The sequence below is a fragment of the Vombatus ursinus genome, unplaced genomic scaffold (genome assembly GCF_900497805.2).
Source record: "Vombatus ursinus unplaced genomic scaffold, bare-nosed wombat genome assembly UNPS02014807.1, whole genome shotgun sequence".
NCBI classification, from domain to species: Eukaryota; Metazoa; Chordata; class Mammalia; order Diprotodontia; family Vombatidae; genus Vombatus; species Vombatus ursinus.
In genome coordinates, this window is record NW_020954585.1 from 46,828,084 (window position 1) to 46,900,172 (window position 72,089).

General features: G+C 40.0%; 2 protein-coding genes across 2 annotated transcripts in view; both read left to right on the forward strand.

Moving 5' to 3' along the window:
- Positions 1-4,289: 4,289 nt before the first annotated feature.
- MMD2 (monocyte to macrophage differentiation associated 2) lies at positions 4,290-23,992 on the forward strand. Its single transcript, XM_027875145.1, is given in 7 exon segments — positions 4,290-4,339; positions 5,294-5,375; positions 9,024-9,184; positions 11,412-11,486; positions 14,024-14,125; positions 20,157-20,226; positions 23,789-23,992. Coding segments are annotated over 7 exon segments (744 nt in total).
- A 27,697-nt stretch (positions 23,993-51,689) lies between these two features.
- Positions 51,690-72,089, forward strand: part of RADIL (Rap associating with DIL domain) — a 113,827-nt gene continuing 93,427 nt past the window's right edge. The window contains exons 1-2 of the mRNA XM_027874652.1: positions 51,690-52,069; positions 58,738-59,333. Of these exons, the coding sequence (XP_027730453.1) occupies positions 58,799-59,333 (535 nt within the window). The 5' untranslated portion in view covers positions 51,690-52,069; positions 58,738-58,798. The remainder of the gene's footprint in view (positions 52,070-58,737; positions 59,334-72,089) is intronic.

Below are 72,089 nucleotides of genomic sequence, written 5' to 3' on the forward strand. Positions count from 1 at the left end.
CTCAGACTCCTTCTCAGAATACTGTTAGGTTTTTTTGGTTTTGTTTTTTGGTCAACATTAATAATTGAAGGAAATGTATCAGTTAGAGGTTAGTAAAAATAAAGATTTGTTTTTTTTCCCTTTCTCATCCAAGTGCGTGGATACCCTAAAATCCATGAACTCTAGGATAAGAATCCCTGTTGTAAAGGGAGTTTTTGGTCAGGTATTGGTTGGACTCTCAGATTATTGGAAATGTCTATTCAGCGCAGGGTACTGAGAATGCACGATAGTATAAAACACAAGCCCTGCCCTCAAGGGGCTTACAATCTAATTGGAAAAACAGGATTAATTAAAAAGTTGAATAATAACATAGAGTAGCATGTGCTAAGAGGTACAAACAGTAAGGGCTATGAGTTCAAAAGAAGGAGAGTGATAGCCCACCTTCTTATGACACTGTCAGGTTTACAAAAGTCGTTTCCTCACAACAACCTTATAAAGAAGGCAATGTGAGTTTTATTATTCCATTTTACATATTAATATAGTGAGGCTTCAATTAAATGACTTACTCAGTCATACAACCAGTAGTGTTAGGACCAGGATCTGAATGCTAGTCTTTTCTGATTTCAGTTTCAGTGATCTTTCCACCATACCACACTAACACACTACTCAATTCAGGAAGAAATCCAACTTGGGTCGTGGAACACCAAAATCTTCATTCATTCCTTACAGTATCATTCCTTATGATGTCACGGTTTCCAATATTAGTTTCCCATATACTAATCACATTGCAGGCATTATGGTTTAGTGGAATGAGTACCAGTTTTAAAGTCAGAAGACTTGTATTTGAGTCCTGGTCCGATGTTACCTTTGTAACTATAAGCAAATTAGCTACTTTGTTTGTCCATCTATAAAATGGGGATAATTATATTTGTACCACCTTCCCCAGAGAAATTTGTTGGTTTGTTATGTTTTTTCAAACTGAGTCCCTCCCTATCTCTCCCAGGCTGGAAGTGCAGCAGCCTTTCAGGAGCCAATCCCATTGCTAATTGGCATGGAAGCTTTGACCTGCACCATTTCCAACCCAGGCCAGTTTGCCCTTCTTTTGGCAGCCTGGTATCCTCACCCCTGCTCCTGGGAGCTCACTGTATTGGAGCCAGACTTAGTGCAGACACCGGATGGGCTTTAGCACTGATTGAAGTTCAGAACTCCTTAGGTGAAATGATCTACCAGCCTAAGCCTCCCCAGGTAGTGAGGATTACAGGTCTGTACCATCACACAGAACTCAGAGAGGTGTGAGAAAAGCATTTTATAGACCTTAAGTGCCTGTATAAATATAAACACAAAACAGCAGCTACAGGCACAGAGGAGCACAGCTGGGGCCAAGTGTGAGAGATGAACTTTGGTTATTGCCAGCTTCACCTGGGCTAGAGTGGGGAGAATATTTAAGTCAGGGCCAGTGCTGAAAAACATTCCAGAGTAATCTTCAAACTGGTACATCCTTGGTGATAAATATTTTTCTGCATATGGGAGAAAGTTTGGGCACAAATGCCAAGTAAAGCTCAGGAATGACATAGTGGTTACAGTGGTCTGGGTCTGGGCCTGAGTATTTTCTCCTTTCTGTTTCCATTGTGTGTGTACTTGGCTGTCAATTACTTTGGGAGTTGTCAGAAATACATTGGATGTGTATATGTTCCCTGGATGTCTATGTCGATCTGAAGTCTCTTCCTTTGCTACTTAGAGCACACCAAAGGGAGATAAAAGTAATGATGCCATGTGTCACAGATTCAGTCTGAGTGCTGCTTATCTGATGTTCATCTGCTGAGATCACTCTCTCCATCCCTAGAGAGAATGCTTTGACAGTACTGGCTATGGAACATGACAGATTGGCAGCTTCTTAGTAACATTTAAGGAGGTTCCTTAATGTTATCAGCAACACCTTTACAAATCATAGCTTAATGTGAGCTACTTCTGGGAAAAGTTTTGTAGGTAACCAATTCCATCCAAAGTGAATACTTCCTAATGAAGTAATCTGCCCTTGGGTGTCCTGCCTTTAACCGTTTTCTGTCCCTTAGGTTTATATTGACTTCATTTGAGGGGTTACAGTTCACTTTCTACGTAATTAAGGGTGTCTTTGTGTTGTTTGCCAACTCTAGAGTCTAGGAAATGTTATTGGGTCTTTTCACCCAAAATGTCAGATTAGCTCCCTTCTTAGATCCTGACATTGGCTCGGAAAGATTAGAATGTTGTAGTATTGAGTGTTGATTCCTGAAGATTCAGGGTCATAGAGGGATGGAAGAGCCGTGGATAAGATGATCCCTGGGGTCAAGAGTTGCTAGTAGCACTGTCTGCCCTTTGCTATCACCACATGTCGTAGAGTTGTTAATAAGTTAGGGTCATGGCTGAGTAACACACTCACTGACCTAAATTGGGTCAAAGGCTGGGCCTGGGATCTGTAGTTTTTAATCCTATGAACCAAGAGCAGAGCTAGTGATATCTGACAGGCTTTATGAAAGGAAAGGAAGGAATAAGAAAAACAAAGGGAGTTGTAGAGCATAAAAGAAATGGCAAAAAAACAAAAGAGAAAAGTGAGCGCATATGGTGGGGAGGGGTGAATTGCCAATAAGAATTGTTACAGGTGAAACTCTCTCTCCAGTGCCATATGTTACCTCCTTCTAGGCTAGGTTAGGATGTGAATGGGTTGGTCAGCCCCAGAGAGACATCATGAAGGGAGGCTTGTAGTTTACCCAATCAGACTTTTTAAAAGGAAAGATTTAGTGACTACTTTTGACATTGTGAACAAAGCAAAATTCTATTAAGGGGCAGCCCAGGGCATGTGAGATGGGATTATAATAAGATAATGGAAAAAAAAAAGTCACTTAACCCCGATTGCCTCACTAAAAAAAAAAAAAAAAAGAAAAGAAAAGAAAAAAAAGATAATGAGACTGATGCTTAAAAAAAAAGACATAATAGAACTTGTCCATACAAATAGAGAATTCTCCCTTTGAAGTACTCCCCTAGGGAGATACCTTATTACAACTTCCATTGTTCAAAATGCAGTTGGGACAGCTTCTTTGGCAGCTGTCTTCAGAAGTTCAATAGGTAGATTTGATTTTTAGAAACAACCAAGAGCAATTCAAAGTTAAGCAGTGGGAAAAGATATATTATCAAGCTCCAGAACAACATTAAGATGATGATGGTGGTGGTGGTAGTGGTGGTGGTGATGGTGGTGGTGATATGAAACAATAGCTATGCCTAATTTTCTTGTGACATTTCCACAAGCGAAAAGGTCTAGCAATGTTTGATCGTGGCAGAATCATGGAAATAAGCATAAGCTCTCCCAGAGTGATGACTTTGAAATATGTCTGAATGTGTAAATACAGTTCTATACAGTGAAAGTGTATTAACTCTGGAGTTAGAGGTCCTGGATTTAAATCCTATTTCTGATGTTTACTACCTGTGTGGCCTTGGGCCTTAACTTCCTTTGACCTCAGTTGCCTTATCTATAAAATTGGGGGGATATTTCTTAGAAATTTCTAAGAGACTTTCAACTTAAGATCTATGATCTTATGCATATGTTTGCTTAAAAATCAATCACACTACTTCATGATCATACTTCATACATCTGAGGAGTTTTACCCGGGAGGATTTAGCCAATCGATTTGACTAATGAGATGTAACGGCAAAGACAGGGAGACAGACAAGAGTCTTGCATATGGGAGTGTTTGGATGTAAAGCTCAAAGGAGTGGAAATGGATTGTGTTTTCAATGGTTTGAGACACGTAGGTATTTTCTCCTTTCTGTCCTTGTGTCTGTGTGTGTGCCTACTGTTAGCTCCCTTGGGAGAAAGTTGTCAGAATTTTAGAGAATAGAAGTCAAGGGAGAGAATGAAAGAGAAAAGGGAAGCATAGAGAGACAACACTGGGCATACCAGAGGGACAAACTATACTAGATAAAGAAGGAACCAAGGATCTGGGACTTGGGAGTGCTAAACTATCTGCCTTGGGATGGAGGATTCAAGGCAGAAAAGAATGTTAAAGGCAGAGTAACCACAGCCTCCAAGCAGATCAATAACACTGAGAGCTGTTGGCTTCTGTCTGAGTGGGTGGGGGAAATGGGAGTAGAGCTACTTCTTGGTGCATAGGGAACCTGTATGCTATGACGTCAGGTCCAAGATGTCCCATGGTCATGACACCGTGTGGACAGCAGAGTTGTGTTGGAACCTAGAAGACTAAAAGAAGACGCTCATCTCAGTACCAGGAGTTTCTGTGCAGGGATGAAATGCAGCAGCGCAAACCCACCCTGCTCTGGATATGCAAAGGTCTCTGCTGCCACTGCTGCTGAAGGATTCTTGAAATCCAAGGTAGGCATTCAAAGGGACAGCTACTTTACAAATGCAGGGGAGATAAGAATGAAACAGGTAGAGTGGTGTTTTGGGAAGAGTGCTGGACTAGGAAGTCAGAGGACTTGGCTTCCAGGCTTGACCTGACTGTTTACTACCTTGGGCACATCCATCACTTAACTACTATGAGAGTCAGTTTCCTCATCTGGAAAATGGGGATGATACTGCTTTGGCGACCTACCTCACAGGGTTGTTGTGAATGGGAGAATATTTTTGTTCTTTGCTAGTAATAATTCTGGTTTTTGTATACAAAGATGATGGGACAGTGGAAAGAGCACTGAATCTGGAGTCAGAAGACCAGAGTTTAAACTTTGCCTCTGCCCACTGCTAACCTGTGTGGCCTTGGGCAAATCATTCAACCTCCTGTACCTCAGTTTCTTCCTCTGTAAAATAAGAGGATTGGCCTCTGAGGTTCCTCCATTTCCAAATCTAGGATCCTATGACTCTAGTAGCAAGTAGGACAAGCTCCTTTGAATTGTTTGCTTTTTTTGGAATTGTTTTCAGGAGTGGTTATAGATTTGCATCAAGCAAGCTAAAGTCTCCATTCTGCTCTTCCTTTTGACCAATGGCATGGTCATTTGGAAGATGGCTGGTGACCAGGGTTAGGGTTGCAGTTTTGTGGCCATGAAACTGGGTAAATTTACCTGGACTATGTGGGCATGAGGCAACGATATCATTATTCATGGATGATATGAAATGTCCTCATTGTATGACAGGTGTCCAGAAGTGCCACCTTCTAAAGTGATGCTGGCATATAATGAACCCCTAGTTCTTTATAATGCTTAATTATTGTGGTGTATGTTAAACTGTGCTTTGGTCCCTCAAATGAAAATTGGTTTCAGTTTCTGGCACATCTCCAGCCTCACCAGTTTACTGCCAATGGAGTTTACTGGGGTTCTCGTTTTTTCATTCTAGGTTCATGAATCACAGGGTTCCGGCCAACAAAAGGTACCAGCCTACAGAATATGAACATGCGGCCAACTGTGCCACACATGCTGTGAGTTTTCTTTTATCTTTAGTTAGAGGTTAGGAGGAGGGAGGTCTGTCAGGCTTTTCCCAGCATAGCCCCTTGGTGGATAGGGAAGGAAAATGTATACATCAGCCGACATATCACTGCATTTCAAAAGGATGCAATAGTCATGGTGACCACCATGAATGCCGGAACCATAAGGTCATAGTGGACTACTGGAGCTCACGAGGTCTTTTTGGTTCTCATCAATTTCAGAGAAATCAGTGTAATCTTATTGTGAGGATCACTCCAATGAACCCAGGCTCAAGAGAAGCTTTGCCTTTGTTGTCAAAATTGTAACATGATGCATTTCTCAGCAAAGAAACACTTAGTTTCATCCATTTGTGTTTGAGGAAGAAACCATTCAGTGGTTTGTTGAGTTTTTTTTTGTTGTTGTTGTTGTTGTTGTTGTTAAAAAATGAATATACTTATTCAGTGTGTTCCCTCTTCCCCCATTTTCTGGGAAAACGGAACATTCTATTTTCATGGCAGGGGACAGAAGAAAGTCTTAGGGAAAAAGAAAAGGAGTCTAGGATGGTTGGATCTCTTTGGCTGAGGGTTAGGTGAGTCAGCAATAATTCTTCACAGAATGTGAATCCTTGTCTGTGATAATGGTTGTGTTTTGGGTCCTGGTCCTGGTCCCCTTTCACCATAGTTTTATTCAATGTTTGGCCAACCATGCTTGCAAGAGTGTGTTTTCTATAGTTGGAATTCTTGAGCTTTCTTAACATCCCTCTTTGAGTTATTTTCCCATTCCTGCTACAGCTATTACCAGTGTTAAGTCCCTCATTGAGTTTGGGTCAACTGAATACCAAGCAAAGGGTTCAGGGCATTGCAGAATGTTAGAGTTGGAAGATTATCAAGTTTAGCCCCTTCATATTACACATAAGAAAACTAAAGAAATGAGGTGACTTGCCCAAGATCACACAACTAATAAGAGGCGAATCTAAGATATAAATCTAGGTCTTCTGACTTCAATTCAGTGGTCTTTCCCCTGTGCCATTATGGAAGGAAGAATGTAACATAACCACAGAAGGAGTTGTTTCTTTATAATTAAAAAGGTGGGGGAGGAGAAGAAGGATTTCACATAATTTTTTTTAAAGGCTAGTAATTAGAACACCATATGGTTGCAGTCCAGATTGAAAGTGAGAACAGGATCTGTTTTTAAATGCATCATTCATTTTACTTGCCATATTGTACAATATATAATAAACCTTGCCTAATTCTATGATGCTGGGAAATGGATGGAAGGACAGACAGGTAGGAAGGTAGGTAGATAAATTTATAGATAAATGGATAGATGGATGGATAGACTTCTTAGGTATGTAGTGTTTAGTAAATGTAAGCATTATTGTCTCTTTGAGATAATGTGAAACATAACTACAAAATTTATATTTGTATAGTGTTTGGTGACAGGTGTCCAGAAGTGCCACCTTCTGAACTGATGCTGGCATATAACGAACCCCCAGTTCTTTATAATGCTTAATTATTGTGTTGTATGTTAAACTGTGCTTTTGTCCCTCAAATGAAAATTGGTTTCAGTTTCTGTCACATCTCCAGCCTCACTAGTTTACTGTGTGTCACCAGTGGAGTTTCACTGGAGAGATTCAAGGAAAAGATGTTCCAAAAATACTAGAGTTTCATATTTAAGGGAGGATCAGGCTCACTCACACAGTTCAGCATATATTGAACACCTACTATGTCTAAGACACTGTGATCAACTAGAGAAGTATAAGATGTAGTCCCTAACTTCAAGAAGCTTGCAGTCTAGGGAGCAGCTAGGTGGCATAGTGGATGGAGCTCCAACCTTGGAGTCAGGAGGACCTGAGTTCAAATGTGACCTCAGGCACTTGACCTTTACTAGCTGTGTGACCCTGGGCAAGTCACATAACCCCCAATTGCCTCACCAAAAAAAAAAAAAAAAGAAGAAGAAGAAGCTTACAGTCTAATTGGAGTGACAAAATGTACACATAACCTCTAGTAGAAAGCAGTCTAAAATCATAGCCACTTAAATTGTGTTTAATAATACTATATACCTGTATAGTACTTGAGGGAACTAGGTGGCACACACAGTGTATAGAGTAATGAATTTGGAGTCAAGAAGACCTTAGTTCAAATCCAGCCTCAGAGACTTATTAGCTGTGTAATAAACTTGGGCAAGTCGCAGCCTCTCTTTGCCTCAGTTTCCTCATTTGTAAAATGATATAGGTATGTGCATGCCTATATATGAAATTGTCTATCTATATTGCTTCATAAACCTTAAAGCATGATATACATGCTAGTTATTATTATTGTTATTCATTTCTTTCATATTCACTGTCTCAGCATGACACAGTGGAAAGAGGCTCCGGAATCAAAAGAACTAGATTCACTTCCTAACCTCTTCAACTCAACTGCCTGTCTGACCTTGAGCAAGTCACTTAAAATGAGAGGATTTGGACTTCACCCTCTTGAAGTTCCTTCCAATCCTAGAATAAAGATCCCATAACTCTCATGAGATAAAATAGTTGGAGAATTCAGAAGACCTGGGTTTGAATGCCAGCTCTGCTACCATCTCTCTGTGTAAATTTGGGGGAATCACTTCCCTTCTCAGCATCTCAGTTTCCTCATCTCTAGAGTGGAGGTTAAAAATATCTAAACTATCTACTTCACAAGGTTGTTATAAGGCTCAAATAGGAAGATGGATGTGAAGCACATTGTAATCCATAAAATACTACCCAAATATGATAAGTTATCACTATTATTATTATCCTTGTTTACAGATGAGGAAACTGGATCATGCTGTTAGCTAGTAGGGTCAGAGTCATGACTGGAATCCAGGAATCTTAATTCCAAGGTGACTTCTTGTCATCTCTCAGGGAACTATGTGGAACCAGCTGTAGTAAGTTAAATGTTGTGATTCTGGGTCCAGTGTTTTTAAAGTTTCCTTTACCTTAATGACAAGCCTGAGTCTCCTTGCCCTCAGTTACGGGGGTTGTCCCCTTGCCACTTGGGTTGGCAGACTTTGAGATCTTTTATTTCCTTATTTCACTGGAATTCTCACCTCCCAAAAGTGAGATGGAGAAGCATGGCCACCCTCATCCTAGTCAAGCTTCCAATAACCACAATCCCTCTAAGATTGGTTCACACAAAAAAACAATGATTACGATAAAAAAAGGAAGAAAATTGAAGGGTTTTCTGTAACATGAAAGGCTTGGTATAGATGATCTCTAATCCTTTTCAGGAATATCAGTCCATTATTCTAGTAGCATAATGGACAGAAAACTGGCCTCAAAGCCAGGAAGACCTGGGTTTGAGTCCAATCCCTGACACACACTTACGTCTTTCTGTGATCCAGGCATTGCTTTACCTGGCAGTATGGATAGATTACTGACCAGTGATGTGCCAGTAAAGAGCATATCTGCATGTATTTTTTTCTCTCTTGCCCTAGGTAACTCTCTAAGAATGTAAGTTGTAGAGAGCGGGCCAACCTGTATTGATAGAGGAAGTTTCCTTATCCACATCACAGATCCAATCCCCACTGCTGCCCCTACTCTAGCAGGTAGTTTATGAAAATCTGGGGCCAAGTCTGAGATGGTTGGTTTGTATGAACAATGCAACTACTACAGCCAACCGAAACCTATTCTCTATTTCTAGTTCTGGATTATCCCCAGCATCCTTGGCAGTTCCAACCTTTACTTCCTGTCTGATGATGACTGGGAAACAATTTCTGCTTGGATCTATGGCTTTGGCCTATGTGGCCTCTTTGTTGTCTCCACAATCTTCCACACCATCTCCTGGAAGAAAAAACACCTCAGGTAAGACAACATCTTCTCCTATTAAGAAAAAAAAATGGCTGGGAGGGGACAGTGAGGGCTTACTCATAAATCAGCATAACCCCCCCATATTCTCATTCTCAATCTCTCTCTCTCTCTCTCTGTGTCTGTCTGTCTCTCCCCATCTTCTTTCTCTCCTTTCTCTTTCTCTCCCCTCTGTTTCACTCTTTCCCCTCTATTTCACTCTCTCTCCCCCCTCCCTCCCCTTTCTCTCCCCTCTCTCTCACTCTTCTCTCAGTGTCCCCTCTCTCCCTCTTCTTTCTCTCCTTCTCCCCTCTCTTTCACTCTTCCTCCTCTATTTCACTTTCTCCTCTCTCTCCCCTTTCTCTTTCCTCTCTCTCTTTCTCCCCTCTCTCCCCCCTCCCCTCCCTCACTCTTCTCTCTCCTCTCTCTTTCTCCCCTCCTCTCTCTCTCTTCCTCCTCTCTCTTTTGTCTCCCTCTCCTTTTCTCCTCTCCTCTCCCTGTGTTTCTTTATGTGTCTTTATCTGTCTCTTGCTTTCCCTCTGTCTCTTTTTATTTTTTATGAATGAATCACAGGGTTCCATGCAGGGGTATTCTGATAAATGTTTAACAACCAGCTCTACAAAATTCACAATGAAATTTTTAAGTTTAATTTGCATTATTAACATTTTCTTCATCTCTTTCTGAAGTCTAGACAATCAGTTAAAAAAAGTCCTGATTTGTAGTACTTCTGAGGTATAAATGCTCACATTGAAAATTCAATAGTCAGCTCTTAAAAGCTAGTATAGGCTTGCTCTAGCACACCCCTATTTCCATCCAACAAAAGATGTCAGCCCTTTGAAATTATTTTGTATGATGTTTCGTTTTTGGAGAGGCAGGGAGGACACAGAGAACTATCTTGGAGCCAAGAAGAACTGAGTTCTAGTCCTGCCTTTGACACATACTGGTCAAGTCACAACCTTTCAGTGGTTTAGGTCACTCCAAGATTCTACGTTTCAGAGAAGGTACAATGGTAGAGGGAGTTTCTTTAACTAATACAATCCAGTCTCCATCCCTGGTCACATTTCAATTCAGTTCTTTCTAACTTCCTGATTATAATACCTTATTTCAAGAACTGGCTCTGACACTTATTAGGTCTATGATTCTAGGCAAGTCATTTCACCTTTCAAACCTCTGTTTCTTCCTCTGGAAAGTAAGGAGAAGACTACTTCTACAACTTACCACACAGACCTGTTTTGAGAAAAGCGCTGTCTGAATCTTAAAGAGTTATAGAAACATGAAGTATTATTTTTAATCAATCAACATTTATTAAGCACCTACTATGTGCCTGGTGAACAGCTAGATGGCACAGTGGGTAGAGCATAGGGCTTGGAATCAGGAAGACTCATCTTCATGAGTTCATATCCACACTCAGAAAACACACTTACTAGCTGTGTGACCTTGTGCAAATCACTTAACCCTGCTTACCTCAATTTCCTCATCTGTAAAATGAGCTGGAGAAGAAAATGGCAAACCACTCCAGTATCTTTGCCAAGAAAACCCCGAAGTGGGATCACAGAGAGTGCAGGAGTTTGCTGATGTAGACTTAGCTTCCTGCAGCCCACCAAGTTGAGATTGTAGTATACAGCCTCCATGTAATTCTGTAGTGAGGGAAAGAGTACCCCGTCAAGTGGAGCCTGCTTTCTGGCAGTCAGTCGTAGGAGCAGATACTTCATGGGGAAACATAGCAGTGAAAGGCTGTAGCTAAGTCCATGTGTATCTCTCACACTTTTTATAGCACATCTGCAACCCCTTCTGTCTTCAACCAACACGAATAATAATACAGTAGAGAAAAATCAGTGCTCTATTGTTTCATTTGAAGAGGGAATCTATAAGCCTTTGTACTTTCTGTTCTTTTGTTAGGATACATTATATAATTGGACAGATACTATAAATGGTATATTTTGACATAGTACCATTTAATAGAACATAGTAACATTTTGGGGGTGTTGGGTTATAATTTCTTCAGGATGAGGAGTTCCCAATAGCAGAGTTGGAATTGGAACCTAGGTGCTCTGACTTGCCATTCAGAGGGTTTTTTATTCAGAAGGTGTTCCCCCCCCCCACACACACACCCTACCCCTGTCTTGTTTATAGTGACATTGCCCATGCCTGTGTTTTCAGCACCATTACTCCCTCTGTTGATATTTCTTTCATGAGAACAATGCCCTGGCCATAATAAACTGTCCTTTTACCCCTCTGCTCCTAGGATGGTGGAACACTGCCTGCACATGTTTGACAGGATGGTGATCTATTTCTTTATAGCAGCATCGTACGCCCCCTGGTGAGTAGAGCATGGAGCTGCAGTCTAGTCCTACAGGTCAGACTGTTCGCATACTACTTACTCAAGGCTTTCTTTCAGCATTGGGATTTTTTAAATTAAGTTAGAAATTAATTTAGTGATTTCTGAAATAAGGAAACCACTGTATTCCAAGATCTCATAGTAAAGAGCAGTGTGTGTGTGTGTGTAAAACATATATACACACATATATGTGTATTGTATATACACACACGTGTGTATACATGCACCTGTATACATACACATATACATATAGATAGATGTGTGTATATCCTTCCCCCTCCCCATTTATTAACTTTGACTTGGGCTTTTGAGTGGGCAGCAGTGGGGAACAGGGGAGCAGAAAGCTATATTTGTAAAGAAGGGGTGAAAGATTGCTGACTAATATAATAGACAGTTGGTAGCTACAATTGCACTAATAACTTCTCTAAAAAATCAGAAAAGCTAATTGACACTGGAGTTGTCATACAATTAATATATACATACACATTTCTTCTAGCTCCTGCCATCTTCCTTTTCTAGAGAATTGCACATTTAGATATAAAATAGAATTCCCCATGAAAGTGAGTCAGAGGGTCAGTAAGAAGTATAATAAGGAAAAAGGTTGCCTCAGTAGAGGCTAGAGAACTGGCCTGGAAGCCAGGAAGAACAAGGTTCATACAGACTAGCACATCCTGGTAAATAACCCTGCATAAGACCCTTAACCTCTCATGCAAGAACAGAATTTGTGGAGAACATGCAGCAGTCCTGCATTGGTAGAGGGAGTTTCCTCACCAGGAGGTTCCCTATATTTATAAAACCACAGGTCAAATCCTTCTCACTATCATAAGCAGGAGAAGAAAGATAAGTCATTCATTCAGTCAACAAGCATTTATTAAGTATATACTATGTGTTGGGCACTGTGTTAAGCACCGGAGATATAACTATAATTTTTTTAAAAAACCAAGTTCACCCTTACAGAGCTTATATCTTACTTTTTTTTCAGAGGTTGGGGGACTATGGGTATGTAATATTGCTTATGTTAGTGTTTTTAATACGTTGGTTAATTTTGATGAACTTTTTTCCCCTTTTTTTTACTCTTGTCATAAAGGATGACTCTTTAGGAGGGAGAGGAGGAAGAATACATTGGGAAATAGAGATCATGTAAAAACAAAAAAAATATAAAAATATTTTAAAAGGAATAATTAGTTAAGATAGGGAGTTACCAGATGGCATACTTGGGTGAATTGTCTACCTGCCATGCCCTGATGTGCCTCCTCCCACCTCTCCTGGCATCCTTCCCAACAATAGGTCATAGGTGCCCCCTGAGTCTTTGTCTAGGGCAGTTCTCCCCTCAAATGAAGAATGTTTCATGATGCTTGCCACAGACACCGTTTGTGACACTTAATCCAGGGTACAAAAATTCCTAGTTATGACTCTGAGGGCGTGAAGAAAACAATGAAATGTCTCATGCAACTTCTCAGCTGTGGATTTTTAATCTCATGTTTTTCCCTTTGAATGTATGCATTTTGAGGACAGGGACTGTTTCTTTTTTCTTTTTTTCTTTCTTTTTTTCTTTGCTCTGTCATCAGGAGGGAGCCAAGTCTCTGTGAGTGCAAGAAGATGGAGGGAACAAGAAAGGAAAAGGTTGTTTTGAAAGCTAATAAAAATTATTTTAAAATGAAAGCCAGTTTGTTGCCTATGAAACAGGCATTCCAGAGAGCACAGTGAAAAGGATGGGTTACTTTACAGTGGGATATTGAGAGGGTTGGGTTGAGGGGGATGAGAACAAGGGGGCAATCAGTGTGAGAGGGGTGGAGAACAGGGTTTGAACAATAACAGTGGGCTCAGAATCAATAGGATGGGGTGAGCATGACAGGGTAGAATTATGTTAATTATTGAGGAATGAATTCAAGTAGGTTATCATTGACCATAGGGTTTAGCCTTGGGTAGAATTGTCCCAGGATGTCAGGCAGCTATAGGTGACTGGAACAGGGTGGGAGGAGTGTGGAGTATGCCAGGACAGGGCAAGGTAACTTCTGTGGAACTATAGGAGGTCAGAGAGGGTGTCTGAATACCTAGCACAATGACAAGTACATAGTAGGCACTTAAGACGTTTATATTGATTGAATGAATAAATGTATGTATGTATGAAAAGGCATTTATTAAGCTGTTACTATGTGACAAGCACTGTGCTAGATGGTCATGCCCCCTAACTATACTCTGGACTTAGATAGATGGTGAGCCTGGACATAGACATAAGGGACACATTATGGAAGGATATGGCCATCCTTCTTGAAGTAGGTAACTCTCAAAGGGTCAGGATGTCCTCCCAAATATCCTAGTTTTTCAAAATGTCTCATTCTAGACTTACCATCCATGTATTAATATAAATAATGGAAAGTTTATTACTTATGAAGATAATGAAGGCAAACATATTTGTCATAGAAGTCCTAGGAGTATAGGACTAGCTTTTGAATACAGAGGCTCTGTTGTGACTATAAAAACTAAATTTCTCACCTCCAGCCTTTCTTGTCCCCTAGGCTTAATCTCCGGGAGCTTGGTCCCTGGGCCGCCCACATGCGCTGGATTGTCTGGCTCATGGCTTCTGTTGGGACCATCTATGTGTTCTTCTTCCACGAACGGTAAGCATAGCTATGGCTATGGAAGTGTGGGTAGGGCTCATTTGCCTGCGACAAGGTAAAAACTCCTTTTTCTACCTCTGGGATCCCTATCTGAGCAGGAGTTGCTGGGGATAGTACTGTGCTCTCACCAACAAGGTGGGATCCATATCTCCAAAGTAGCATATGTCATTACCATGAGATGACCATATAACAGCCAGGTACCCCAGCTCTAGAGACCTATCTGGTGTTTAGGATCACAGGCAGACTTTAATTCATAGGCTATGCATAGTTTATTCATAATGCCTATGTATAAATGACTATGTACACTGCCAGAAGGAAAGAAAAAAGAAAGAAGGAAGAAAGGAGGAAGAAAGGAAAGAAGGAAGGAAGGAAGGAAGGAAGGAAGGAAGGAAGGAAGGAAGGAAAGAATGATGGGAAGGAAAAGCATCTATTAAGTGCTTACTATGTGCCAGAGACTGTGCTAAATGCCAGAGATAGACAGGCAGGCAGACAGACAGACAGAGAGACAGATAGACAGATAGATAGGCATATACACACAAAAACAAAGACAGTCCCTGTCCTCAAGGAGCTTGCATTCTAATAAAGATAGACATGCTAGAGTGATGGTAGTTACTGGGATTGTAAATGGGGCTGTGGGTGAGGAGGAAGGGGAGACTATCAAACCCTTCCAGGAAAAATGCAGAGCTGGTTTGATTGTGGGTCCAGAATAGCAGGAGAGGGAACGGGGTGCCTCCTCCCATTCCTGTGAAATATGGCTGAGAACTGCCAGCAACAGTGAGTGAGTTCAGGCAGTTGTCATTCATCAGGACAAAAGGGGAGGGGCCATAGCAAAAGTTTCAGAGATGAAAGGGCTAACTTCTCTGAAATTCCTAGAGAACTTAGTATTCTACTGAGGATTTACAACTGATAGGATTCTTGGTTATTCTTTGTATTTACTCTATGGGATTTTCCTCTTTTCCACTTTTCTTTTCCTCAAGGGTGAACTTGCCCAAAGCACGCTGTATCTCACAGCCCCTGACTTGCCTCTTAATGGGCATTATTGTCTTTCGTCCTTTGTTCTCAAATAGGACCAATAGCATCACAAGGGTGGTGACTTGGATTTAAGTCAGGAAGAGCTACACAGAGTTATTAACCTCACTCTCTTCTCCAGGGTCATCAGAGTCTAGTGGCAAGACAAAAATCAAGATAATTTGGGTGCCTATAATAATGATGACAATAATAAAAGGCAGCTAGGGGGCAAAGTGGATAGAGCACCAAGCCTAGAGTCCAGAACACCTACGTTCAAATCTAGCCTCAAACACTTGACACTTACTAGCTGTGTGACCCTGTGCAAGTCACTTAACCCCATTGCCTTGTCCCCTGTACATATACATACATACATGCATACATTATATACACACATATACATACATATACACATATATATGAGTGTGTATGCATGTGTTTATACATATATGTGTGTATATATATATACACACATATATACATATATATATATATCAGAAACATTTGATGGAGCCAGGTTGCAACAAACTATAAATGTCAAATGGAAGAGTTTTATATGTGATCCTAGAGGTAATAGGAAGCCACTGGAGTTTATTGAGCAGGGGGTAACATGGTGAGTATGATGCTTAAGAAAAATCACTTTGATTGCTATGTGGAGGATGGGTTGGAATGGAGAGAGATTTAAGGAAGAGTGAACAGTTAGTAGGCTATTGAAATAGTCCAAGTGAGATGAAATGATGGTCTGAATTAGGGTGGTTTTGGTTTGAGTAGAGAGAAAGGAGTAGATATGAGATTTGCTGTGGAAAAAGAAATGAAAAGATTTAGCAACTAATTGGATAGGTGGGGTGAGGCAGAATGAGGAGTTAAGAATGACACCTAGGTTTCAAACCTAATTGTTTGGAAGGATGATATTGGCCTGACAATAACGAGGAAGTTCAGAAGAGGTGGATTTGGAGGGAAAGACAATGAGTTCTGTTTCAGACATGAGCTAGAGGTTTATAGGACACCTAGTTTGAATGCTCAATAGGTTATTGGTGATGCCCAGGAGAGACACTGAAGCTGAATCTACAGATCTGGGAGTCATCTGTGTAGACATTGTAACCGAGTCCATAGGAGCTGATGAGGTCACAGACAGAGAGAGAGAGAGAGAGAGTAGAAAGAGAAAAGGATGAATACTCATTTAACAGGATAATTTCATTACATTAGACATTTTCAGTATGGATTAGGTGTTTTGACTTTTAGTCTATCCAAATCTGGTTGTTGCCATTTCAGGATGAAACCTTGGTGGACACCCATAATTAGGGGGAACGACATGGAAGATGATCCAGAAAAAGGGATTAAGAAGGAGTGGTCAAATAGTTAGATGGGGAGCTAAGAGAGAAGAGAATCATGAAAACCCAGAGAGCCAAGAATTTCTACAGGGAAAAGCTGTGAACCATATGAAATGCTGCAGAGAAGTTAAGAAGGATGAAGATTAATAAGAATTAGCATTGATGTAGCCTTAAAAACTTGTAAAGTGCTTTACATATGTTAAGTCATTTTATCCTCACAATAACCCCATGGAGGTAGTTACTATGATCATCCCCAAGATTACAAATGAGGAAACTGAGGCACAGAAAGGTTAAAGATTTGCCCAGAGTCACACAGCTAGTGTCTGAGGCAAAATTCAGACTCAAGTCTTCCTGATTCCAAATTCTAAGTTCTATCCACTGTGCCCTGAACCTTCCCTTTTATGGAAAGGCCATTTGATTTGGTAAGGAAGAGATCATTGGTAACTATAGAGAGAGCAGCTTCAGTTGAATGAGGTCAGAAGTCAGATTGCAAAGGGTTTAGACTAGAATGAGAAGAGAAAGTGGAGGAACTGAGTGTGGACAGTGTTATCAAGAAGTTTGGCTGAGAAAGAGAGGAGAGATATAGGATATTAGGGGTTTCCGGATATAAACAAGGGTAGTTTGTTTTGTTTTGTTTTTGTTTTTTAAATGGAGGAGAATGTTTGTGGCCCGTAGAGGAGCCAGCAGTCAGGAAAAGATTAAAGATTGGAGGGGAGATAATATTGCTGGAGAAGAAAGGGGTGGGGGAAGAATCAAGAGTGCTTGTTGAGAGGCCTTGGTCAAGAATAGTTTCTTTATCAGAGACTGAAATAAAGGAGGTATTGGAGAATGATGTCACAGGTTTGTGAGATGAGGAAAAGAGAAGAAGGCAGACCTCACAGTCAATGGCCTAAATTCTCAGGTAGATTTTGAGGTGAAGTCCTCAGCTGAGAGGTTAGAGAAAGGAGGAAGTGTGCAAGGCTTGAGGACAAAAAAGGCTTGGAACAGCAGCTGTGTTGAGTGGGATAAAAATTCAATTAGGGAAGAATAAAATGATTTCTTTGTTGCAGTGAGAACCTAGGTTGAGATTAAATAACATAAATTTGTAGTGGACACAGTCAGCAGGACTACAGGACTTTTTCCAGTTCCATTCCTCAGTGCCATGAATAGGAACAGAGGAGGAGGACAGTGGGAGTAAGCCAGGCTTAGGGTTCGGTAAGGTAATAGATAGTTTCGTCCACAAAGTAGAAGTACTTTAGAATTCTAGTGTTAGAAGGAGAAAGGGGGACTGGCCAAACAGTCATTTCACAGGATAATTCCATTACATCAGACATTTTCCATATGGATTAGGTATTTTGACTTTTAATCTCTCAGAATCTGGTTCATGCTATTTCGGTGAGATTTTAGGCTGCAGTTTTGAAAAAATAGCAAATAGGAGGAAACTCAGAGAACTCACATATGGAAATGAAGAAGAAACTCTGATAGGTAGGAGCTTTAATTTCAGATTTTCTTATCTGTTAAATGAGAGAGCTGGGCTAGATGGCCTTGTAACCCTAAAGCTATGATCCTACAAGAAAGCATGACAGAGAGAACATAACTGAGGCGGCCCTTCCGTCACTCAACTTTTGTAAAAAGGGCCTCAATCGAAGGTCTGCACAAGTAGATGATTAGATTTTTAAGGCAAATGATTAGATTTTTTTTCCCCCCCCGTGTGGTACAGCGACTCTAACACAATTAAACTCAGAGACTTCTCAAGGAAGCAGAAATTACTCTTTATTTCAATCTTGCGAGAAGGGGCGTCTACTCCTCCAGTACACTACCAGCAGGAGAGAGGCGAGGCACAAAGGACAAAGCAAGGTTATATATCTTAGCGCAAACAAGAAACTCCCATCCCGCCACTATCCCTTACTCCCATTGGCTGGGAGGCGGGCTTACATTCTAAGCGGGAAAATCTTTCCCATTCCCAAAGAACAAGGAAACAGGGTATAGCCAATCCAAACATACATGTCCTTATTTAGTATACCTAATGCTGATGTGGCAGTGGCAATCAGGAGAGGGTTTAGGGCTGAATTAAACTTATGGCCTGTTCGTTCTCTTAGAGCAAACAGTTTCGAGACAGTCTTTTCATCACCACTCTGAGAAGTCTTCACAGAGGTTCTATCTCATTCACCCCTTTGCCCACCCACCAGCCCTCCAGAAAACAGTAGAGCAAAGAGATGAGGATACAACCAGATCTCTGGAGAAGACTGGATATACAGGGTCCAGACTTTGGGTTCATTGATCTCCAGGCTCAACAGGAAGATAATGGGTATTGATGAATCTGACCACCCAGGTTGCCCAGTCTCTTGGTCATTCCTCTAGGTTCAGGACAAGTAAGCTGTCCCACATAGAAATATTATAGGAAAGTGTATCAGGTGTTTTTTGTTTTTTTTTTAAATCTAGAACACAAACATTCTCCTCCATTTAAAAAACAAAACAAACAACCCTTGATTATATCCAGCCACCTCTAATATCCTATATCTCTCCTCTATTTCTCAGCCAAACTTCTTGATAACACTGTCCACACTCAATTCCTCCACTTTCTCTCTTCTCATTCTAGTCTGAACCCTTTGCAATCTGACTTCTGACCTCACTCAACTGAAGCTGCTCTCTCTAAAGTTACCAATGATCTCTTCATTACCAATTACTTAATTGATTTCCTACTTTTGATGTCACAGAAAGCAGGAGCACCAATTAACAAAGTTGCATAAGGGTGGAACTTTCCAGCAAGAAGATTCTAGATATGAGAAAAGGGGTTCCAGAGAGAAGGGGCAGGCAGGGGAATGAGGGAAGGTAAGAGAACTTCTTTAGGATGTGAAATAGCCTGATAGAGAAAGACAAGTTTTCATAAAAACAATTTTTTTTTCAAATTACTACAACCACATTATTTAAATTCTAGGCTCTTAAGGAAAAAATGTATTAAAAAAAAGTTTCTCTTGTCTTTTGTTAATATGCAATGAACTGACTTTCAACAATAAGACTTTGGAACAGGCCTCCTTACTCTTTTTTGTGTCATAGATTCCATTGGCAATTATGCACCTCCTCTCAGAATAATGGTTTATAAATGCATAAACTAAAGTACATAGGATTACAAAAGAAACTAATTATATTAAAATCCAGTTGTAAAAATGTGTTTTTAAAAAAAAGTTCATGGATACCCAGGTTAAAAACCCTTGCTCTGAAACTAAAAGATGTGGTTTCTTTTTTTTCTTTGACACTCAGCACTACAGTGAACCTGGACAAGTCAATAAACTTCTCTGGGCCTCAGTTTCCTCATCTGTAAAATGAAGGGATTAGAGTAGATGGATTCTAACATCTCTTTCAGCTCTAAATCTATGGTCCTAGGATCCTATTTAACATTTGTTAAGTTCCTAACCTACTTTGTAAAGAAAGGCAGGAGCTTGTGGGCAATACTTACATTTCTTTGCCTGGACATGTAGTGAGCAAATAGTCATTAGCAAACACCAATAAATTTGCTTGGTGCAGCCAGTCAAGAATTCAGCCCTGCCAATGATTGAGAGGTTAGAAACTCTGCCAAGGAGATCAGGATGGAAGAACTGGGTTTTCAGCTCTTGGCTGCCTCCATCCAAGATGGCACCACCACCATATGTTAGGAAACTGTGTACCAAATATTGAAGCTCAACCTAAGTACAAGGCTTCTTGTTCTTCCGTACCAGATACAAACTTGTGGAGCTGCTCTGCTATGTCGTGATGGGGTTTTTCCCAGCTCTAGTCATCCTTTCTATGGTAAGTAACTCCTGCCTAAAGGAGGACCTCATGCTCTATCATTGATCTGGAACTCATTAAAACCATTCAGAAGGGGGCAACCAGTATATAAACATTTATCACTGACCAAGATTAAAAGGCCAAGACATTCAAGTTAACTTCTATTTTTCCTTAGTTTCAACTCATGGTTTGGCAACATGGACTATGTAGACATAGCCAAAGCAAATACAATCTAATTTGAGAAGCAACAACAAAAGAGGAAAATAGTACCTCTTCAGTCTTTAGCTGGCTTTGAATGCAGGCTTCCATAATCCTCAAGCTGGAAATTCATCTGTCTCCTATAGGTAGAACAATACATACCAAAGATGGCCATGAACCATGCTAGGAACCATCTGTGAAGTGGAGGGTTTCTGGGTAAGGGAGGAGCATCTTATGTGTAAGGATGGAGGGGAATAATCACTGAGCATAGTGGGGCATGTGGACTGCATATATATGCAGCTTTCCTGCCATTCCCCCAACAGATCAAATGAGCTACTACAGGGTACCATTATTCATTTTGTGGCCATTGCCCCTTCAGATTCTTGTCCTCTCAAAAAAGCCTGATAACCTCCCTCCCCCCGTTCCTGTTTCTCTTGGAAGACTTAATACTTTTCTCTCCCTCCATTTTCAATCAATGAATCAATCAGCAAGCATTTATTAAGCACTTAATATCTGCCAGGCACTGTGCTAACCACTGGGGATACAGAGAAAGGTAAAAAACACAGCCCAACCTCAAGGAGCTCACTTTCTAAGAGAGGAACAACATGCAAATAACTATGTACATGCAAGATATAGGGAGAGAGAGCAGATAGAAGGACATTAGCCATGCAGAGGAGGTGGGGAGTAACCCTTCTCACCTCTGACACTGCCACCAATCTAGTACAGGCCTTCATCACCTCATGCCTAGGCTACTGCAAAAGCCTACTGGTGGGTCTATGGGCCTCAAGTCTCTCCCCTCTCTAGTCCATCCTTCATTCAACCACAGAGGTGATTTTCCTAAAATTCAGGTCCATTCATGTCAACTGCCTACTCAATAAACTCCAATGACTTCCTATTGCCTTCAGGATCAAATAAAAAAAATGTTCTGTTTTGGCATTCAAAGCCCTTCTTAACCTAGCTCCCTCATCACTTTCCAGTATTCTTACACCTTACTCCCCAACATGTACCCTTTGATCCAGTGACACTGGTCTCTTGGATGCTCCATGAACAAGAAGTTCTATCTCTCAGCTCAAGTATTGTCTCTGGCTGTCCCCCATGCCTAGAATGTTCTCCCACTTCTGCTCAGGCTACCAACCTTCCTGGCTTCCTTTAAGTCCCAACTAAAACCCCATCCCTCTTAATTCTAGTCCTTTTTTTTTTTTTGGTTGAGGCAATTGGGGTTAAGTGACTTGCCTAGTGAATGTTATGTGTGTGATGCCGGATTTGAACTCAGGTCCTCCTGACTCCAGGGCCGGTGTTCTATCCCCTGAGCCACCTAGCTGCCCCTAGTCCCTTTTTTCTTGTAATTATTTCCTATTTATCCTGTTTATATAACTTGTTTCGTATATATTTGTTTGCAAATTGTCTTCCCTATTAGATTGTAAGCTTCTTGAGGTCAGGGACTGTCTTTTGACTCATTTTGTATCCCCAGCACTTAGCATGGTTCTTGGCACATAGTAGGCCTATGTTTGTTGATTAATTGAAAACTGGGAAAGACCTCCTGTCAAAGGTAGGATGTGGGCTAAATTTTGAGAGAAGCCAGGAATGAAAAGTTTCAGAGGGTTCCTAGCTTGGTTCTTAGCCCTCTTGGATATGAATTGTTCTAGCCGTAGGAAGAGGCTGAAATTCCTGCTTAAGGATTCTGGTATCCTGCCTTCAGGATCAGCTCCAAATTAAAGCACTACTGAATATGTTTGGTATTGCTTTTAAAAATATATTATCACGCATTAAACCTTAAACAACAGTGCCAATTAGACATGTTTTCAGTTGTTTATTTTTCTGTATATTGTGTCTACAACAGCTTACTAGTTACTCCCTTTGGGTTCCCTTCCATTCTCATAGTCCATTCATTTCTATTTATGTTCCTAGTTTTCCTTTTATGTGGCTAGAGTTAGGGCCTATACTGTCCTTCTAATTTCACATTGCTTCATGTATGGCTTTCCAAATTTCTTTCTGTTCCTTATATTTGTCCTTTTTAGTGGCATCAAGTTTGGATTTACTTTTGGAAACAATTTCACACTGACTGGTAGATTTCCAGCCTCCTTTGAGGCTAGAAGAGACAAGTTGATTTTCAGGCTTCTTTGAACCCCTTACTTAACAGTTCTAGATGTAAGTAGATGAGGATATGGGAAGTGCTTTACAAACTTATAACTATAGAAATGTGAGTTGTTGTTGTAGCTAAGTGTTTATTTCCATTTAAATTCTCCTTTTAGAAGCTGCTAGGTGGTGCAGTGGGGAGAATGCTAAGCCTAGAGTCAGGAAGATCAGAGTTGCAATGAGACCTCAGATATTTACTAGTTGTGTGACCTTGGGCAAGTCAGTTAACCTATTTGCCTCAATTCCTTAAGCTGTAAAATGAAGATATAAACAGCACCTAGTTGTTGTGAGGATCAAATGTAATAATATTTGTAAAAAGTATTAGCACAATGCCTGACAAATAGTAGGTGCCATATAAATGCTTATTCCTCTTCCCTCTTCCCTTTCTTTAAAAAAAAAATGTGGAGGAAGTGCTATTAAATGAATAGGGAAGACTGATAAAGGTAAAGGGATCAACTGGAATTTTTCAAGTAGTTTGGACCCACAAGGATTTTCTCCCAAATCTCTCTCTCTCTCCCTCTCCCTCCCTCTCTCTCTCTCTCTCTCTCTCTCTCTTTCTCTCAATCTCTGTCTCTGTCTCTCTCTCTCTGTCTCTCTCTCTGTCTCTCTCAATCTCTGTCTTTGTCTCTGTCTTTGTCTCTCCCTCTCCCTCTCTCTCTCTGTCTCTATCTCTCTCTGTCTCTCTCAATCTCTGTCTCTGTCTCTCCCTCTCTCTCTCTGTCTCTCTCTCTCTCTCAATCTCTGTCTCTCTCTCTGCCTCTCTCTCTGTCTGTCTCTCTGTCTGTCTCTCTCAATCTCTGTCTCTGTCTCTCTCTCTGTCTCTCTCAATCTCTGTCTCTCTCTCTGTCTCTATCTCTCTGTTTCTCTCAATCTCTGTCTCTGTCTCTTTCTCTCTCTGTCTCTCTCTGTCTCTCTCAATCTCTGTCTCTGTCTCTCCCTGTCCCTCTCTCTCTCTCTGTCTGTCTCTCTCTGTCTCTCTTTCTCTCTCAATCTCTCTCTCTGTCTCTCTCAATCTCTGTCTCTGTCTCTGTCTCTCTCTGTCTCTATCTCTCTCTCAATCTCTGTCTCTGTCTCTGTCTCTCTCTCTCAGTCTCTGTCTCTGTCTCTCTCTGTCTCTCTCTCTCTCTCTCTGTGAGTTGCTCCCTGGCCTCAGTCTTCAGTCGAATTCCAGGCCGGGCTTGCTTCCCTGTCCCTCCATTCTACTATGCTACTGACTAGTCCCCTCCCCTCACCTTGTCCTTGCTGACAGCCCAACACTGATGGAATCTTGGAGCTCATGACCGGAGGTGTCTTTTACTGCTTTGGGATGGTGTTCTTCAAGAGTGACGGGCGGATTCCCTTTGCCCATGCCATCTGGCACCTCTTTGTGGCATTTGGAGCTGGCACCCACTACTATGCCATCTGGAGGTACCTCTACCAGCCCAACACACTGGAGTCAAAAGTGTCCAAATGAGATGTCAAAGAATCTCACAACGCACCTGGTGCCCTTGGAACAGTGCGTTAGAGGAGACATTACTGGGATGAGGCCTTGCTCAGAGGTTCCAGGCCTGTCTTTTGCTTCATTGCTGGATATTTTTTTTGGACGGGTCCTGGGTCATATCTGGTGGTTGCCAGAAATCTTTAGGGTATCTGGTGTAGGAAAAAGGCACTAGAAGGCTTTATTGGAGCGCAAAAAAATTAACCAGATACTTTGTGTATGTTTTAGACAAGTCATCCATAACAAAAAAACAACATTAATGTCTTCAGGAAAGGGAACTGATCTCTTTCTGGAAACAAGAGGCCATGACAGGCAAAGACTTTGTTCACAGTGTCCTAATAACCTTTAAAATGACAATTGTACTCCTCCAGGGAGAAAATCAGCCTCTGTGTGTGCCGCATCAATCAGAACCCACCTTTTTTTTTTTTTTGCAACCTGGATGCTCAAACTGCCAATACTACAGAACCAATTAGTCTTCTAGATGGTTTCAGGGATGGGAAGGTGACCCTCTCTGGAATCTGGCTCTGCCCAATCTAAGACCATCCAAGAGTGGACACTCTTTTTTCTCTTAGGAAAGTGAATACTTTCCTTTCCCACTCCCTCCTTTGCCAAAATCCTTTTCAGACACTAGGTTCTCTTGGGTATGTATTGAAATGGCTCTTTCTACCCTGACATTTTAGTTTTGTTGGGAAGGAGCTGGAGGGAAAATATATGATAGAGCCGTGGTTGCTTTAATCTCTAGATTGAATCTGCAGGTGGGCCTGGTGACTCCAGCAACAAAAAAACAGACACTTTGCGCTGTTGGGAGATGACTTGAGAGGAAGGGTCCTAGTCATCTCACCAGAAACCGAGAATTGGAAGGGCAGTTTGGGGAAGGGGAAAGAGCTTTGTTGAAAGCTGTCTCTGCCATTTCCAAGCCCCAAATGACATAAGAGCAGGTGGTGAGTGATGCTCTTAATGGATGGGGAAGGAGATGGTGGCTGGGAGGAATTTATAATACTCGGATATTTATTTTGTTCCCAAATGGCAAAATTTGATATTATTTAAAACTGTTTGTTTTAAGAAATTGGGACTCTTCCTTCTTCTCTTTCCCAACCTCCAAGCTTCAGGGTAGCCTCAGAGAAAAACCTCACCAATGAATGTAAACATGAATCCTGACAGAACTTCTAGGCCAAAATCTCTGAAATCCAAAGACCATCCAGACTGAAAAAGCTTCCTGACACCAACCCGTATTGTCTCATTCCATGGGCTGGGGGGGGGTGGGGGTTGGGAGTGGGGGGTATCTCTATGGATGTAATACCTCATGTGGCCACCAGGACAGAGGTATCTTGGCATAGATGGAGTGCTGGACTTAGATCCAGGAAGACTGAGGTTTGAAACCAGCCTCTGATAATTTACTGGCTGTGTCACTCTGGGCAAGTCATTTAACCTTTATGTGCCTAAAACAACTCTATAGGGCTACTCTCCCAAGTAACTGACAGGTTGTGATGTCTGTTGGTGGAGGTCTCACACTGACCATCACAGTCCCTCCTGCCTACTTCAAGGGTTCTATATGAAGAAAGAAGTAGCATGGACCCAATGCATTGGAAGACGTGGTTCTAAAACACCTTATTCCCTACAGAGCTCAGAATCAATAAAGCCTTACGCAGTACTTAATTAAACTTGAATACATTCCAGGACTATTTTAGGGCTCCAGGCTATGGAATCCCTCTTGTCTAAGTCAGTATTAAATACCTTTGACACATTCCATAGAGATGTGATCCTAGAGCTGGGAGAAACTTTTGTGATGATGCACTTTGTTCAGGAACTTGAGGACCTTTGATGGTCTGCTCAGTTGTGTATTAAAATGGTAGACTTTAGCGTAGTTATTTCTCCAGGTTGTATTAGAATGATGAGGATGATACCTCAACTTGGAGGCAGCAGAGGTATCCATTGTGTGGATTCTAGGCTGGGGTGAGAGGTGAGGGACTTGTCCTGGGAGAATTTTTACTTTACTAAAGATAACTACATGTTGCAAATATGGGCTTAATTTCTGTCCTATTAAGAATCTTTACTCTAGGACATGTCTTAAATTTCATCATCTGCAAAAATGAGAGGATTGGACTAAATGATTTCCAAGGTCCTTTCCATATCTAAATCATATGAGTCTATGATTATCCTATGTGAGAGAATTTCACCTGTACTCAGACCAGGACAATCCCATTGCACCTTCCAAAATATGGCAATGGAGCTAATATTTCAGGCACAAGCATGAAATAGAAATAAGGAAACCCAAAGAGTGCAAGGGATGGGAGGGAATCAGGCAATTCAATAGTCGTTATTGACAGTATTTTCCTGGAGCACCTTGGAGAAACTAGAATACAGTCTGGGTAGAATTGCCATGTGGTAACCCTGTGACATTGGCAAGGTTTGCTTTTGTGCCCTCCTACGTCTCCTTTTATTGCCCATCTCCCCAAGCTCTCTGGACGAGTAATCAGGAGACTCAGGATGTAGTTCTGACTGTGATAGTTACTTACAGTAGGTGATTTGGCCAAGTTGCCTAAACTTTCCTGGATTTAGTTCTCTCATCTATAAGAAGAGGAGATTGGACTAGCTGGTCCCTCCTAGTTCTGGTGTTCTCTGAGCTGCAATGTGGTATGGATGAAGTGAGATCTGAAGGACTCAAATTCCAGCCCTGCTACTTACTCTGTGATGACCTTTGGCAAGTCACTTAACCATTATGGGCTTCAAGTTTCTTTACCTGTAAAATGAGGAGTTTGGACTCAATGATATTTAGGCCTCTTTATCTCTAAATCTGGAAATCTGTGATCTCTAAATCTCTTTTCATTTCCAAGATTAGTTCCTGACTTCCAAAGAACTTTGACTTGCTCCCTTCCTTCTATTGGACTGTCTGTCCCAAGAGCCAGAGCCCAGCTCTTTTCCCTAGCTAGCAAGCTAAAAAGCAACTGCTAATATCAAATGAGGTAATATTTGTAAAGCACTTTGCAAACCTTAAAGTGCTATTTAAATGTTAGCTATTATTATTATTATTAACAACAATAATAGTTTAAGGTAGTACTTTTCCCCAGGATATTTACACTGGTCACTGGAAGATGAAAAGCCCTTTAGACCAAAAAGAATGAATCTCTACTGATGAGATTTAAGGCAAACATTTGACTGACCTGAAAGGGGAGTTATTTTTCCTTGGGGATGCTTTTCAGTTTCTTATCTACCAATTAGTCAATCGACAAGCATTTATTAAGCACTTAATATATTCCAAGTACTATGCTAGGCACTGGGGTTACAAAGGCAAAAAAATGAAACAGTCCCTGCTCTCAGGGAGTTTCTGTTCTGTAAGAATGTGTCAGATCAGTTTAAATGAACAGCTATCAAACAAATGGCTACTATGGACGAGGGCCCAGAATTGGACATAAGCAGGTTCTCTGCTAAAAACCCAATTTAAGCTCCTCTTTAACCTTTATCAGCTTATCATTGTCCTTAAGTAAGGCTAATTGACTATTATCAAATGAGATAATACACATAAGGTGCTTTAAAAACCTTAAAGTGATGAACTAATGCTAGCTATTATTATTATCATTATCATCCCATTTCATTTTCACACAGGCACTGAACATACTCTACAGCAGGCATGTCAAACTTAAATAGAAATGGGGTCCACTAAATTGTAAATAAGGATGCCAGTGGGCACATATTGACTTAGAAAACCACTCATGTATATATATTTTTTCTTTATTATTACATCAACACATTAAAATCAGATCAGATCTATATTTTAATTTGGTTCAGGCTGCACTCAGCAGTGTTGGAGGGGGCCTACATATTTGACACTTCTGCCCTAAAGAAACAGCCGTGGGAGCCACTCCTTGATGCAGACTCAGTGTGTGGGGAATCGATCAATTGCTTGTAGACCTCTGCATTTAAAATCGCTGATGCCCTCTTCCTCCTGGTTGCTTGTGGATACTAAGTCAGGTACACCACGGATCTGGCCCCAGGGCAAAGGAATCTGCCCACATTCTTGCCTGACATTGGCTTCTGGAGCTGCTGATTGCTCAGGCAGGCCAAGCCTTCATCAGCAGCAAGAGTCTCATTTTTGACATTCTAGGCATGTCAGCTGTTGTTCCCAAGCTGCTGATACAGTATCAGGTGAATGCCACTGGGTCTGGGTGACGTCAGCTTAGTGGGATGAGTAGCAGGGCAACAACATTGAGGAGCAGGAACATTCAGCCTCCATAACAACAGAGGGACATGAGAAAGGAGAGAGAGACAGAAGGGATATGGAGAAAGCAGTAGCCTTACAGGACTGTGGAATTTTAGAACTGAGAAGCAACCTTAGAGATCTTCTCTGGGGCATCATGATGTAGTAGAGAGGCTGCTAGACTTGGAATCAAAATGAGTTGGGTTCGAATCCCACCTCAGACACTTGCTTTGTGACCCTTGGGTAATCACTAAATTTTTCTGAGTTCGGTTTCCTCATTTGTAAAATGAGAGAATTGGACTTGACTTTGAAGGTGCCTTTAAGCTCTCCAGTCCTGATCCTAGCTTATAGCCCAACCCTCAGTTTTGTGAGCTTTTATTTTTATTTTATTTCAATTAACAAGCATTTGTTTTCTACCCCACCCCACCCTACCCAAAAAGAAAAAAAAAAGAAACTCTAAGTAGGCCTAAACTGAGGTTTAGGGAAATAAAATGATAAACTTTTGATCCCCTCCACCAAGTTAGTGCCTGAGGCAGCATTAGAATCCAGGTCTCCTGGGTAGAGTGTTAATTCCACCAAACCACCTGCCCCTACCTTGGTTTAATCAACTGGGTTGAGGAGTAGAAAGGAGTCAGGAAGGTAAGGAAGATGAACAGAGCTTGCTTCTGTGGTTTGGGTGTAGCAGTCCATGCTTTCTGGATGTTCCATATCTGGATGGAATTCAGCCTAATTGGCAGTTATTTCCCGAGCTGAGTTAGGAGAGCAGAGTTTGGCTGTGGCCTTCCCAGTGGTTGCAAGCATGTTCGCTCTCAGCTTATTTAAATCAATAACCCCGAGGTTCTATTTAGTGCCAGATTTGGCCCTTGTATTTGTTCAGTTGATTAAAAATGACAGCTGACAGCTAGACATGGAGAGAATTGAGCTGTGTTCCCTCTCTGTTAGTTCTAGAGACTGTACCTCAGAAGACTGAAAAGAAACCAATAGAGTACTGACGAGGTTACTAACATTAGGCTTGAATTGTGAAGCACTGAAAGATGGAAGTAAAAGCCAGCTCCTTCAAACTACTCACCTATAGAGGACGAATGTGTCAACAGGGAGACAAGGATTAAAAGCAGGCTAAATAATAATTTATAAAAGCTTTTCCGTGAATTTTTGAGCCTAAAAATACCCCTCTTTTTAGGTTCCTTTATACCCCAAATTGAAATGTTATGATCATTTTCCCATATAGAGCCACATATTTTGAGGAACATCTGACCAAAACAAAGGAGCATTTCTCAGGGCTAATGCTTCCACCTGGGGAGAGCCTGGATAAATGCAAAGGGCACCACACTTGGCTAAAAATAGACAGTGCTGTACTTTGTGAACCATGATGGAAAATTAGACGTGATTAGAGGAAGGGATGGGGGCAGTGGGTAGTGGGAAGGGATGTTACCTGGCCTACAGAGCATAGGCAAAAATCTATCCTGCCAAGTATTCTGACCATGTGCGCCACAAGGTCTGAGCACTGTTGGATTCCAGAGGCAGAGGGAGGATGTCATGGTTCTCAAGGCTGGGCAGAAGAAGCAAACCATAAGTGGTGTGATTTGAGAGGCCAGAAAAGTCCACTCCTAAATGGCTTCCTCAATGAGACCTGAAATTCTCTCATTAGTAATACATATATCCCTTTGTGTTAGGCCCCATCCTTTCCTGTTAAAATCCTTTACTTCTTTTCAGGCTCAGCACTGGTGCCATCCCTTCTATGAAGCTTTTCCTGATCCCACCTCCAAGACGAAAGTGTCTCCTTTCTTGAATTTTTCTACTTTGCCCTGCTTGTACTCTACCTTGTAATATATTTATCTGTCTGTATACATCCAGAGATATCTAGGTATATATACATACCCTACACTCTAGAGGATAGAAGGTAGGCCCTATTGTCAGGAAGAACCTGAGTCAGAATCCTGCTACTGGCACTCACTCACTGGCTCTGTGACCCTGGATAAGTCATTTAACCTCTCTTGGTCTCAGTTTCCTCATCTATAAAGTGAGGATTAAAAAAAATAGCACCTACCTCATAGAGTTGTTGTGAGGATCAAATAAATTGATATACATATGTATAGTTCTTCACAAACCTTAAAGCACTATGTGATTGCTAAATATTATTGATGTTACTCTCTGTCATACCCCCTCAAGGGGTGCTAAGTAATCTCCTTGATCATGGAGGAGATGGCTTCTCTCTCCATCTCTCACTCTCTGTCTCTTTCTTTCTGTCTCTATCTCTCAGTTTCTCTTTCAAGATCGTAAAGAGGAAAGAACATTTGAAATGGGAATAGTGAGGGACCTGAGTACTTCTGGCAGACAACCTTTGGCAAAGCTTCCTCTTAAAGTAAGGGTTCTTGACCTTGTTAAACCTTTGTGTATATAGGTAGATAGGTGTGTGTGCATATATATTGCATTTCAATATACTTGGTTTGCCTTTGTAATCCTTTATATTTTATTTTTATGCTTTTAAAAACATTATTCTGAGAAGGGTCTGTAGGTTTCATCGGATTACCAAAGGAGTCTATGACAGAAAAGTGGTTAAGAATCCTGTTTTAAAGCATTGGTAGGATAAAATGAGGAAAAGACTAGAAGTGGGAGTTTGGGGGAAGCACATTTTCACTTTGTTGGACCAGACTGCTATAGAGTTCTCTCATCTCTTCCATCTTGGAGTGACTAATACAGTTGGATTGCTAGCTTTGATGTCAGCTCAGGTCCTCGTGTGACTTTACTGTCACCAGTTGGAAGCAGGACCTCAAAGGTCATCTGATCCCGTGTCATTTCTTTACTAACGAGGAAAATAAAGGCCAATAAGACCAAGAAGCATTTAAACCACTTCCCTTTCTTCACATCCAATAAAAACCTGAGATTTAGGAAGTGTTTCTATGAGATAGGCACCTTTTGGGTCTTATTTCTATCGGGGTCTATTTTAACTGATTCCCAACTTAAAGTTGGGCACAGGGGACAGGGAATTAGGATTCCTAAATCACATTCTTGACCTGGTCAATGCTGGGATGGTAAGGAATCCCCTAGGAGAGCCTTTGCATTGGAGGTGATCAGGTCACAAATAGTCATAAGTGGGGAAACTCAGCTAGGGGTGATGGGGCCTCCCCTATAAATACTTAAATATTACAGAACATTAGATAATTTTAATCCCTGGCCCCAGCTTTGATGAGACTTAAATTCTCTGCTACACCCACATCTTATCTTATTCCTTTTAGAGAATCCTTAGCTATGACAGAAGGTTAATGTGGGCAGTATTTGTCAGTATGCTGTTGTTATTATTGCTTAAAGTGATAAAACTTGTTTCAGAATTCCCAGTGCTAAAATGAACAAAAGAAACTGTCCCCGGTGTCCATGCTATTGCTTCACTGATTTCCAAAGTAGCTCTTTTTTTTTTTTTAAAGACTCATCCCTGAATCTCTTCTCCTAAACTGCATGGTAATGAAACAGGGCCCTAAAAGTCTGCCCAATTCCTAATCTATATAATTCATTGAAGAGGGGACCATCATTCAGGATAGTGTTTAAATACCAGAGCAACATAACATAGTTGGATGTACAGAAAGGGTCCCAGAAGCTCCTTCAGTTTTGGTCATGTTCATTCTGACTACATTCTAGGCACATTTCCAGAAGGGATAGGAGGGTCCTTTTGGAAGAAAGCCAAACCACAGAAGTTATAACTATTCTCTAAGAAAATTCTCTAGCTTCTTTAGGAAAGAGCTGGGCTCCAAAAATCTCTTTGGTTCTTCATATTTCTCTCATGTTGCCTTATTTGGCATCAAAGAAATCGATTTCCACCCACCAGCCAATAAAGTTTGGGGAAGTTTGGTTATTGACTTTCTTTAGTCTCATTGTAAGATATTGTCACCTTTCTCATAGATTTTTGAGCTAAAAGGAATCCTAAAAATATCTAATTGGGGGGTTCTGAACCTGGGGACTCAGAGGTCTCCAAGAGGTCTGTAAATGTGAATGGGAGAGAAAAATGACATCTTTATTTTCACTAACCTCTAACTAAAATTTAGAATTTCTTTCAATTATTTAAAAACATTATTCTGAGAGGAGGTTCACCAGTTTGCCCCAGGGATCCAGGAAGCAAACAAAAAAAAAGATTAAGAACTTCTGATCTAGACCAATACCCTCGTTTGAAGGAAGGAGGAAGAGAAGGGTAATAAGCATTTCTTAAGCACCAGCCACTTTCCAAATATTCTTATTTGATCCTCACAGTAAATAGAAGCAGGAGCTTCTATTATCTCTATTTTACTGTTGTGGAAACTGAGGCAGAAGTTAAATAAATAACTCATTCAAGGTCACACAACTAAGTATCTAAGGCCAGATTTGTACTCAGGTCTTCCATGGTCCAGCTCCATATCAATGTTACCTAGCTGCCTCTAGCTTCTAGAGATGAGGAAATGAGGGATGGCAAGAAAACAGCAATTGGGTTCAGATTTTTACCCTGCTATTTACTGCATATGTGACTTTGGCCAAGTTACTTAATCTCTCTTGACCTCGGTTTTCTCCTCTATAAAATGAAGTAATTGGTTAGACTAGATGATCTCCAAGTTATAGCCAGTGATCTGTTGATAAATGTTTACAACCAGATCTCTAGGGGAAGAATGTATGCAGGACACACTTTGAAGTTTAAGTTTGTTGACATTTTTCCATTATTTTGTTAAGTCTAGACAATCAACAAAACAATAAATTAGGCCCTGATATGTAGCATTTGCTGTTTTTTTGAGGTATAAATGCTCACCTCTGCGTATAATTGTAAAAACCACCCAATATCACATAGTTAGTGTTGCAGTAAAACTAGACCTCATGTCAATCTGATGCCATAGCTTTTCCTTCATCAGAGTTTTAGTAGACCAGCACATTTTATTCCATATTTCCCTACTTTTTTCAAGGGACCAAAGAAAACATAAGTACCCAATTCCACATTAGAAACAAAACAAACAACTATGTCCCTTCTCTCAAGAAGCTTCAGCTTTGACAACCAGCTGTGTAGTTGGCATGGCTGTATAATATGGTGCTCGTGTGTTAGGTTGTTTCAAGAGAGATTAAATAAATGTTCAAATATTTCTTCCAAATTCTAGGTTATCTGTCTCCCTCACATTTTCCCCCCACATGTTTGTCTCCTCCTTTATTTTTTGATTTCATTTCTTGGTCTTAGTTGATGTGAGCATGAAGCAGTGTTGCATGTAGGAAAGAACCCTAGACTGGGAGTCAGAAGACCTGACCTTGCCATCAAGTAGCTGTGTGACCTTGGGAAAGACATTTGACTTCTCTGGGGCCTCCTTTCCTCATCTGTTAAATGAAAGAATTGCTCTACAACAGGCTTTTCCCAACCAGTGAATCACTAGTTACTGAGGCAGGTGGCTCCATTTCCACTCAATCTGGAAAGCAGACCATATGACCAGATTCCCTTTGAGGTAGGAAAAGGTGACCTCCATTCTGCTGACTGTTGCTGTAATGGCCCTATCTCCTGATGTGTCCCCGGAGGGGACAATGACTGGTAGCAGAAGGAACAAAGGTGAAAGTAGATTTTTAAACTCAAAGGCCAAGTTTGTGTCATATCCTTTTTTCTTTGTATCCACAGTGACTGGCACAATACCTTAAACATAGTGAGCATAGTCTAGCAGCTATTGGTTGAATTGAATGGAATAAATTCAATTAAATAGGAATTAGATTTATTTTGGTTGACCCTAGAGGGCAGTACATGCAGCAATGGGTGAAAGGGGAAAACCGAAAAGGGGCCTGAAGTCAGGAAAAACTTCCCAACCAATGGAGTTATCCTAAAATGTAATGATCTGCCTCCTCCTCACTGGAGTCCTTTAAGCAAAGGCTAATGAACCATTAACTAGCTATGATTTCATGATTTAGGTTTGGTTTGGACTACATGGCTTTTAAGGTCCCTTCCAACTGAAATTCTTTGTGATTCTATGTAGTTGACTGACTTTTTATCTTTGTATACTCAGTAAGTATTTAATACAAGGGCCTGACACGTAGTAGGACCTTAGTAAATGCTTGTTGAATAAATGAATGAATGAATTGAGCCCATTATTAACTTTCCATTATCAATGAACACTCTCTTCCATTGTCATCATATGATTATGGTGAAGAAATCAAAAGTGGTCTTTCTTCTAGGTTGGGAAGACCTGTTCTGTAAGGGTCTTCTTGGCTCTGACTCTTTAATAACTACTAAGAATGGTCAGGCCAGCTTCACTTAGCAGGTTGACCCTGACTTGACAAGGGTCAATATTACCATTTTAGTTCTGACTTTAACCTTGCCTCAGTAGGTAAGATAGGGAATCAGTCTTCTAGAACCTTAGGGATAAGCCAGATCAGCTTCTTACCACCTGATGTTTGAAATAGAGTGATCGAGATTTACCTGTTCTGTACCTTGAGAGCTTTAGTAGGTATTTGTTTCTTGAAAACTGAGCTTCCTTGGCACAACTCAGAGACCATTGGTTTCTTAATTCAAGCTTCTGGTGTGTGTCCTGCTAAGTCAGCATAGGCTACTCTTAACTTTGAAAAAAAAATGAAATACAATGAAATGTCAGAGTGAGATGGAGGGTAGTTGGCAGGTTTGTGCCAATTATTTGCATAAATTTGGATGTTTGCTTCTTTCTACTTCTTGTTTGGACTAAATCTAGGTTGCTTGGAAGCAACTTTGCAGTGTGGTGTAGTGAGTAGCTGGAGTGCTGGACTTGAAATAAGGAAGACCTGGGATCACATCCTGCCTTAGATACTTACTAGTTGTGTGACCCTGGACAAGTACCTCAGTTTAATCAACTATAAAATGAAAAGGTTGGATTAGATGGCTCCTAAGATCCTGTCTAGTTCTACTTCTATTAACCCCGCAATTTTGGGGATTAGGCGGTTGGTGTAAGATGTCTAGATTGCGTCTCAGCTAAGTACATTGTTTTGGTTGGTGAGTTGTCCTAAGGCAGGCTGCCAGTGTCAATTCTAGCCATCTGTCTCCTCCCTCAGGGGAAGTCTAGTTGTATGAATCATTTCCTGGACTACTTTGGAAATTGTACTCCTAGCCCAGGAGGGAAGTGAATTGCAATATAACCTTAGACCAATGTGGGGATTTGCTTAGGTTGAAGCTGAATTTGCTGATCCGTGGCTTTAGTAAGAAGGAAGAAGAGGTGTTTCTTGGTGATGGAGATGATTACCTCTAGGACTAAATATAAACTCCTTTATCTGGCATTTAAAGTCCTTTACATCTTGGTTCCTTCCTATTTTTCCACTTTTACACATTATTCCCTCCATGAAAAGTCTATGATACTGATATACTTTGAGTTTCTCACACAACACCATCCATTTCACATCTAGATGCCTTTGAACTGGCTGTTCCCCCATGCTTGGAATGCCCTCCTTATCCCCACCTCTTAGAATTTCTGGCTCCCCCTGCCCCCCAAAACTGGCTTAAGTGCCACCTTCTGCTGGAGGTCCTTCTGAATTAACCAAGCGGCTGCGGCATCCTCCACTGAGGTTACTTTGTATCTACTTTGTTCATATCTTGAGAGGCAGTACAGCATAATGAACAGGGTTGTTGTTGGTTGTTATTGTTGCTGTTCTTCGTTGTTGTTTCAGTCCTCTTTGTGACCCCATTTGGGATTTTCTTGGCAAAGATACTAGAGTGGTTTGTGCCATTTCCTTCTCCAGATCATTTTACAGGTGAGGAAACTGAGGTAAGCTAGCACGTATCTGGGGCCACATTTGAACTCATGAAGATGAGTCTTTCTGATTCCAAGCCCGGTGCTTTATCTACTGCTCTACCTAGCTGCGCTTAATGAGCAGAGATGTGGCTTCAAAACCAGGCTAACTTGTGTTCAGGTCCCAACTCTGACAAATACTGGCTGTGTGACCCCGAGCAAGTCACTTAATCTCTCAATGATCTTCTAGTTGACTCGCTAAGGCTATAAGTTGCACGGGAAGGTAAGAACCTGCCAGGAGTTTGCTATACCAATGAAATCATAGCTTCTATACCTATATCTCTTGTATATACCCAAATATGCTTGCTCATATTGTCCCCTCTGTTAGAATGTAAACTCCTTGAGCACAGGGACTGCTTTGCTTTTTTTTTTTGTATCCCTAGTGCTGAGCACAGTGCCTAGCACACCGTAAGCGCTTAATGAATGCCTGTAGATTCATATTGTACTTCTCAAAGACAGACCTCAAAGTTAAAAGAAAAGCAAGGAGAGCATTTGTCAAAAAAAAAAAAAAGACACCCTCTAGTGGTTTTTATACTTCAAACCCACCATGTCTTCTTGAAGCTAACTGGGGACTGAGAGAGGAGGTGAAAGAAAACTTCCAGCAGTAATTACAGTTATCTCTTTGAGTGCCTGGGATTGAGGCAGAAGGGAACTGAAATTCAGTAATAATAGTATCTTACATTTGTAGAGTATTCTTAAGACTTAAAAGTACTTTTTTTAACATGTATTTAAAGATCTTTGCAAATGTTAAAGTGCTATATAAATGTCAGTTTAAATTATTATTATTATTATTATTATTGTTATTATTGTTACATACACTATCTCATTTGATCCTCACAACAACCTAGATGGAAAACCACATGAGGGAAGAAGGTTTCCATGAGATTTATCTTTCTTTCAAGAAGCTCTTCTAGGATTTCATTTCTTGTCATGTCGGAGTCATTGGTTCTATGGACAAGGTTTTGGTAGCCAGGGGCTATCATTCAGTTCAATTACATAGTCATTTTCAGGTCACATGGGCCCACTATTTCTGTATATTAATTTAGTTATTAATATAGATAATTGATATTGAGAAAGCAGGAAAGTCACAGAACAGACATTCAAAATATACTTGGTTCATTCACAGTGGCTAGCATAGTGCTTTCCTGTGCATATCTGAATGTTCAAAAAAATTCATTTGCTAATTCATTCAACTAAGAAACACTTATTAAGTGCCTACTGTATGTAGAATGCCATGCTAAGTGCTCCAGGGGAGATTTAAGTTTAGGCAAGACACTCATAGTAATTGCCTTCATGGAGCTTACAGTCTAATAGAATAAGAAAAATTCAGATAACTGTAATTATCCTATATTTGCATTCGAGAATTGGAAAACTATATGCTATATGAAGTCTTTGGGAGATCATTACTTAGGAGCAAGAAAGCTTACTGGACAGAATGGCATTTGAGTGGGCCTTAAAGATGGATAGGAAATTCAGTAAGTGAAGAAAGGGAGAACCAGCTATTGAATGAGAAATTATAAAAAGGCTTCACTGAGCTGAAATAAGGTCAAGCTTCAATTGTTCCCAGCTCCCTATACTGTTATTTTTAGTGTTCTGTGCTGTTGGCCTTGGGGTCAGATCTTCATAGAAATTTCAGCCTGCTCCCTTAGTTTTATACTTGGGATTCACAGGTGGACTATGGATTTTACAGGATTGGGTCCAATCTTGGGAGATGACCCCAAAATTTTGGCTGCTTATGTCCCCACCCAGAAATCCCCCTTAAATGGATATCAGTCAGTCAACTTGGGCAGGCACACATTTTCCCTACAGGCAGAGATAGAAATTAAATCACTTTAAGGAAAGAAGTGGTGCTGGTTCTGGAACGGCTACTCTACACACTCTAACAGACAAAAGATTTTAAGTTCACAGTGTTTGCTTTAAACTGAATGACCTTTCAAACTTATTTACACCACCCCAGGGTTTGCCAAACTAGTTGGTCTACTTCCCTTCAGTGCTAGGTCCCAGTGTGCTTTACGAAGCTTTATGGTGAGACTGGAGTGAACTGTCTTTAATACTAACTTTTATTGACATGTTAATGTCTATAATGTTTGTGAATGGGATTTGCAGCTGTGACTTTTTTTAATGTCTTGTATTGGACCATATCTAGATTGGTGAAATCAGTATTTTGTATTTAACACAGTATTTAATAAAGGTTTGTAATAAGAATAACCATGGCCATGAATATTTTTATTTCCTGTGGAATAGGAATTAAATAAAACTTGATACCTCACTCTTGCAAATTTGTCTTGATTGTTGTTTTGGGGGGGGAATGATTGATTCAGATTGGAACCAGCAGCATTGACCTGTCTCTTTAGTCACCCAGTCCACAAGTATTCATTAAAAGCCTACTACCAGGCTGCTCCCCGGGCCTGAAATGTTCTTCCTTCATACCTCTCTCTGCCTCTGGGAATCTCTGGACAGAGTCCTTCTGGACCCAGCATAAACACCACGTTGTTTTTGGGGCCCTTCCTGGTTCCCCTAGAGGCGAAAGCCTTTACCTCCAAGATTACTTTTATTTGCCTTCTCTTTGTTTTGTAGATATCTACATATGTGCATGTGGTCTTCTCCAATAAAATGTAAGCTCCTGGAGGGCAGGGACTGTTGCTCTTCTATCTTTATATCCCAGCACCTCCTTCAGTACTTAAACATTTTAGTCACTTACATACTTGTTGGTTGATTGAACTTGAGGTCATTGGATGAGTAATCTCTAAGATCCCTTTCACCTCTAACATTTTTGTAATTCTAAAGGAAATTTATGGAAGTGTGTAGCAGGTATAGGCCACCTAGAAAACAAAGTGACTGAACCACCCAACACTGTGTACTTTGCTGGTTATAAAATTAAAATGTTGATCACAGATAGAGAACTAGAAAGGACTTTAGAGTTCATATAGTTCAGTCCCTTTTTTTCACAAAGGAAAAAATTTAGGCACCAAGGAGTTGAGTGACTTGCCCAAAGTCACACAGACATTAAAACACCAGGGCTATGATTTGAATGCAGATCCTTTGACTCCAAAAATCCAGTGCTGTTCCCACTGCATTGTACTGTTCCAATATATTCTGTTTTTATTATTATTATTATTATTATTAAGCAAGCCTATGAAGAGTGAAAAGTATACCTGATTAGTGAGTACTTAAAGGCATTCAGGAAAATTCCAAGTCCATAGCCATTGCCTTATTATAAAGTATCATTGTTTATGAATATAGAATATGACACCACCAAAAATATAATCAAGGTATGGAAAATATTCATTTTGTCCAGCTTCCTCTGATAACACAGAACAATTTATCAGACTTACTAAAAAGCCACTATCACACAAAATCCATAATAACCGTAGTCTCTGAAATTCTTTATCTGGTCATAGGATACTCCTTTTTTTCTGATTTGTTAAGTTAGGTAACCTAAAGAATATCTTTTCATTTCAATTTGACTTGTGCTGTTCATTCGTATATTTTCAGAGTTTGAGCGCCCTCTAATGTTTAGCAAGCTCATTTCCTGATGAGCCTTATGAAAGTTTCCTAATAAGGGAAAGGTATTTCTTTCAGAACCTGAACAAGAGACTGAGACCCAGGAATTTCCATGTTTTCTTTTAGATCTCATGCTTTTAAAATGTGCAACCTGTGGTCTAGCACCCCAAGCTCTAGGTTTGCATTGATTGAGTACAATGTTGGGGCCCACCTAAAAACCTTGGCTCCTTATGCTCCTATCTAGAATACCCTTTGAGAAATCTTAGGCTATAGTCCAAATATGAATCTTCCTGAATTCAAATCCAGCCTCAGACACTTACTAGCTGTGTGACCCTGGGCAAGTCACTTAACCTTGTTTGCCTCAGTTCTTCATCTGTACAATAAACTGGAGAAGGAAATGGCAAACCACTCCGGGATCTTTGCTGAGAAAACACCAAATGGTGTCATGAAGAGTCAGAAATGGCTCAACACCAACAAAGAAATTCAAATATAGCTTGTTTCTAGGTCTCTACAATATATGTAGATAAAAGGTCCCCAGATCAATTCAGGGTATCTAGCTAGGTAGCTAGCTATCTTTCATCTATCTCTTCTCTCTCTCTTGCCACACATATATATGTATGTACATGTTTCTTGTGGTATATAATAAAGGCTGCCCTATATCTGATATATATACACATATATGCATACATATATAGCTTTATTTCTATATTAAGTACAGGACAGTTTTTATTCCACCACAAGGAAATACAGAAAGTACATATGTAGCTTATAAACAATTAGTACCATTCCTCTTTTTTCTCTAGTGAATTGTATCCCCTTGTGGATTGAACTCCCTTTTGAAAGGAAAAGAAATTAGGCTTGATAGAAGGACAATTTCCCAATATTCCATGAGCCATCCTTTTTACTGCGAAGTCCTATAGTGGCATCTAGCTTTATGGTATTATCTTACCCGAGAAGAGAACAAACTTGGGGTTGCAAGAGGGGCAAACAATGCTCTTCCCATTGGACCCATACAATCCAAATTACTCATGCTAACAGTGGAGAGCAAGGTTCAAGTTCCAGCTCCCTCATATCATGGTTTTAGTCCCTTGTTGCTCCTTGGCTTTGGGGGCCACAGGCATGATTTTCCTTTCCCTATAATTCAGGACAGCTAGGTAGCACAATGGATAGAGTTTTAGGCCAGAAGTCAGGAAAATCTGAATTCAAATCCAAACTCAGACACTTACTAGCTGTGAGGTCCTTAACTTCTGCTTGCTTCAGTTTCCTCACCTGTAAAATGGGGATAATAATAGCACCTACTTTCCAGGGTGGTTGTGATCAAATGAGATTAAATTTGTAAAGTGCTTAGCACAGTACCTGGCACATAATAGGTTCTCAATAAACGGTTTCTTCTTCCTTCCCCTTCCTTTTCTGTCTTTCCTTCATTCCCTTTTCCTTCCTTCCTTCCCTCCTTCTCTTCTCCTTCCTTCCTTCTTTCCTTCCTTCCTTCTTTCCTTCCTTCCTTCCTTCCTTCCTTCCTTCCTTCCTTCCTTCCTTCCTTCCTTCCTTCCTTCCTTCCTTCCTTCCTTCCTTCTTTCCTTCCTGCCTTCCTTCTGGATAAGCCCAGAAATTCCCCCTCTTTCTTTAGAAGGTCTTAATTCACTGCACTGTAGGGGGTTGATCACAAAAGCTCTCTGATCCATGAAGAGGTTACACTCTGTAAGGTGAGGTGAGCCTTTGTTTTGGACTTATGAAAGTGTCTACCTCCTCACTGGTAAGTCCTTAGGACGACTAAGTGAGGTGAATTAAGGCTATATTGTTCTTGGCTCCTGGCTTTGGGGATGCCTGAACTGCTCTAGGGACCAGGGGATGGGGAGAAGTGACCAGTGTTGAAGGAGGTATCGCCATCAGGTAGAGCTAGAAAAGACTGAAGGAATTCAAATAAAGGCAAATCAGTCCATAAACCCTGACCATCACTGTGGGATTGAATTGGTTGCCTGGCATCCATGCCTTCACAACTTGCTAAAAATTCCATGAAGCCCTTCTGAGATTTCCTTTTCCCTTCAACACTGCTACTGATGTTCATTTTAATCTTATTTCATCCATATCTGTGGCAGGGTGCTTGGGTAGAAAAATCCGTGTGATTTATCCTAGTTTCTGTCCTTCCTCGGGAATGGCCCTGTAAATGATCATGGGTATTATATGTCCCCTGTTGTCTGCATGTTACTGCATACCTCTCCGAAGGCAAGGACCATGTTTTTTGCCATTTTTTGTATCCTCAGCACTGAGCACAGTACCTGGCTTGTGTATTGATTTCATTTAACCTCTTAGGCAAGATTTCCCTACCATTCATTTATACGTAAATTCAGCAAACATTGAATATCCTCTGTGTACAATACACCATGCTAGGTGCTGAGGGATATACAAAATTCACATAAGACAGTGACTACCCTTGCTGAGCTTATAGTCTAATAGGGTAATAAGACACAAATGTAATTATAATATACGGTATTACATGACATTTTAGAGTCAAGGAAACAGGCCCAGAAAAGTTAACTAATTTGCTCAAAGACACATCACTACTACTTACTAGTATCAGAAAAAGGATTGGAACCCAGGTCTTTCCAAATTCTGAGACCAGCACTCTAACTGCTTCTAAGGTCCCTTCCAGCTCTAAAAACTGCTTTTGTATGTGTATCCTTTCCCCTCACATTCTACATTTTAAATAAATAAAATTGATAATAAAATCAGCATTATCTTTAGTATTGTAAAAGTTGTAACAACCTACTGTCCTATGACTGTCAGAATTGAGGAAGAGAGAGAGAGGATTCTTTCAACAAGAATTTATTGTCTATTATGTTCAAGGCTCAGTGTCCAAATCCCCCCTCCCCTTGAAGGATGGAGCCTAGTGATGCCAGTAGTTAAAGACAATCAAAAGAACCCTTTCTCCTCTAAAATCTTAGGATCAGAGCTCCACATTTCTATCTCCTCACCAGCACAGTGTGAGATTGGTGGGCTCAGAACCAAAAAGACATAAAATACAATACAGAAGACTGCCTACATAGAAGCATTTCTCAATAATGCAATGAGTTGACTAAATAAATCGACCTCTTTCTTCACTCTTCCTGGAATTTTAAATTACTGGGATTCTAAAATAAGGAAACCAAGCTCATCAACAATCAGTAATAACAGCCCTTATGTCTTCTATTGGATCATTATCCATCTCCCAGTCCCCAACAATGGGAAGGAAGGAAACAAACATTTGTTAGGCACCTACCATGTTATGTGTCAGGCATTGTGTTAGGCATTGTGTTAAGCACTTTACAAATATTAACTCATTTACTCCTCATAACAAACCTGAGAGGCAGGTGCTATTATCATCCCTATTTTACAGTTGAGGAAAATAGATGGTAAATGAGGCAAACAGAGGTAAAGTTACTTGCCCAGGGTCATATAGCTAGTAAGTGTCTAAGACTGAATTTGAACTCAGGTCTTCCTGACTCCAGACTGCGGGCTCTACACCACTTAGCTGGGTGTCCCTCTTCGATCTGTTTCCTTTTTCCTCCCCTCTCTACGTAGTACTCTTGTCTCTTGGAGTTCTTATCAATAGGTCGAATGGGTTCAATTATTATCTCTGTGCAGAGGACTCTCAGATCGATATAACCAGTCCTAATCTCTGTTCTGAATTCTAGTTCCATATTGCCACGTCCCCACTTCCATTGCTGAATATCACTGATGCCCTCTTATACTTCAAACCCTACATGTCCAAAACAGAACTCTTTATCTTTCCCTCTAAAATCTGTCCCTCCTCCATAGAATGAATGAAAAAATATTTACAAAAAGCTTATCTATGCCAAGGGGATACTTTATAGAACTTGATAAAATAATAACAAAATTCACTTGGAAAACAAAAGATCTAGAATATCAAGGAAAATTATAAAAAGTAGTAGGGACGAAAGGTGAATAGCATTTCCAGCCCTCAAAGCATATTATAAAGAATCAGTCATCAAAAACATCTGGTATTGGTTAAAAAATAGAGAGGTAAATCAACAGAACAGACTAGACAAGGGAGAATCAGAAACACTAGAACTCAGTAACCCAATGTTTGATAAAGTGAAAAATGTAAATTTCCTGGGGAAAAAAATCTCTTATTTGATAAAAATTGAGGAAACTAGAAAGCAGTCTGGTGAAAATTGGCTTAGACCAACACCTTAATATCATATTCCACAATACATTTTAAATGGATATCTGGCCTTAATAAAAGATCATACTGTCAAAAAAAATTAGAAGAGAAACAGATCACATACCTCTCACAGCTACGGGTAGGAGATGTATTCTTAACCATTCAAGAGATTGAGGTAATTACTAAAGAAAAATTGATAATATTGATTCCTTGAAACTGAAAAGCTTCTGCATAGACAAAATTAGTGCACCTAGGATAAGAAGTGGAGTAGTCAAAGGGGAAAAAACTTTGCATCAAATTTCTCTCATAAAGATTTGGTATCCAAGATATGTAAACAATAAATACATAAGACTAATAACTATTCCCCAATAATAAGTAGTCAAAGGATATAAACAGTTCTCAAAAGAAGAATTATAAAGTAGTTAAAACCACACAAAAGAATGCTCCAAATCACTAATAATAAGAGTCAATAAGAGCATATCAAAACAACCTTGAGGTTTTACCTTGCATCTTACAAATTGGCAAAAATGACAAAAAGTGGCAATAGTCAATGTTGGAGGGGTTGTGGAATGGTCAGCATATTAATATATTGTGGTGGAGCTATGAAATGGTACAACAATTTTGGAAAGCAATTTGGAATTGTTCAAATAAAGTGACCAAAATCTCCATACCCTTTGAATCAGATTCTATTTCTGGGTTTATATCCCATGGAAGCCCTTAATAAGAAAAAAGTCTTCATATACTCCAAAATATTTGTAGAAGCACTTTTTATGATAGCTAAGAATTGGAAACAAAATAGGTGTTCATCAACTGAGGAATGGACAATTCGTGGTACATTAATATAATGGAATATTAGTGTGTTGTAAGAAATGATGTGTGTGATGAATACAGAGAAGCATGGAAAGATCTATATGAACTGATAAAGTAAGCTGAAGCAAGAAAACAATACATATAATAACTACAGTAATGTAAATGCAAAGAACAACTACACACTAAACAAATTAAAAGTAAATGTGACACAATGATCAAACAGGACTCAATCCCCAGCCAACCCTTTCAAGGAGGTGGTTGGTTGGTCCACAAATGTTATACAATGCACGTTTTCAGACTTTTTCAATGTACTGATTAGTTGTGCTGATTTTTTTTTTCTTTCTAAAAATTACTATTTGTTATATGGGATGGTTCTCTGGGAGGGGAAGAAGGAGGGATGCTTGGGATAACTATGAAACAGAAGCTATCAATAAAATCTTTTTTTTTAAAGTGCTTAACACAAGGGGCAGCGAGGTGGCGCAGTAGATAGAGCACCAGCCCTGAAGTCAGGAGGACCTGAGTTCAAATCCGGCCTCAGACCAAATACTTGACACTTACTAGCTGTGTGACCCTGGGCAAGTCACTTAACCCCAATTGCCAAAAAAATTAAAAAAATAAAAATAAAAAAAAGTGCTTAACACTGAGTCTTAAGGATACAAAGATGAAAAAGAATATACTCCTTGACCTCAAGGAACTTCTGTCTTACTAGGGCAGTGGTTCCCAATGTTTTTGTTCTTTAAATCTCTTCAAGTAAGTCAACAACAAAGTGACTCCCCTGGGGTAATTTAATATACACAATATCCATAATATTTGTCTAATATTTAATATACATACTTTAAAATTCATTCATTCTTTTAAATAACTACAATAATGTTTGCCCAAAAAAGCTCCAAATGAACATTTACATTATATAGTTATAATTATAAAATAAAGTTTTATTGTACCTAGAATTACAAAAACTCTAAATATAAAACTCTGTCAAAAATATTACAAATATATTATATGGGACATTCTATTAGAATTAAAAGAAACAAGCCAGCAAGACCTCAGGTGCTCACTATTTTCAGTAAGGATTCATATTGAATTTCTTTATTTTATCAATTTTGTTAACTATAAATAATATTTTTGTAATGAAATAAGTTACAACTTGGAAGAGATTTAGCATAATGTAATGAACATACATGAGCTTAATTTCACAATTGGATCTTTAAAAATCTGAACAAAGGTTTGCAAATATTTGGCTCAATTCAATAAACATTTATTAAGTGCCTAATATATGCCAGGCACTGTGCTATGCATTAGGCATACAAAAAGACAGTCCCTACGCTCAAGGAATTCACAATATAAAGGGGAGACAACATGCAAACAAATATATACAAAGCAAGCTATATATAGGATAAATAGGAAATAATTAAAAGAGAGAAAGCATTAGAATTAAGAAGGGGTAGGGAAGGTTTCCTGTAGGAGTTAAGATTTTAGTTGGGACTTAAAGGAAACAAAGGAGGTCAGAAATCTGACTCAAGATCAGATTAAGAGAAGATAAGACTAATAAAATCTTGTCTGTTTCTCCATCATTTGTTTCTTTGTTTTGATTTAAAACAAGAATGAAATTAAAATGCTTGCTCATACAAATATGTGATGGGAAATGGTAGAATTTTACAATCTCTTTTGCTGATAGAAATTCATTTTTTATTTTTAGCCTTCTAACCAATGGATGTAAATGAATAACTGATTACAATATATTTACTTTTCTACTGGCTAATGACAAGTGCCATGCTAAATCATCTTTGTAAGCAAAAAAATCTCCTTAGATATGACTTTCTTCTCTTCTATCACTGGCACACTGCCTGCACTCTCATAGAAACTCTACTAAACTACTGACAAGTGTTGCCAACCACTTGAAAAATGGTTGAAAATCTACCAAATATTAGAATAGTAATATAAGTGGTGCATAGATTTAAATCAGAAAACAGCATTAATGCTTCAATAAGAAGCAATATAAGGTTTATTTCTACAGAACATTTGCAATAGTCCATGATGGTTTCAAGATGACCTGTAATGCACATGGCCAGTGATTATGGTTTTCAAAGAGCCTGACATTTATGTTGCAGAAACACAAATGTTCACTATATCTTGTTCTTGTGATTATATAGCTGATGAGGTACAATTACAGGGTAACCCAGGAGATCAAGGGAGCTACTCTGGTGTAGTGTATGGAACGAAAATAAGAGTATGTGCAAGCATTTGACCATCCACTGGAAATTAATTTGTCTTAGAATGTCAATTGCTTGTAGCAGTTTGAAAACAATTTGATAACAGGTTGAGAAACTGCAAGGAACATGTTGCATTTAGTTAGAAGCAATCAGTTTGGTGTAATTGCTAAACACCAAAGTCACTGTGCACATGATCATGGAGGTTTCCACTCATTGCAGAAACAAACTTATAATGCTTCAAACATGCATATGCTTGTTGTCACAGAGGAAATATATTTGTAACAATTGGGCAGGGTTTGTTTTTTTTTGACTTCTTAAGGCACTATTAAAGAATTTTTAGTGGACCATTATCATGAACCCTCTAGGAGATCAAAATCTACTTGACTACTGCACTAAGGGAAGATATAGAGTCAAGGAAACCATGGAAGGATATTTCATTCTGGAGAATATGAAAGTGTGACTGTGGGGGGCATCTCAAGTCGGTATCCTCTAAGGGTACTGGTCTAGGTGGAAAGGTCAGCAATGGCAGGCAGATTGTGAGACAGCCTGGGTTGATGGCAGTATGGGATGCAAATCTGAAGCATAGTAGCTATAAATGACTCAGTGGACCAGTGGCACACACTGTTTTACCAATTAACAGGGATGGATCCTAAGGTGGGAGGTCCAAAGATGAGTGGATTAACTTCCACTAGACACTGGGGCATGGATTGAGAAAGGAAGTATGGAGTCAAAGATCTCGGGTCCAGTGTGGAGGGTGCTAGTTCAAATGAGGAGGAGGGGGAGGTCAGTGACAGTGAGCAGGTGATGAAATGGCCTGGGTGGATAGTTGGATGGAATATGAAGCTGAACCAGATGGGGAACACCATCATTCTATCAGTGCCTAAAGTTCACAACCTCCAAGTCACCCTTGATTCCTCTTCCTACCTCATGACACCATAATTAGTTGCCAAGTCCAGTCTAGTCTTCTGCTGTAAAATTTCTTGAATACCTCTCTTCTCCCTTGCTATGGCCGTAGTTTAGGCCCTTATCACATGTCATCCCCACTGTTGCAACAGTTCTTTGCATCTAGTTTATCTGCTCTCTACTACATCCTCCACTCAGCTTTAAAAATAATCTTTTTAAGGCACAGGTCTGACCATGTCATTCCCCTGCTCTAAAACTAATGGCTCCCTATTACTTCTATAAAAAGTTTTTGACAATCTGGCTCTCACCTGCTTTTCAAGGTTATTTCATATTATTCTCTTGACCTACTAGCAGCTCCCAGAACTTAGGATTTCATCTCCTATCCCCATGCTTTGTGCCCCATGCCTTGAATGTGAGACCCCCACCTTACCTCCACTGTTTAGAATTTTTAGCTTTGTTCAAGGTGCCCCCAGCTTGCATGCCACTTCTTTTTCTGATTCACCCTACCCCTACCCCCACTGCTTAGTTATCGGTGTTCTTTCCTTCCTTAAATTGCCTGTCTGTGTACATGTTATATCTCCCCAGTAGAATATGAACTTCTAGTGGGCTGAGTTTATTTTCTTTGTAACCTTAGGACTGAACCCCATTCTTTGCATGTAGTGGGTACTTAATAAACATTTGTGGAATGGTAAGTGCTCAATAATTGCTTGTTGAATGAATGAGGGGGAAATTCCACATTGGATGACACGGATTACACATATAAAGTACTTAATAAATGTTTGTTGGATGAATAAAGGGAAAAGCTTACATCAGTATGGATTCAAGATAGAGTGACATCCAAAGGATAGGGGTTTCTTGTTAAATAAATGCATCACAAGAATCTCCAGAAAAGTCACTTCAGGTTCAAGGTACTCTGTGGGTCCTCTTCCACTCAAAACCATAGTTCATGAGCTGTTTTTTAATGCAGTTTCAAAAAAAAAACACAATACAAGCAGTTCAGGAAAGGCATTCAATGCTAAAGTAAGTTGGGTAGTAGTAGAAAGTATGGTCCATAAACTTGGGACACATTTTCCCACAAATACACCCTCCCCCAACAATAGGTTTAGAGGATACGTTTAAGGAACACATTTAGCCAGGGCCCATGCATGGAAGGCAATTCATACCTCCAACATTGAAGCAAGCTGAGTGGCTGTACATACAAAAATTTCCTAACAACTTGGACTGACCAAGAGGGCTGCTGCAGAGATGGTGGGGCCATCCTGCCTGAGGATTTCAAGTAGAAGCTGGACCATTAGTGAGGGATGTTATAGAAGGGATTCCTATACCTATAGCTAACATTTATATAGCACCAACTATGTGCAATTTACAGTTATGATCTTCTTCCAACTCTTGGAGGTAGGTACTATTAATATCCTCATTTTACACAGGAAACTGAGGCAGGAAGTTAAGGGATTTGCTCAGGGTCCCACAACTGCAGGTCTAAGGTCAGATTTTAATTTAGGTCTTCCTAGGCCAGGGGCTCTCCCCCTCCTACCTGCCTCATTGTTCAGGAAGGGAATGAACTCCCTTCCAACGCTGAGATTCTATGACTACCTAGTTACAGAGTCTCGGAGTTAGGAACGATCATTGAGATCTTCTTAGTCATAGGACCATAGGATTTAGATCTAGAAAAAACCTCAGAGGCCATCTATCTAGGCCAACCCCTAATTTTACAGATAAAGAAAATGAGGTCCAGAGAGGTTAAGTGTTTTGTTCAAGGTCTTAAAAGAGTCCAAGGCAAGATTTGAATTCAAGACTCCTGACTTCAGAGGTGATACACTTTCTATTATACCATGCAGCTTCCTCAGTCCTCTCATTTTATAGAGGAAGAAAATTAAATCCAGAGACTGGTAGCATTTTGTCAAAGGTCACATTGCCAGTTAACAGATGACTCAGGATCAGAAAAACCTAGGTCTAACTCCCATTCTCCTGCTCATAACTGTAAGTCTTGTAGCAATTCCTCAATTTGGTTCAATTCAATTCAATAAACATTTATTAAGTGCCTGGCAGGCACTGGGCTAAACTCTGGGGAAACAAAAAAGAGGCAAAAGATATTCCCTGCCCTCAAGTAACTTACAACCTAATGGGGGTGGGATCAGGGAGAACATGCAAACAAATAGATACAAAGCAAGCTATAAACTGGATAAATAGGAAATAATTAACTGAGGGAAGGCACTGGAATTAAGAAAGGTTGGGAGAAGGCTTCCTGTAGGCTGTGGGATTTTAGTTGGGACTTAATGGAAGCTAGGGAATTCAGTAGTTGGAATGGAGGAGGGAACATTCCAGGAATGAGACAACCAGAGAAAATGCTCCTCTTAGAGGAGAGATGGATTGTCCTGTGTGTAACAGTCAGGAGTCCAGTAACAACTACTGGAGAGTATTGATCCTCACAACAACCCTATGAGGTAGGTACTCTTTTCATCCCCATTTTACAGATGAGGAAATTGAGACTGAGAGAGTTTGAGTCTAGCCCTGAGTCATGTAACCAGTAAGTTTCTGAGGAGGGATTTGAACCCTGGTGATTCAGGGAAAGAGCATGGAACTTAGAAGCAGATCCAAGTTCATATCCCAGTTCTGCCACTGCCTTTATGACTTTAGGCAAATCCTCTTATACCTCTCTGGGCCTCAGTTTACTCATCTGCAAAATAAACCGAGGTACTGGGTTGCCTTTATGGTCCCTGCCAGTTTTATCAGTAAATTAATCAGGCATTTAAAAAGCATCTATTCTGTGCCCCCTGGAAAGATGGCCTCTTTCTCATGGGCAGTTAGGTGGTGCAGCAGGTAGAGTTCTGGGCCTGAAGTCAAGAAGACAGATCTTCTTAAACTCATATCTGGCCTCAGACACTTACTAGCTGTGTGACCTTGGGCAAATCATGTAACCATGTCTGCCTCAGTTTCCTCATTTGTAAAATGAGCTGGAGAAGGAAATGGCTCCAGTACCTTTGCAAGAAAAACCCCAAATAGGATCTGGAAAAGTCAGACATGACTGAAAAACTGCCAGGCCCTGTGCTAGGTGTTGGGGATGTGAAAATATTAGACAGTCTGTGCCCTCAAAAAGCTTACATACTATCTGGGGAAATAACATGAACACACATAAAAATGCATACCAAAAAGACACAGGGAAATGAGGGAAGGGGTTGTGCTAGAGTCAGCTCAAAATCAGAGCTGATCGTTATATCTGCATTTATACCTCAGAAATTGGCAAATACTACAAATCAGCACTTGATTTATCGTTTTGCTGTGTAGAATTTGAATGGCGGTGGAGAAAATGTTAATAATGCAAATTAAAACTAAATGTATGCCCCATGAACACTTTTTCCTCCCAGAGGGCTGGTTGTAAAACATTTACTAGCACAATGTGGGGGGAAGGAGAATCTGAAAAGCCTCCCGCATAAGATGACCCACAGCCGGCGTTGCAAAGGATTACAACCGGTTTTCCTCCCTGCAACTCTGTTAAACACGTTTTATTTTATAGCCAGGATTCTTAAAACAACGCTAGGCGCATTGTACGGGGAAGCCTCGTTCTGGGGCCCGCGCGGGCCTTCGCGCTTTCCTCGTCTGCCCCGCCCTCCAGAGCGGTTGTTCCGTCCAGGGGCCAGTAGGTGGCGCCAACGTCCGCTTCGCCAAACGGCCTCGTGGACGTGGGATGCAGCCGACTCTCAGCCGTTCTGCTCTTGCGCACTGAGGTGAGGAGGGAGCGGGCACAGGGAGGCGAGGGACCGGCGACGGGAGAGGAAAGGACGCGGCGGAGTTGAGAGTGAGGACCTGCGGAGCTCCTGGCTGGGAAGGCAGGAAGAGGCGGCTAGCACCGCGAGACAAGGTTCGGGGGGGGGGGGGGTGAGTAAGACCAACTTGGGGCCGCTCCCTGCGGAGGGTGGGGGCCGGGGAGGTTGAGTCCACGTGCGTATCGGAGAGCGGACGTCAGGGGGGAGGGGGCGACGTCGAGCGCGAGGCCGGCGCGGCACGGGATGTGGGGGCGGGGGCGCGCGACGCTCTCGTCAGGACCTGCCCCCTCCCGCCGCAGCGTGGGGCTGGGGGGCCGGGAGTCCGGAAGCCTTGCCCCCTAGGGCCACGACGGGCGTCCTCCAGCCTTCGACGGCTCCCTGGAGGGGAGTGGAGCCCGGCGACCCGGGCCGACCCCTCCCTGGGTGAAAAAATCTGTCACCTGGGCAGAGAGAGCTCGCCGAAGGAGCGGGGCGAGAGTGGGCAGAGAGGAAAATTCCGAAGAGCAATGAGAGAAAACGAGAATACGTGGGTTGTCCCTGTGCCCAGAAAGTCAAGACCGAGAGAGAGGGGAAAGTGTTGAATGGAGGTTTGTCTGGTTGCTATTGGAGACTAGACCTGCCCTCCTGACTGTACCAATGGCACGGACGAGGAATGCATGCAGGTGGTTTTTGTTAGGGGACCCATACCCCGATCTGGAGTTGGTTTTTTCTGATGTGATGGAGATATGCAGCAAGAGATGGGCAAGAAGGACCCTCTGTGTGTGTGTGTGTGTAAGTAAGTGTGAAAGCAGAGATACCGAAGTGTGTGCATTTGGGTGGGGGGGGGCTGCCTTAAATAACCAAGGGAAACTTCAGCTTTGAAAATGTAGGAGATGGGAAAGAAGGCGAGAGAGAGAAACTGACTGACTGACTGTGTGTGTGTGTTTGCGTGTGTGTTTGCAAATAGGAGCACTGAAGTATGTGCGCTTGGGGAGGTGGGGGTGGGGGGCGCTCCTTTAAAAAAAACGGAGAAACTTCAGCTCTAGGAATGCAGGCACTAGACGTTCTTTGCAGCCTTTCCAGAGGTAGCCTTTGACTTTAAACTTTGGTCAGATTCCTAAATTCGAAGAAAGATAGAATTGAAAGAGACCTTAAAGCGGGAGCTTTTAATCTTTTTTGCAGTCTGGTGAAAAATATGTATCCCTTCTGTTGTCTACATTCATAATTGAAGGAAATGCTAAAATTCAGTTAGAGGTTAGTGAAAATGAAAATGTGATTTTTTTTTCTTTGTCCAAGTTCATGAATCCCGTGTTAAGAAGCCCTGACTTAGAGAAAAATGCCTGGCACATAGTAGGCATTCAGTACTGTTTTGTTGATTTGATTTGGTGTAGTCATCAAACTCCTATTTGATTTAAATTCAATTAAACAGATATTTAGCATGTAAAAAAAAAGGACAGGTACACAGAAAGGAGCTTGCAAAAACCAGTGTCTACTTATTCATAGTTAAGCTGATATTTATTATTGGGGGAAGTTTTGCTAAGTGGAGCACATTAGGGGAAAAGGGCACCTGTTGGGTTCTCCCATGTTTTCAGAGTAGTTAATGCAAGTGAAGCTCCTAATTTTTTTTTTCCCCGAAAAAGAAACTATATCCTTTTCCTTTATTCCACCCAGACATGTATTGCCAGGATGTGTCCATCGTGTTCAAACAGAACAAAACATTGGGGAAAAAAATAGATAACAGACCCTGGATTAGCAGATACGAGAGAGCTACTGTAGAATAAACAGGAATATTTCAATATCACGTATACTGTCATACAAACCAAAGTTGGTAATTAGTGGAGCAATTGCAAGTCTTTTAACTATGTAAAGTGTTTAATCCAAAATAGCTGAAAAGAATTTTTGATTACTCAGGTAGTGCCTTTTCTAAAGTCATATGTACCAGAGACTCAGAACTTTTGTTTCCAGGAATTAGTGGTGATTCTGTTGTTTTTATTTTAATCATCCATTGAAAACCCTCCTAACTAAATAGTCTTTCATAGCAGAATGCTTTTTGGTCTGCTCTTGGTAATTTTTGCATTTGAAAATAGCACTATTGCTGGAATCACAGAGATAGGGGGATTTTAATAGGTAGAGGGAAACCAGAGCATACAAGCTCACACTTTTTATTTCCTTTACTGGTTAAAATTTATAATAGGTTCCACATCGTAGTTTTGGAACTGTAACTTGCCTCCACCCATCTCGTTTGCACAGAACATTGCATCAACCTCCTCCCCTCTATTCCTTCTCCCACTGGGATGACTTCAGTCTGTTTTTCATCAGAAATTGGACTCTCTTTCAAGGACATGAGAAAAACATTCTCTAAAAGTAGCAATTACAAGTTTAATATAGGCATCTTATTTGTACCACCAAACCAGCACGTGTATTTAGTTTAGGACTTCTTTTGGGGAGGGGGGAGTATCAGGACTCAGAAAAATAATTAGCTCACTCTGCCTAAGAAATAAATCAGGTTACATAGTGCCAACCCCATAGCGTTCTCATTGACTCCTCCTCTTGCACTTTTCCTCTTTTTGAACCTGCAGTATTTTTGACAAACAATTTGTTATGTGCAACCTGTAATTACTTAAGAAAGTAGACAGGAAAAAGGGTGACTGTGCTTTCAGCAGTTCCTCTCTTAGAGAGTTGCAGTGAGACATTACTCAGAGAAATGCTTTCTGAAATATCTAAAATATATGGTAGTCCTGATGGGGATATTTGGCTTTGATCGTATTATGTCAAAGACTTATGGATTTTAAAGAGGAATAATAGCCAATGAATAGCATCCGCTTTTTTAAACATCTTTAAACAAAAGCAGTTTAGCAGTATTTCTGCAAAGCAAACTGCCTAAAAGGTGGGGTACAAAAGATATTTCCTCATTAGTGTAGTGTCTTAAGGAATTTTTAATGTCCATTTATTCTGAATGTCTCCTGACAATGACTTTTTCCTACTTGGAGGTGATCAACCTGCCTGCATTGTTTTGTTTTTTGTTTTTTTTTTTTTTGGTGAGGCAGTTGGGGTGAAGTGACTTGTCAGGGGTCACACAGCTTGCAAGTGTCAAGTGTTTGGTCTGAGGTTGGATTTGAACTCAGGTCCTCCTGACTTCAGGGCCGGTGCTCTATCCACTGCGCCACCTAGGTGCCCTAGCCTGCCTACATTGTATAGGACATCACTTAGAAGGACTCAGGCTTCTAAAGGCATTAAGTTGCCTACTCCAGTCTTTGCATTATGAAGAGGCATTGCAGACCAAATGACATGTGTAAGACTTTCTGTTTTTTGTTCCATGAATATAGCAAATCTTCTTCAGGAATGCACTGAATAGGCACAGACTTGCTAAGGAAGAAAAGAGTGATCAGATACACAGAACAATTTGTAAAGTAATTGAGGTATGAAGCATTTCAAAGTTCTTTGAGATTTTCTGGTGGCCATTAAGCAGTAGATAATGTGAAAGGCAGAAATATTAGAAATTTGATATTCAGGTCCATGAAATTTCTTGTGGTGGTTAAGAAATGATGATGATAAGCTGATCTTTAACTACTTTTTCTCAGATTCTGAACCACCAGTTTTGAAAATTGACTCCATAAGCCTGAAATGAGATATAATTGCTCTTAGAATTGGGAGTACTTTGGAGCTATCAGTGTAATACACTGTCAGAAAGACATGTGCTGGCCACAAAAATACTAAATAAGAATGTTATAATTGATGTTAAAGATATTGCAAACTAAACAGGGCAAGAAACCATGACCAGCATGTGCTTTCTAGGGCATTCCTTAGGTAAGCAAAACTTCAGACTGATTTCTTTTTGGATTTCTTTCACATGTGCCCCTCCCTTCAACAAAACAAAGCTTCGCACACTCACTTTACTTTTAACCTATCTTTAGAGTATCTGAAATACCTGTATTCAAACAAATTTTAGAAATTTGGAAAGAGAACTGGCTTTGAAGTCAGAAGGACCAATGTTCAAATTCTTCCTTGGACTTTCTCTTTTTTTTTTTTTTTTTTTATTGTGACCAACACACCTTAACATTTTTTTTAATATTTTATTTTTTCCCCAATTACATGTAAAAACAATTTTGACATTTTTTAAAGTTTTGAGTTCCAAATTCTATTCCTCCCCTCCCCCTCTCTGAGATGGTAAGCAATCTGATATAGGTTATATATGTGCAATCATGTAGAACATTTCATATTAATTGTTTTGTACAAGAAGACTCAAAAAAAAAAGAAAGTAAAAAAGTGTGTTTCGATCTGTATTCAGACATCAGTTCTTTGTCTGGAAGTGGATAGCATTTTTCATCATGAGTTCTTTGGGATTGTCTTGGATCATTGTATTGCTGAGAATAGCTAAATCATTCATAGTTGATCATTATACAGTGTTGCTGTTGTTGTGTCCAATGTTCTCCTGGTTCTGCTGGCTTCACTTTGTATCAGTTCATTTAAGTCTTTCCAGGTTTTTCTGAAATCATCCTGCTTGTCATTTCTTATAGCACAATAATATTTTATTTTATTTTATTTTTTTGTTTTTTTGGGTTAGGCAGTGGGGTTAAGTGTCTTGCCTAGGGTCACACAGCTAGTAAGTGTTATGCGTCCGAGGCCGGATTTGAACTCAGGTCCTCCTGAATTCCGGGCCGGTGCTCTATCCACTGAGCCACCTAGCTGCCTGCACAATAATATTTTATTACAATCATACCGTAGCTTGTTCAGTTATTCCCCAATTAATGGGTATCCCCTCAATTTCCAGTTCTTAGTCACCACAAAGAAGAGCTGGTATAAATATTTTTGTACAAATAGATTCTTTTCCTTTTTTTTTTTGTAATCTCTTTGGAATACAGACCTAGTGGTGATACTGCTGAATCAAAGGCTATACACAATTTCATACCCCTTTGGACATAGTTCCAAATTGCCTTCCAGAGTGATTAGATCAGTTCACAGCTCCATCAACAGTGCATTAGTGTCCTAGTTTTCCCACATCCCCTCCAACATTTATCATTTTCCTTTTTTGTCATATTAGCCTTGTTGGATTTTCAACCCTGATCAAGTCATTTAACTTCCCTGAGCCTCAGTTTCTTCAATTGTAAAGTGAGGGGGTCAGACTAGATGTCTTCTGATGTCTTTTCTAGCTTTAGATCTGTGATTCTGTGCTAGCGCTTTATAGGAACTGGAGTATATAGCCACATACCACATCTGCTTGTTTCCTACCTGGTAAGAGGATTCGTACTTGTGAGCCCTAAGCAAGGAGTTAGAGTAGGTGGTAAGCCTCTCATAAGAGGTAGAATGTTAGGCAGTTAGAACTCACATAAAACCTGGTAGGTAGGTGCTAATATAGGACTATTTGGTAGAGTGATTAGTTTTATTATATGTTCCTAATCGTTAATGTTTGAGGAAAGTGAATGACTAAGACCTAATTATCAAAAGAGGTTTCATGACATACTTGGCAGGAGGGAGAAATCCTTCTAAAGAATGTAATTGAAGAGTAGTAGTGAACTAGAAACTAGGATCAAAGTGATTTTGTAATGTTATAATTTGAGAGCCATAGCTCTCATTGGGCTTCCAATTCCAAAGGCTTTTAGAAAAGAATTCTCCTCCCCCCCCCCCCCCCCCCCCCCCGATAACTTAAGGCATTATGAACTTGAAACATGATAGTACAGTCTAGTGGTCACTGGACTAATAACCAGAAGATGTGGGTTTGGTTTTTAGGTATTCCATCTATTTATGGTGAACTTCAGATATCTAATTCATAAATGGAGAGAAAAATCTTTTCTCCATGTCCTTACTTTTTATACAGATGATGGGAAGAGAGATTGAGAAAATGTTTCTTAAGTGATTTGACTTTGTTAGAGACGTGTCCTGTATAATTATGATTTTTGTAGCACACTAAGTCTTCACATGATTATTCACCCCACTCCCTTCATCCCCCCTCAACAAAATATTGCATCTGTCTGGCCTGGAAAGAGCCTAAATACCAGTTTTGAAGCAGTGGGTGGAATGCAGAAATTCCAGTCATGCTTACATTGCTTCTGGAATAGCCTTTTTGTGTCCTTTGTGTGTGTGACTTCCTAACATTCTGATGCACTGTCCCTAAGAAGCATTTCTTTGCTATGCTAGAACCCAGTTTCTTGAATGTCAATTTGTTTCTTCCATTTAAAATTAACTTGGGGCAGCTAGGTGGCGCAGTGGATAGAGCACCAGCCCTGGATTCAGGAGGACCTGAGTTCAAATGTGGCCTCAGACACGTAACACTCACTAGCTGTGTGACTCAGGGCAAGTCACTTAACCCCATTGCCTAGCTAAAAAATACAAACAAACATTTAAAATTAACTTACGAAGATCTGGTCTCCAGTTGTATTTGAGTCATGTTTCTATAATAGCAAAGGTAGCAAGCAGGATCAGGGAATGGAATAGCACTCAAGGGGACTGATTGCAAAAGGTTATTAAGTCTTTTGAATCCTGACTAATTTCAACTGTTCTCTAATTGAGTTATACAACTTCTGAGATGAGCATAGTTTCTTCAAATCCTGTGCCAGGTGGGCCCTCCGCAGCCTAACTGGGTCATTCTTGTTGAACTTAAGCTCCTTAATTATAATTGACACTTCTTTCATTCAGCAATTATCTGCTGAGCTTCTTCTGTGTAAAAGGCATTTTATCAGGTGCTTCCTAGAAATCTATACCCCCAGAGAAGTATGTGATTGCCACTTCCATTGGGCATTTTTGTTTTGTTTTCCATTTTATTTTTCAGTCAGCAAGCATTTATTTTCTCTCCCTCCCACCCCCATTCTTCCATTGAGAAAGGAAAAAAAAAAAAGAAAAGCATTCTAACAATTATGCATAAGCAAACAAAAGAAATTATTAGGCATATTTGTGATATAAATTTGGGATCCTAGTTGAGACTGGTAATGAGAGCTCTCTAGTAGTTTGTTTCTGGAAAAGTATTTGAGTTCCTTCCTGTACCACAGTCCCTCTCTGATGCTTCATCATGGCCTAGAAGTAACATTAAGTTCTGGGGGGCTTCGTTAGCAGATCCTGGCAAGTCCCACTCAGCTGGAATTGTGTCTTGTATGGGTGTGCTGATGGTCTGTATGCCTGATGAAGTTAATTATCAAAATGTTGGCTACTAAGTGATAACTGTTTTAAGCCAAAGAAATTCTGAAAGATTACTAAAGCACAAAAGGTTTTGTTTCTGATTTTCATTTCACACCAAAAGGATCACACGATCCTTGAAATATTAAACGAATTCAGCCCATTCAAATCTAACTTGTTTCCTACAGTGTTCACTGCCCTTGAAGATCAGGATCATTTACTTGGTTCAGATTGAGAGACCTCTTGAGAATAGAATAGTGGTCTTATTGCATCACATTCAGTTGCTTCTAAAGACTTACTTGATGTTCGTGATCATGATGTTCATCTATCTTCGTTCTTACTCTCTTCTAGGAAGCTATTTGTATCTTTTGACTGAAGCTCAAAGTCTTATTCCGTGACGACCTCTCCCACGATGTTTTATGGATCTCCTTCTACCATGTCCCCACCTAGCAAGAGCAAACTAAAGCGTCAGAGTCGCCTACTCTCTCACATGCTATCCCGAACACTGAGCTACAAGGACCGAGGCTGTGATTCTGCTTTTCCCAGCTTGGGTGCCAGTGATGACCCTGCAGAGCTTTCCACACAACTTTCTGCCCCAGGTGTCCTGAAGGTGTTTGGGGACAATGTCTGTACAGGTGCCCACTACAAGAGTGTCCTGGCCACAGCTAGCTCTAGTGCTCAGGAGCTGGTAAAGGAGGCACTGGAGCGTTATGCTTTGAATGCAGTGTCAGCCAGCCAGTATGTGCTATGTGATGTGGTGGGGCGATTTGGGGACTTAGGACAGCAATGGCAGGCAGAATGCCTTCGAGTCCTACGGGATAATGAGAAGCCCCTTTTGATTCAGGACCTGTGGAAGCCCCGAGAAGGCTTCTCTCGGAGGTTTGAGTTGAGAAAGAGATCAGAGGTGGAAGAATTGGCTGCCAGGGATGTGGACACCATCACAGCAGGTGAGAAGGATAGGAGAATACAGAAAGGCCATATGGCTGAGTCCTTGGGGGTGGTCTAGCGTAGAGAAAGGGAGAAAGAACAAGGAGCTTTCTACTGTCTCAGGAGCCAGGGTATACTTAAACAAAAAGGTCCTTTTTTAGGTGTTTTGTATTCTTTGCTCCTCTAAAGTCCTACTCCAGTACCTTGTCTTGATATGGAGGTGGCCATACATTTTCGAAAGCTGTGACAGGAGAGTGCTGGCTTTGCTGCATTCTGTTAAGCTAAGAAGGCTCTGAGCGTGCTTTCAGTGACTCCCTGTATCTGGTCTGAAGGAAAGCCTGGTTAAGTTTGGGGTGGGTCATCACCAGAAAGTTGGCCACAAGATGGTGAACTTTTTTGGTTATAGCAACCTACAAACATCTGCTTCAGTGTAGAGAGATTAGGATTTGTGTGGATGGAGGAGTACTTGTAGTAATGAAAGTATAGGTCTGTGGAAGTTTGAAGCAAAAGGTGTTACTTCCAAAGGAATCAACAGGTTTTTTTGTGGTATATGAAGATTTCCTACTACATTTCTTGTGTGTGTGGGGAACTCCTCTAAGTTTACTATACCACAAAGTGAATGCTGATGCTTTACTTCCAATGTTCTTTTGCATTTAATCTGTTAATCCTTAAGTACAGCTGTTTGGATGTTCTTTTTCTTGACTGCTTTTCCACTATTGGTTTGCCTCTGTCTTCTTTCTTGTCAGCTTCCATTTTTTCTGGTTTCTTCCAGTTTGATTTTACAAGAACAGATTTCATGACATTGACTTGGATCGTTGTATTGCTGAGAATAGCTAAGCCAGTCACAGTTCATCATATACAGTATTGCTGTTACTGTGTATAATGTTCTCTTGGTTCTGTTCATTTCACCTTTCATCAGTTCATGTAGGTCTTTCCAGGTTTTTCTGAAATCATCCTGCTTGTCATGTTTAGCCATTCCCCAATTGATGAGCATCCCTTTGATATCCAATTCTTAGCCACCACAAAAAGAGCTGCTATAAATATTTTTGTGCAGATATGTCCTTTTCACTTTTTCTGGATGTCTCTGGGTTATAGACCTAATAGTGGTATTGCTGGATTAAAGGGTATGCACAGTTTTATAGCCCTTTGGGCATAATTCCAAATTGCTCTCCGGAATAGTTGAATATGTTCATAGTTCGAACCAACAGTGCATAAATGTCCTGGTTTTCCTACATTCCTTCCATTGTTGGTCATTGTACTCTATTTTAAAGATCTTCATATACATGAAAAGCTAATTATATGTATTGTTTAATTATTCTGTGTGTATATGTAGAGTTGATATTCCTTCCTAACTGTACACTTTGGATGGGATTTGAGCACCTTTGTTACTTCCTGTTACTAGTTTTGAAGGGACCACTAATGAGGTTGAAAGACAAATGGAGAACTTATATTCTAATTGATGACATTGATTCTAAGATATTTAAGTTATCTGGCACCTTGTTTTGTTATTTTTGATACCAGTACCACACTGGGCCATGGTCAGATTTAATCCTTTGATAATTGGATAGCAAAGATAATATGGCTATAAGTTTTCATACCACATACTGGTTTGCAGAGGAAGAGAAAACAAGGTATATACTTAGTCTGTGGTCACATTCCTAGGCAGAAAGCACCAGATTTGCCTGGTTCTCAATATTATTTTTCTGTGCGATCCACACCCAACTTTCTACCTGGATTAAAAATAGCTGTTAGAGAAGTGTGCTTTATTCTTGAAGAGCTCATTTTGCTGGAATAGGTCAATAGTGCAGGTGCTGGAAAGATTATGACAGAAAATTAGAGGTAATTTTATATCCTCTGACTCCTTTCATAGTGGACCAGGCTTTTAAAAAGAAAAGCTCCATAGCTTGTTTTACTTGGCTGTAGTTTTTCCAAATTCGTTGGGTAAATTGATTATAAAATTTCCCAATCTTGCTGATAAGTTAATATAGTATCAGAAAACGGTGTTGCCTCAAAGGCAGTTGAGCTAGCTATTTATACTCTATCTTTGAGTAGTTATAAAGTACTTTTGCACATTTGCAGATTGTAAGATGATTTTAATTAAATGCTCTTCTACCAGGCATGACCAACACTTATCTGGAGAAAAGGCTCTGGGGACACAGAGAGTTAATTGACTTGCCCAAGAAATGTCACATAGCAAGTCAGTGGCAGAGATAGGATTTAAAACACAAACCAGATTCCTATTTAAGCCATCATCCCACATCTAGACTCTGTGGACCTTTGTAAAAATAAATACACAAGGAGCAGCTAGGTGGCACGGTGGATAGAGCACTGGCCCTGAAGTCAGGAGGACCTGAGTTCAAATCCAGCCTCAGACCAAACACTTCACACTTACTAGCTGTGTGACCCAGGGCAAGTCACTTAACCCCAATTGCCTGAAAATAAATAAATAAATACACAAAGATGGATGAGCTCTGGGTTAGCTACTGTGAGCTATTAGGGTTAACTTGGAATGATTTTCTACAGATTTTTGTGAAGACTTACCTAAAAATTACTCACCTGTAGGACATTTCCCACAGGTTAAATAATTCATTACCTCTTATAAGGAACTTCATATTACATACCACTTTTCATCAATGCAAAGTTGTATTTAGTGAGAGTACTGCTAAAAAACACATTCCAGGTTGTAATAGCTAGTGTCAGAGTATAATAAGTGCCTGGATTCTCTTTAATGAATTAGAAAATGAAAAGGAGTATGCTAAACTGAGAGGGAAGAAGGCATTATTCACATCACATTCCCTTATTCCTTTCTGTCTGAATTTCTAGATCTTTGTATGTTGTGTTTTATGTTAGGAAGTTGTTAAGTAGCAGAATTGGTTTTGGTGGAGGTGGTTGGAATGTTTTGATGAGCAAGATAGGACTTGTTGACACATACATGAATATTAGTTCTGGTCCTGCCACTAACTGAATGACTTTGGATAAATTACCTAACTTTCTTATGCTTTATTTTCCCTGTCTGTAAAATGTATATGATAATATCTGTCTTACTTTCCTCAGAAGGTTATAAGAATCTAATGAAATGAATGACAGCACCTCATAAAAGGTCTGGATAAATTTAAGGATTTGTTGAAAGGTAATTTCTGCATGAGAGGCATCATGGAATAGTGGGTCAACAAACTACCTTCTATCTTGTCATTGAGCTATATCAGAGGTTCCCCAACTTATTTGGCCTATTTTTCCAAAATTAATTACTCAGTGCCTACCTGAAGATCTACTTTCTTTAAGACTTTAATGTGTTTTTTTTAATTTGTGTCATTTCAAAAAGTATATATAATTTTTTTTAAAAAATGATGCATTTTAAATTTAATAATGTATTGTAAATTTGTGGGTTTTTTCCTGCATTGAAATTTTGATGGTGCACTATTGCATCATGTAACCATATAGTATCATATTATAAACAAGTAAACACGCACATATTCCTGCTGATGCATGCTGAACTTCCTGACAATGTGCAACAAGACATGCTTGCCTGCCAACACTTTCTTGTCAAGACCTGTCACGGACTTGACCATTGGGTGGTTATAACTTGTATTTTGTGTGTGTATTTGGAAAATAATGTAATCACTATGACTTTAACTCTGTTACACAACAGATGAAATATGTACAAATGATTTTTCAAAAATTTCTTCTCCTCTCTTCTTTCCTTATGCTTAAGGCATTCCTTCAGTGCCCCCCAGTTTTACCCTAGGCTACTCCTGCCTCACCTTGGATCCTTCCAGTGCCCCCAAAGGGGCAGTATCGTTCATTTTGGGAACCTATTGCTGATGCGCTAGCTGGTGCTAGAGATATAAAGACAAAATTGAAAGTTTTGCACTCGGGGAACTTATATTCATTCTATTGTGAGAGAGCTGCTAATTTAAATAGGAAATTCAGGTCTGGATTTTAACCCAGTCCCTGCCGCTGCCTTGCTGTGTAATATTTCTTGAACAAATCACTTAACTCTGTTCTCAGAGCCTTTTCTCTACATAAGTGTATAAGTAAATATTTTGTAAAAGTATATACAAAATTTTTGTAGTTAATATTTTTGGGAGGTGTGGGAAGGCACTAAATGCTGAGAGGGACCAGGAAAGGCCTCATGTATAAAGTATTGATGGAGCTGAACTTTGGAGGAAATTAAGGATTTTAAAGTGTGGAAGTGAAGAGGGGATGGATTCAAGGCATGGGAGACAGACAGCCTTTGCGAAAGTAACTGGTTGAAAGAGTGGCATGTGTGAGAACAGCAAGAGTAACAGTTTGCTTGGATTGTAGAGTGTGTGAAGAGGAGCAATGTAAATAAGGCTGAAAAGGCAGGTTAGAATCAGGTTGTGCAGGGCTTTAAATACTGAACAGAAGGGTGTATATTTTATCCTAGAGGAGCCCCTGGAGTTAATAAGTAACGGAACAATATACAGTTAGACCTGTGTCTTAGGAATATCAGGTTGTTGTTGTAGTTTTGGAGTGTTTATAGCATTTGAGTTTTTTTTTTTAATTCTGAACGTAAACACTAAAAGCAGCATTTCTGTATACAAAAGAACCAAAAAAAAGAGATGTACATGAAACTGCAAATCTCTATAATGTACAGCTTGCTTTTCCTTTTAAGTATATAGTAAAATCAAACTGTAACTTCGAAAGCTGTCCTGTTTGTATTTCCTTCTGGCTTTCTTTCTATTCTCTACTGTGCTTTTTAAAAACTGCTTCAGTGACCTCATTTTCTTTTTCTTTCCTTTTTTTTTTTTGACAACTCTGTTGCAACCCTTTTTATATTTGTGAAATACAGACTGTATTCATAGTCAAACAAAACAAATTCCCACAGTGGTCACATCCAAAAACGTATGCCTTATTCTGTACCTTGAGTCTATTACCTCTTTATTAGGAGGTAGTTAGGGGCTTCATCATTAGTTCTCTGGAATTGTGGTTGGTCATTACATTCATCAAAGTTCTTGAGTCTTTCAAAGTTCATTTTTTTTTTTTTTACAAAACTGTCACTGTTGCTGTTATTGTATAAATTGTTCTCCTAGTTCTACTCATTTCACTCTGCATCAGTTTGTACAAATCTTCTGAGGTTTCTCTGAAACTGCCCATTTTGTCAGAGACATTTATCATTGCTTACTGTTCACATGGCATAATTTATTTGATTGATGGGCACCCCCTTTGTTTCTAGTTTTATGCTATAACACAAAGAGCTTCTATAAATATGTTTGTATATATGAGTCTTTTTCCTTTGATCTCTTTGGGATATAATCCTAGTGGTGGTATTGTTGGGTCAAAGGGTATGCATAGCTTGGTGACTTTTGGGGCATAGTTCTAAATTATTTCATGGAATGGCTGGATCAGTTTACAGTTCTCTCAGCAAAAAGTGAGGCTTTTTCCTTGGACCTTCCAGTGTTATCATTTTAATTTTTTGTTTTCCTTGCTTATTTGATGGATGGGATATGAAACCTCAAAATTATTTTAGTTTTCATTTTTCTTAATTGTTAGTAATTTGGGCCTTTTTTCATATATCTCTTGATGGCTTGGGTTTATTACTTTGAGAACTGTCTGTTCATATCATTTGACTATTTAAGAATTACTCTAATTCCTATATATTTGAATTGAGGTCAGATATCGTAGACAGCAGGCTTTTATCAGAGAAACTTGCTGCAGAGATTTTTTTTTTAATGGAACCATGATTTCCTTGGTGTAGAAAATGCCTGATGAGTGACTACCTTTATCAGCATAAATTGACATATTCTCTGCAGTTTATAGGCTTAGGTTTCTGGGGCAGTGAGAAGTTAATTGACTTACCCAGGGTCATGTAGCCAATATGTGGGGCAGAACTGGAGTGGCTAGTGCTGACTGTGAGGCTACCTCGTTATCCGTTATACTATGACACCTCTCTGGCAACATCAGTTTGGAAATGCTGTGGGGATGGGCTGGAAATGGTGAGAGACTTCACATAGACAGACCAGTTAGAAGGCTGTGGTATTGGTCCAGGTGAGAGATGATGAGGCGGTAGCTTTGTGAGTAGAGAGAAGGAGACAGGTGTGAGAGATGTTGTGGAGGCAGAATCTATAAGAATTGGCCGCGGATTGTCTATGTGTGGGATAAGGGAGAGGAGGAGTTGAGATTGACTCCAAGATTCTAAACTAGGTGACTAGAGGGATGGTGATGCAGCTGTTAAAATGAGGTAGTTAGGAAGAGGGTGTGTTTTGGGGAAAAGGTAATGATTTAGTCATGTTGAGTTTGGTAAGTCTGTGGGATATCCAATTCTAAATATTCAGTAAGCATTGGGGTTGTGGGACTGGAGCTCAGATATGTTGAGATGACTAAACCCATGGGAATTGATGAGGTCTCTGAGTAAGAGAAAAGAGGGTCCAGAAGCAAGGAAGACCTGAATTCAAGCCCTTCCCCTGACACTGTCAGTACTGACTTTATGACACTGTGAAAGTTATTTAACATCTCAGTGCCACAAACAGCTAAGAATCTGAGTTGCATAGCAAGTGCTAAAATGCAGTGATATAGGGAATTTCCTCACTGGAAGTTCTACTCCAATGAAATCACAGATCTGGTATATATCATGGTAGATGTAAAGGGCTTTTCAAAGCTTGGCCAGTACTTGGTTTTTCTCTCTCTGTTCTTTTCAGTATTGTAGATAAACATACTTAGAACCGCAGTTAGATGGACGTGAATTTGGATGTACAAGTGTATTCATTATCGGGGATTTGTTGTAACTACTATCTTAGTCTTATAGAATTCTTAGAATTAGAAGAGAGCTTATAGATTTAGTCTTCCACAACGTTCCTGTGGGATATTGATCCAGCCTCTGCTTTTGAATACTTTCAGTGAAGGGTAACTTACCTTACCCTCTTTCTAGAGACTCTGTTTTGCTGTTGGATGGCTCTCTTTATTACAGTGATCTTGTTGATCAACTGTGGATGACTTAGCTATTCTCAGTAATGCAATGATTCAAAACAATTCTAAATGATTTATGATGAAAAATACTGTCCACTTCCAGAGAAAGAACTGATGGAGTCTGAATGCAGATCAAAGCATACTTTTTAAAAAAATCTTTATTTTTCATGGTTTTTTTTGGTCTATTTTCTTTCACAACATGGCTGATATGCAAATATGTTTTGCTTGACTGCACAAATTGCTTGCCTTCTCAATGGGGGGGGGAGGGAAGGAGAGAATTTAGAACTCAGAATAAAAAACGAATGTTAAAAGTTGTCATTACATGTAATTGGAAAAAATATAAAAATTTAAATGATCTCATGTTAAGATAAAGTCTTACGTTAAGAGAATACTTAAGCCCATTGATGCTAGGCCAGCCTTCTGCTGCATCACAGAACAAGTTTGTTTGCTCTTCCATATGACAACCCTTCAAATACTCGAAGACTTTTATCATGGCTTTCTTTAGCTGTTTTTTCTCCAGGACAAACAGGGTTCAGTTTAAGTATTCCTTCAGTTCTTCATAGAACATACATTCTCAACTCCTTGCTATTTTGGCAGCTGTCCTCTTCCTCCATTGAGTTAATTTTCCTTAGTGCATCACCTAATGCTGTGGGTAACCTGCTGGGACATAGAAATAGTTTTGTTTTAAAGAAAAATTTTTATTGTGGTATTTATTAGGATTTTGCCAAAGGCTTCATTGTTATTGATCTACAGATAGAGCATTTATTAAGCTCTTACCATGTGCCAGACACTGCTAAGTGCTGGGGCTACAGATACCTTCTTGCTCTTGAGAAGCTCACAACTTAATGGGAGAAGGTTAATACTTAAAGAAGAGCTAAAAAAAAAGGGTGAGGGGAGTTACATGGCATATCACGGTGTGAAACTGGCAGCTTGGAAATGACGTGGCGTCTTGGTTGCTGGTAAGATAAAGCAGAAAGCTCACCTGTCAGAGTCCTTTGTCCAAGTTTTTGGTGAGAAAATGATGGTGATGATAGAGTGGAGAGAGCATGATTTGGAGTTAGGATTGTGTCCCTGGTGGTGTAAATCAGGCAAATTCCTAGAATGTCAGGCCACACTAGACAGGTTTTGGGATTTCTAAGATACTTTTATTTTCTTCTCTTTCCCATATTCTAAAAGAGTAAAATGTTTAGGTCACCCACCAAAATGCCCAGTTACCCACTGGGGTAGTTTGATCTGAAACAGTAGTAGAAAAGGGGATGGAGTCCATGTACATAAATTCAAAGAAATAAATTTTGGCCCTGCTAGTTTTCAAGTAAATGAATGTTATATAATAATAATTTGTATGGTTATATTTCCTAGCATTTCATTTCCATTCTCTTTAATAGCTTTAAGTAATTTCACTGGCTGTCTCGCATGCTTAGAATTCTCTCCTTCCTCATTTCTATTTCTTGACTTCCTTCAGATCCAAGCTAAAATCCCAGCTTTAGCTAGAAGCCTTTCCCCTTAATGCTAGTGCCTTCTCCCTGAAACTGTCCCCAGTTTATCCTGTAATATATCTTGTTTGTACATAGTAGTCTGCATGCAATCTGTCACTTCGACTGTAAGCTCCTTGAAGGCAGGGACTGTTTTTTGCCTTTGTACACTTTCATAGTATATAGTTGACATAGTGTGTGGCACACAGTAGGAGCTTAATAAATGCTTGTTGACTTGGCTTCGCTTGTTTTATAGTGGGTTTCAGGTTAAGCATTTAGCAAAAGTTTAGATTTTTACTTCCCAATTATCCAGAGCTGAATTTCAGCTTAAAATGGGAGATGGAGATGGAAGCAATAAAATATACTATGCATATTTATTTAGAGGAATTTGAATTTCCAGCATTATTAAGTAAGAGAAATGGATGAAGGAGATAATCAGATTACTGTCATAGCATAGTGGTCAGGTTGTTTGGATTTTTATTTCCCAAATATGTTGCCTTTCCCTAATAGCTTTTTTCCTTTTTTTCTCCAGGACATCACAGTGTTGTGTATCTAGGGAGATAAAGAGGTGGAAGGGAGGGTGGCAGAGCATTGATGGAACCTGCTAGGTTTTTTTTAAAAAGATGACTGGCATTTAAAACCAGTGCCATTTTGAGAGAGCAGACCAGACCTGTCACTGAATAAAAGAGGGTAATCACTTGTGTACATTGTGCTGTAGGAGGTGAGTAGAAATGTATACAGTGATGTCTAGCTTTTGTCAGATGCTTGGAAGAGGCAGAGAATAGTACTTATTTGTTAAATTATGCTCAGGTCAGCCAAAAGTAAATTAAAATAGCATAGAATTTGGGTAAGACTGAGTTTATAAAGCTTATTGTATTTAAGATAATCTTGTGGGCTGAACAAAGACAGGGACATACAGCAAACACTATGCTCTCTACTGGCTTTCTCAATCCACGTTGCTGAGTATTGGAAACTGTAAGAGCAGGCTTTGAGCAGAGGCAATGCCTCTAATCAGTGACTGAATGTATACTGGGTTCAGAATTGGAGGCCACAAAACTGTAGAGTTTAAGGGGACCTCAGTGGCCATCTCTTCCAACCTATACCTAACCAGGAATTCCTTCCAAAACATTACTGACAGGTGTGACAACTTCCAGCAAGTGGAAATGTTTTACTTCCCAAGGTAGGTCGTTCTAATTTTTCATAGCTCTGATTGATTTGAAGGTTCTTCTTTTCATCAAGCCTAAATCTGCACCTATTCATTCCCACTCATTGCTTTTAATTTTGTCCTCTGGGTTCAAGCAATACAAGTCTTCTCTCTCTTCCATACCACAGTCCTTCAAATACTTAAATATAACTATTTTGTTCCACTTAAATCTTTTCCCTTGTAGGGTAAACACCCCGACTTCCTCATACTGAATGATCTCTACTCCCTTTATCATCCTAGTTATTCTCTTCTGGACTTTCTTCAGTTTATCAATGTCCTTTATACATTTTTTCATATTAATTCGAATCTTGGAGGTTCCATTGGATCTTTTTTTGCTCTTCCACCATCTAAATAACTCTTTCCCTTCTAAATCTCTGTTGTTGTTCCTAAGGTGGTAAGTTGCAAATATTCTGATCCTTTAATAGTAGGGTGGAGAAGATGACCATAATTAGTCGGGTATCAGAACCATTGAAAAACTTGGGAAAGTGATTTGGAAGTTAAGTGGTGGCAGCAGGGATAGGGAGACATTGCAGAGGCTGGCTCTGCTTCTTACTGCCTTCATGAAGTTAAGCAAGTCACATATCCTTTTCTGGGTTTTAGTTTCTTAATTTCAAAAAAGAGAGACCTCTGAGGTGCCTTCTCAATCTGATCCCAGTTTTAAAAGATAGCAGGCAAGCCTTTTGAATGAGTCTTTCCATTGAGGGGTCATAGAGAGGGTAGCGCTGTCTTGTGACTCCTAAGAATTGTGTATGCCCTTGAATACCAAGTGCTCCCCATATTCTCCTTTTGTCTCACAGATCCATATTACAAGCATATCTTATTTTATTGCATTTTACTTTATTGTGCTTCATAGATACGTTTTTTTACAGATTGAATGTTTGTGGCAACCCTGTGTCAACCAAGTCTGTGAGCACCATTTTCCCAACAGCATGTGCTCACATTGTGTCTCTGTCACGTTTTGGTAATTCTCTCAATATTTCAAACTTTTTCATTATTGTTATATCTGCTATGGTCATCTGTAATATGTAATCTTTGATGTTGCTATTGTAATTGTTGTGGGGTGCCACCAACCATATATATATATCAAATGGCAAACTTAATTGATAAATGTTATTTGTGTTCTGACTGCTCCACTGACCAGTCATTTCCCTGTCTTTCCCTCTCCTTGGTCTTCCCTATTCCCTGGGACATAACAGTATTGAAATTAGGCCAATTAATTACCCTACAATGGCCTCTAAGTGTTCCAGTGAAAGGAAGAGTCAGCGTGCCAAACTTCATTGTTATTTTAACAAGTTGCCACAGCCACCCCAACCTTTTAGCAACTATCTTCTTGATCAGTCAGCAGCCATCAACACTGAGGCAAGACCCTCCAACCAGCAAAAAGAGTAACAATTGCTGAAGGCTCAGATGATGTTTAGCATTTTTTAGCAATAAAGTATTTTTAATTAAGGTATGTATATTTGGTTTTTTTAGACTTAATACTATTGCACATTTAATAGACTACAGTATAATGTAATTATAACTTTTATATGCACTGGGAAACCGAAAATTCCTGTGACTTGCTCTATTTTGGTATTTGCTTTGTTGTGGTGGTCTGGAACCAAAACTGTATTATCTGTAATTGTAAGTAAATACTCTGTCATACTCTTTCTCTCCCTGGCTTTTGATACAGAGCCGTAGAGTGGTCCGCAATGGTAGGGCTTCAACAAACATTAAGTGCCTACTGGATACAGGGCGCTCTGCTAGGCTTTGGGGGAAGAGATCAAAGTTTAGATAAAACATTGGCACCTGCCGTCATTGAGCTGGCAGTTTGATATGGGAATTTAACATAGGGGTGTATATACTCATATATTAAACATATAAAAATGTTATATACATATGTGTTAAATATTTAAGTATTAAAAAATACAAGATAATATGTAACTGCTTTAGAGAAATGCAAAACAAAGTGCTTCATGAGGTCCAAGAAAGAAGGGCTGTGAGGAGATCTGGAAAGGCTTTGTGATGGAGAGGGCATTTAAGTTGTGCTTTAAAGGATAAGTAATAAAAAATTTAAAAAAAAAGGACAAGTGGAAATTTCACAGATAAAGGAAGAGGGGGCAACAATTCATCCCAGGCATAGGGAGCAGTGTAAGTAAAAGTACAGAGATGAGAAAGCTCAAGGTGGCTTTGGGGAACAAAGAATAGAGCATAGAGAATGTGGTGTGTAGTAGTATCAGATGAGATTGGAAAGATGGTCTGGTGCTATTAAATGCCAGGCAAAGGACTTATAACTTATTAGACAATAGGGAGCCACTGAATTATCTTAAGTTAGGGAATAACTTGACCAGATCTCTGCAGAACAAAGATTATTCTGGAAACTGTATGCAAGATGGAAATATAGAGTAAATATGGGAAGATATGTTCAGAATTTCTTACAGTAGTCCAGACTGAGGGCCTGTACTTGGGTGGTAGCAATGGGAAGTCAGTAAACAAATATTAAGCATGTACTGTATGCCAGATACAAAAAGAGGCAAAAGATTGTCCCTGCCCTCAGAGGAGCTCACAGTCTAATGAGGGAGACAATAAGTGCTTGTGTGTATGTGAAATAGGAAATGAGAGGGAAGGCACTAGATTGAAGAGGGGTTTGGAAAGGCTTTCTATAGAAGATAGGATTTTAGTTACTATTTAAGAGAAGCCAGTAGGCAGAGATGAGGAGAGAGCATTCAAAGGCATAGAGGATGGCTAGAAAATATTGCCTGGAGATGAGAGGTAGAGTGGGTTGTTCACGAAATAGTCAGGAGGCCAGTGTCACTGGATCAAAGAGTATGTGTTGGGAAGTGAGAAGACTGGAAAGGTAGGAAGGGGCTAGGTTGTGAAGGACTTTGAATGCCAGAGGATTTGTATTTGATCCTGAAGGTGATAAGGACCCACTGGAATTTATGGAGTAGGGAGATAACATGGTCAAACCTGTGCTTTAGGAAAATCACTTTGTTGGCTGATTGGCTGGGAGATGGACGAGAGATGGATTGGAGTAGGGGGAGACTTGAGATAGACCAACTGGCAGTCTATTGCAGTAGTCCAGGTGTTAGGTGATAAAGACCTACATTGGGGTGGTGGCAGTGTCAGAGGAGAGAAGGGGTCCTATTTGAGAGATGTTGCAAAGATTGACAGACCTTGGTAACAGCTTGGAT